Genomic DNA, 72089 nt, shown 5'->3' on the forward strand with positions numbered 1-72089 from the left:
AAAGTGTCTGGCATCAGGGCAAATGCCAAGGGAGAGCTTCCTTCCAAGAACTACAGAGACCAGGCAAAGGCATTGTCCTCTTTCTGATCCCTCCCACAGACAAAGCCGCAGAGCAGCAACACCATATTGAAAACTCCATTACCCTGGTTCACATGGGTTGCCCTGCCCAGGAGATTATCTAAGGCTCCACCCTATCCTACTTACCAGTGTGCTTTTCTACAACAGGCCATGCTACTAAGACAGGGAATCAAAACAGCTCTACCTAATACGTTAAAAAAAAAATACAGGGAAGCTGCAAAAAGGAGACAAAGAAATATGGCACAAATAAAAGAACAGAACAAAATTCTAGGAAAGGAATTAAACAAATTGGAAATAAGCAATCTAACAGATGCAAAGTTCAAAACACTGGTTATTAGGATGCTCAAGGCACTCATTGGATACTTCAATGGCATAAAAAAGACCCAGGGAGAAATGGAAGTTATGCTAAGTGAAAAAAAAATTTTCAGGGAGCCAAGAGTGGAGTGGATGAAGCCAAGAATCAAATCAATCATTTGGAACATAAGAAGGAAAAAAATTTCAATCTGAAAAGCAAGAAAAAAAATAATTAAAAAAACAAAAACAAAGATAGCCTAAGGAGCCTCTGGGACAACTTCAGACGTACCAATAAATGAATCATAGGGGAGCCAGAAGGACAAGAGAAAGAACAAGAATTTGATAACTTATTTGAAGAAATAATGAAAGAAAACTTCCTTAATTTGGTGAAGGAAATAGACATACAAGTCTTGTAAGCACAGAGTTTCAAACAAGATGGATGCGAAGAGAACCAACCAAGTCATATCATAATTAAAATGCCAAAGGTTAAAGAGAAAATCTTAAAAGCAGCAAGAGAAAGGCAGATAGTTACCTACAAAAGAGTTCCCATAAGACTGTCAGCTGATTTCTCAAAAGACTTTGTAGGCTAGAAGAAACTGGCAAGAAATATTCAAACTGATGAAAAGTAAGGACCTACAACCAAGATTACTCTACCCAGTGAAACCATCATGTAGAATGAATGGAAGGACAGATAAAGTGCCTCCCGGACAAGATAAAGATAAAGGAGTTCGTCATCACCAAGCCATTATTATATGAAATGTAAAAGAGACTTAAGAAAAAGAAGATCAAAACTATGAATATTAAAATGGCAATAAATTCACAATTATCAACAATTGAATCTAAAGAACAAACTAAGAAAACAAGCATAACGGAAACAGAATCATATACATGGGTATCATTTGAAAGGTTATCAGATGGAAGGGCAAAGGGGAAGAATGGGGGGAAAGGTGCAGGAATTAAGAAGTACAAATTGGTAGGTACAGAACAGACAAGTGGATGCTAAGAATAGTATAGGAAATGGAGTAAAGAACTTATATGCATGACCCATGGACATGAACTAAGGGGGGCATTGCCAGAAGCAATGGGGGGCCCTGGGTGAAGAGGGAGAATGGGGAAAAATTGGGACAACTGTAATAACATAATCAATAAAATATATATTTTAAATTCTTAATAAATCAATAGCCCCATTGCATCACATACACCCAATATAGTGTTAATATTTCACACTGTGGTGTTGGCATTCTGTAATCTATTTGACAAATGATTTCCTTTAAATTTCAGTCAGGAGAAAATCAAATACAATTGGAATCCATTAAAAACTGACTCCAGTAGAGATTTACTACACTTCTAAAGGGCTACTTAAATTCTATCTGTCATAATCTGGTAAAAACTGACTTAGATTTTTTAGTACTTTATTTTTAAATTTTTGACTTAAAACATACATATGTTTCTTTTATTTTTATACATTTGTCTTCTTTTATTTGTATATATATTTTTATTATTGTTCAAATACTGTTGTCTCCATTCCCCCCCCCCCGCCATGCCTCCTGCCCCACCCATCCCTGCCTCCCACCTTTGAAACTAACCCCTTTGGCTTTGTCCATGTGTCCTTTATATACATTCCTTGATGGCCCTTCCCCTATTTTTCTCCATTATACCTCTCCCCTCACCTCTCTGGTTACTTTCAGTTTGTTCTTTATTTCAATGTCTCTGGTTATATTTTTCTTGCATGTTTGTTGTATTGATTACATTCCACTTATAGGTGAGATCATATGGTATTTGTCTTTCACTGCCTACATTATTTCATTTAGCATAATGCTCTCCAGTTCCATCCATGCTGTAGGGAAGGGCAGGAGCTCCTTCCTTCTTTCTGCTACATAATATTTTGTTGTGTAAATGTACCACAGTTTTTTGCCTCACTCATTTACCATTGGATACTTAGGTTGCTTTCAGCACTTGCCTATTGTAAATTGTGCTGCTGTGAACATTGGGTTGCACAGGTTCTTTTGAATTGGCGTTTCAGGATTCTGAGGGTATAATCCCAGCAATAAAATTGCCTGGTCAAAAGGCAGGTCCATTTTAGTTTTCTGAGGAAATTCCATATGTTTTCCACAGTGGTTGCACATGGAATAATACTAAGACATAACAACAAAGAAAATTTTACCCTTTGTGACAGTATGGATGGATCTGGAGAACATTATGCTAATTGAAATAAGCCAGTCAGAAAAAGACAAATACCATATGATTTCACTCATATGTGGAATCTAATGAACAAACTGAATTAGCGAACAAAATAAAGACACACTGACAAATGGAGAGCAGGACAGCAGCTAATGTGGAGAGAGGTTAGGAGGTGGAGGGATTGAGTAACAAGGAAAAGAGACTCCGACATGGGCAGCAGTGTGGTGATTGTGGGTTAGGGGAGGGCATATGGGGACTAAATGGTAATAAAAATACAATAAAAGTAATTTTTCAAAAGTGACAGATATAATTCAACTGAAAAATGAATTTTAAAGCAATTATATTGATAATACAATGTTGGTATCTCAGTCAGAAGACTGATCTAGAAGGTGGAAGAAGGTATAAGGGGGGAAATGGTAATGGAAAAATACAATAAAAATAAACTATAAAAAAAGATTGGTCAAAAACTGAATTTCAGATCCAGGTTAATGTAATGACCACCAGAGAGTACCTGAGTAAGCTGCTTAAATTACAAAGCCCAGCACAAACCATTAAATTCTTAGGAGTTATGGTTGCTGGAGCCACTGGAGACTTTTCTCGAACCAAAAAATAACTTTTTATTTTTTCAGCTTCAAAATCAAGGGAGCAATACAAAATTAACCACTTGGTTTCTGAAAAAAATCACACGCTGCATCTGGGAATTTTATTATTCCTGTTGACTCACATGGTTAGCAGGATAAATAGCTGAATTTTAGTAAGGCTTTATTGGCAGGGATAGGTTGAGAAGCTAAAACATGGATGGATGCATATTGTATTGATGTTTAAAATTTTGTATTATTAATAAATTTCTAAACAACATAAATAATCTCTGTATGCAAAAATATATAAATTATGTGAACATTTTATTACCTATCTTAAGAAATAAAATCTCCCAGTCCACGCCTCTTTGATCCCATACCCTCTCTTTCCCAGAAGATTGCTACTACTCTAAATTTGTATTATTCCCTTGATTTGCTTTAGTGTTTTATCAACGTGCATGAATATATCTAATAGTATATGTTTTGTATGTTTTTGAAGTTTACATATTAATATTAATATATGATTTTTACCATTCAATTTTAGAGACTCCTCTATGTTAATGCATGAAATTGTGGTTGTTTTATTCTTTAACTTTGTGCCTTAATTACTTTGTATTTTAAAAATGACACTGAAATGGAAACCTTCTATTTAATACAACAGAATTTTTCAAATATTTTGTTATAGATACACACACTATAATTTCTTATCTATTCCTGAAAGTGAGGTGATTTCTTACTTTTCTATTAGATAAATTATCAACATTTCTGGAATCAATGCCTGAGGCATATTCACAAGTGGCAATAATTTAAAAATCATAGATTAGTCAGTTAGAATAACTATCAGGTATTTTTTAGAATGTATTTTCAGTATATTTTGACTACTCACTCCACTATTATCCGACATAGTACTGGAAAAGAAATAGAAAGCATCTAGAGTGGAAAGAAAGAAGTAAATCTGTTTACAGATGACATGATCTGATGTAGAGAAAATCCTCAATAATATACCAAGAAATTATTAAAACTAATAAACTCAGTACAGTTGCAGGATATAAAATCAACATAAAAATTCAGTTGCGTTTTTTACACTAACAATGAAATATCTGACAAAGAAATAAAGAAAATCCTGTTTACAATAGCATCGAAAAATAAAGTATTTAGGCATAAATTTAACCAAGGAGGCAGAAAGACCTGTACACTGAAAAGTACAAAACATTAATAAAAGAAATTTAAAAAAACAAAACAAATGGAAAGATACTTGTTTTTATCAACTGGAAATATTAATATTGTTAAAATGTCCTTGCTACAGATTCAATACAATCCCTATAAAAACATCAGTGTCATTTTAATCAAAGTAGTCATAAACCAAACCTGCCATATCTCCAAAGGATGCCTGCATACTTTTAAGAACATATTATCCCAACTTAGCACAATACATATATCATTACAAGTGGTTTAGTATTTAATATTCATACTTAAAAAAGATTAAGTGATACAACAATTTACAATCATGTGGGTATTAATATTGTTTGCTTCATTAACTCCATTAACTTCTTGTTCTCAAGAAGACAAAAGATAAGTGTTGTTGATACTGTGCTGAAAAAATTATGCTTTTATTTTAAAATCATCTCTAAATCAATATTAGGTTGAAATATTATGGATTATTTTAAAGTTTGTTCAAGATCAGAGCATATTACAAATGTAAATCTACCTAAAGCTAAGGATTTATACAATTTTACATTTAATAATAAACTCTTCTAATTTCTCAATTCTCCTTATGTCTTAAAGACTAACATCATAGATATATAATAATTAAAAAGTATCACTTTAGACATAGTTTATGTGTGTAACATTTATATTTATATTTTCTATGGCAGTAGCTTCATTCCAAAACACATATTACCATATAAGAGGTACTAGCTTATTGATCTTTTAAATAAAAAAGAGATGCTAACTGTAACCACTATTACACAATAATTACAGAAAATTCATCATTCCTTTCTATTTCACCTCTAAATTCCTCTCTACCCTTGTTTCAAGTATCTTCTGTACAATGATATTTATAGAAATATAATGCACAGAGAAATAGAAAAAATAATCCTAAAATTTGTATAGAACCTCAACTGATAGCAAATTGCCAACAAAATCTTGAGAAACAAGAATAAATCTGGAGGAATCACACTTCCTTGTATTTTAGACTATATTAAAAATCTATAATCAACAAAACAGTATGGTGTTGACATAAAAACAGAACAACAGAAAAGAACAGAGAGCCAAAAATAAACCAATGAATAGATAATAAATTAAATTTTGACAAAATCATCAAAAATAAAAGGAAAAAAATCTCTTCAATAAATGGGATTTGGCAAATTAAACACCTATGTGCAAAAGAATGAAATTAAACCACTCTCTTTTGCCACCCATGAAAATTAACTCAAAGTAAACTAAAGACTTCAGTGTAAGACCTGAAACCATAAACCCTCCCAGAAGAAAATGTAAGGAAAAATCTCCTTGACATTGGTCTTGGACATAACTTTTTAGACTTGACACAAAAAAGCACAAGCACACAAACGTTCAGGGAAAAAAACCTGAAATAACACCAAAATGAAAGTCTTCTGCATAAGAAACATAGTCAACAAAATGAAAAGACAGCATTTTAAATAAGAAAAAAATATTTGCAAATCTGATGAAGTGTTAGTACCCAAAATATATAGAAAATTCAAACAATTAAATAGCTGACCCTCCACCCCAGCTATTTGATTTAAAAGTGGGCATATAATCTGACTAGACATTTTTTTCAAAGAATAGATACAAATGGCCAACAGGTACATTAAAAAGTGCTCAACTTTACCAATCATCAGGAAAATGCATGTTAAAATGGTAATGAGCCATCACTTTACACATCTTAAGATGTCTGTTCTCAGGAAGACAAGAGATAAGTGCCAGTGATGATGTGCACTATTTTTGGGAATGAGAATGGCTACAGCCACTGTGGAAAAGAGTGTGAAGCTTCTCCCCCAAAATACTGCTACCATATGATTCAGCAACCCCTCTTTGAAAATATATCCGAAGGAAATGAAATCACTATCTCAAAAAGATAACTGCACCCTCAGGTTCATTGCAGCATTATTTGCAATAGCCAAGATGTGAAAACAACATAAGTGTCCAGTGATAGATTAATGAATAAAAACATACAATATTAAAAATAATATATAATTATATATTAAATATATATTATTACTCAGCCATCAGAAGGAAGGAAGCCCTGCCAATGTGAAAATATGAATGAAACTTGAGAGCTTTACGCTAAGTGAAATAAGTGAACAGAAAAGGCAAATACCATATGATCTCACTTATATGTGGAATAAAAAGAAAAGAAAACTGAACTCAGTAACAACAAACATTGTTGATTGCCAGGAGTTGGGGTTTGGGGGAGAATATGGGTGAAGGTGGCCAAAGGTACAAACTTCCACTTGTACAACTTGGTGACTATAGTCAGCAATACTACATTGTATACATGAAAATTGCTGAGAGTAGATATTAAAAGTTCTCATAATACATAAAAACAATGGTGACTATGTAAGGTGATGGATGTGTTAAATAATCTCATTGTGGCTATCATTTCACAATATATACATATATAAAATTATCACTTGGTTTACCTTGAATATACAGGTTATATGTCAACTAAGTTTACTAAAACTGGAAGGAAGAATCTTATAAACAACAGGAAGGAAGCCAGACATTAAATAGTACATTCAGCATGATTCCATTTAAATAATATGAATAGACACAAAATAAACAAGTGAACAAACTAACAAATAAATGACTAGCCTTTGTTATATGGTATTTTTAACAGCAGAAAATAACTCTGTGATAGTAGAAGAACAGCACGGGCCAAGCTGCACTGTGACTACCTCAGAGACACCACACCTGAAAGCTGGAGGTCAGCATACAATCCATGTGCATTCGACTGCCTTAGAAATAAATAGGGTCAGTTAAAAGACATATACTAATTAAAACTAGATTCATTGTTACAGCTAGTAATACATTTTTTATACTTCTCTGAAGGCAAAAGCATCACCTACAGCAAAAGTCATAAAAATGGTCATTGCTTTTATCTAACCAATTTATATCAATCAATATTTGATTAGATGGGTCAAGAAAACAAAAGAGGCCATACTAAATGTCACAGAATAAAGAATGGTCAATTGGATTAGCAGTTTTTCAGTAGGGGTAATGTTTATTCAAGAGAATATGAAAGACTGAGATCCTAAGCAAAGATTTAGGTCAGAAATAGGTCCGAAATGAGGCAATGAAACATCATCTCAAATGCAGACTAAAGCAAATTTCCTTAAATCTCATTAGAGTCTTATTTCTAGAAGTAGTGTTATAGAAATAGATAAAAGAATCTGACCTTCATAGGAAAACATGCTCTATGGAAAAAAATAGTGAAAAATTATCTAGAAAATACACTATGTAAAGAGTAATCTTTTGCAGGAAAAAACCTAATTTAAAATGTAAAAAAGCTTTTATTTTTACAATACAATTTTAAACATCTATTTTACAAGAGCAGTTAAATAATCTTTTAGTTCAGCTGGGGCTAATTAGAACAGCCCTATTGCTTTATTTCCATTATTTCAATGTTAAAACAGAAACAATTTGTTTAAATGATAGAACAACGCTGTAGATACAAAGGGTTAAGAAAAGAGATGACACAATAGCAGACAAATATTTTATTATATTAATTTACATGAAAATTTTGCAATGGTTTCAAATAGGATAAAAATAACATATTTAGAAAAGCATAGATTATCAAATTAAAACAAAAACTTGAACACTAAAGCATTTAATTTATTAATAAAATATTGCTACTAAAAAGGGGGAGGGACTAGACAAAGAACATGTATGAATGACCCGGACATGGACAACAGTGTGGGGACTGACTATGGGAGATGGGGTGGGGTGGGCAGAGGAAACCAAATATGGAGCCTTGGTGAATGGGTATTATAAATCAGTGAGCTAAATTAGAATAGCACTATTACATCAATTACATTAGAATAAGAGTTTTTCATAAAGTAAGGAAAAATTGGTCCTTGTTTTACATTACATAAAATATTTTCAGAAAAAGGAAGCAACTCAGTAAGGAAAATAAAATTTAAAAACATTACAAGATAATAAGATAAAATATCCTGTATATGGTCATTCACGAAAGGTTTATTAAGTCCAATGTATAAATAAACCTAATAAAATAAAGGTTGATAAACTTGATTATGTCAAAACTATGAACTTCTATATGACTAACATCACCATAAACCAAGTTAAATGAGTAGTTAGTTAATAGTATTAGTTAGTCTACATAACTAAGAAGCAACACACAGTATGTTGCTTTGTAACAGTTAAAGGATTATTATTCATTAGCATTTGTGAATTCAGTTAAAAAATACACATATACCCCAGATGAAAACAAAAAAGATTCAATAATAAAACTCACTGAAAAGGAACCCAAGAATTCAATAAAATTATTAGAATATGCCAAGATTAGTTTTATTTTAATAATCTGAGAAGTGTCCATTTATGAAGAAAATAATATTTCTTACCCATATTGACCAAAATTTTTAAAAATCAATAATGTTACATATTGGAAATGGTTTTCAGAAAACTATTATATGTACTTATGGAAGTATGAAATGTTAAAATGATTTGAGAAAAAATGACCATAAGCAATTGTAATTATATTTCTTTCACATCAACCATTTTTCCATAAATATAGGCTATTGAAAATTGGGATACAGTTACATAAAATATATGTACACAAATTACTATTTGGCCTCATTTTAAGTAATAATTGAATAATTTTAATAATTAATCATTGAAAACAATTTTATATATCCATCAACAGACTAACAGAATAAAAAGTAGTATCTAATCTATGGTGGAAAACTGTATATTGGAAGAAAAAGGATTATTTCTATTGCCATTACTGCTCTGTCTCACACAAATAGTCAAGATACATAATGGGAAGTTACCCTATATGTGTTCATTATTGCTGATAGTACCTCAAGCAGATAGAAATTGGGATGAAAGATGCAGGTGACTTTAGTTTTATCTACAATGTTTTATTTCATAAAAGTAGGCTTTGGACTAATATGATACCATCTAGCAAATACAGAGACACAAAAAGTAGTAAGTATTCTTATCCATTGCCCTACTAAGACTGCAATGAGTGCCACCAAAAGAGTTGAAGTTTAGTGAGCATTATATTAGTGTTTGTTGTTGTTGCTGCCATTATTTTTACCTTTTTTTATAGAGAGAAGTAAAGGGAAATACTCTTAAACCTCTTTAGTTATCATTTGAATTTATAAGTGAAGAGCTTACAATGAAAAATATTTAGTGTGTGCCTTATTGTGATCCTCAATAACTTTTTCTATTAAAACCACCTGATCAATTACATCCTTTTACATCCTTGTTTTCATGGGCCAACAAAGTTTTACAGATTAATGTACAGGGATGAGTGCTCTATTGTGTGATATCATTTCATTCATTATTCTTCTGCTATTGATCCAAAATACCATGTATCTCAGAAGATTCTGCCTTAGATATTTTTAGAATTATTATTTTAAGAATCAAAAAGAAACGGGGTTTTAGCTTATATATTCAGAGTATTTGTTCAAATAAGCTTCACAGTCTTAATGATCAGTTGGTTATCTTTCATGTTTGTTGAACACTTTCTAACACACCTATGTATTGACTATTCCATCCATGTGATAGTAAATAAGATCTAATTGCAACTTGCTGGCAGCAAAAAAAATTGTATGATTGATATTTTTGATAAAAGAATAAACCATTTTAAACTTTTGAATCTGCAAACCCACGGTTGTGAAAAACAACAGGAATGTTATGGCTCCAGGCAGAGTTTATTAAATGTAAGTGCGGGAATTTTGTTCTATTTCACATTCCAAAAGGTACTTTACTATTACAGAAAGGAAATCAATTTGCTTTGATGGCACATATGGTTTTAATCTGTCACATAAAAAAATAAAACCTTTTCAAGGCGGAGTTAATATCATTGTACAACACCCTGCTCTTACGCTTTAAGTATTTTTCAGATACATATCACAAGAAATGAACTTCTTGGTGAAAACACTTTCATATATGATCCTAATGTTCCTTTGAAACTAGGAAGTCATCCAAAAATGAAGGTACTTCAGCTGCTTGACATTATCATGACACACTTTTGGTTATCTCTGTTGCTGTTCTCTGAAATACACACCAACTTCTTGGAAGTCATCTTCATGATTTTTCTACTTTGAGCCATTTTGATCTTCAAGGAATTTTCAGTGACTATTCCTAACTTCATAACTGTATAATAGTCACTTTTTCCACCAGTTTATTTAAGATTAGATATCATATTATCAGATATTCAACTGCCTGTGGAGCTATCAGTAAAAATAAGAAACAAAATATAAGCATGAACATAAGCAGGTAAAAATCAAACACTATCATTTGCACACCACTGCATTTAGGCTCTGCCTTATACTTAGGAAATCAGATCTGTAGAGAGGTTCACAACTTGTTACATTAGCATTATGCAGGGAATTTACTAGAAACATATTTATAAAAACATGAAATGAGTTTACATGCAGAACTGACATAAATTCAGCATTTCACAAATATTTGAGAATCTGTGATAGTCACCTATGTTGTATTCTGTCATATTAAAAAAACAAAGAATGCAATTTCTGGCCTTGAAGACTAAATAATTTGGGGGGTAAAAATACTTCCTGCTACAGAGGCGATGAGAAGGAATTAGGTATAACAAAAATAAAAAGTAGGTGGAACAAAGCAAGTAAATGCAGTATGGATTTAGTAAGGGTCACACTGTGGGAGAAGAGTCATGGCGGACTGCATCTTAAACTTGTTTCTATAGTAAAGGTAAGGCTGGGGTTAGCCAAGAGGACGTGAGTGCTCAGATGCGTACATGGCAGGGAAAAATATTCTATCCCCTGAAATAAAACCTAAATTAGCACAGTGTTAGGAAAATCGAGACACAGGTTAAAGAGGTAATAAAAATGATAGAATGAAAAAAGTAATAGAAGAGCTAAGTTAGACAGCTACAGAAAAGTTATGTGTCTACATGTGTGTGTGTTTGTTTTGGGATGATTACAAAATCTTGCCCTGGCTGTGTGGCTCAGTTACTTGGAGTATCACCCAGTAAACCAAAGGTCACAGGTTTGATTCCCATTTAGGGCACATGGCTATGTTGTAAGTTCGGGAGCCAGTTGGGGGCAATGTATCAAAAGCAACCAATGTATGTTTCTCTCTCATGTAGATGTTTCTCCTCTCTCCCTCCCTTTTCCTCTCTTCTGGTAAGGGATACCAGAACATGTCTTCTGGTAAGGATAAAAAAAATTATAAAATCTTGTTACTGTAGTTTAATTTAGATTATGTGTGGAGAGGGAGAGGTGATGGGTAAATGGAAGAGGGAGAAGTGAAAGCAAGAAGCAACATTTAAGTTGATGGAACAATATTTAAACCTAAGTCAATAAAGAGAAGGGTGTCTCTGGCAACTTGCAGGTGAAAGGCTTTCAATTCAAGAAAAACAATTACTGACCAGACCATAGACAATGGAGGTATACATTTAGGAGGTCATCTGGTAACATTTACTGAAGGTTGAAAATTTTAATTCCCTGTATGGGGAATTTATTTCTTAGCAGATTAATATAACACTGCCTTAAAAAGTTGAATTCAAAGGGAAATAAATTCATTTAAAGTGAATCATGCTAGAATCCAGATAAGAGACATTGCCAAACATAAGAGGGCAACAGCAAAGTTCAAGTATACTTAGGCACATCTTATTGCTTATGCAGTCCAGTTAATCAGCCCAGCCTTCTGCAAATAGTCAAGAGTAATTTGTGGACATAATCTGTCAGAACTATAAACTGGTGACCAGTTAAGCTCATTAATACAATGAGTGCTCTCCTAGTTTGCTTATTTTGTTTACCTTTCTCTTGTATTCACTGTGAATATTCAAAGTTTGTATTGTTCTGGGGTAATTCAGTCCTGGAGGCAACAATTCAGCTCAATTATTTTGCTTTCTGTTGTTGAGATTGCCTCTTTTTCAGTAATGATGCTTTCCTGAGATGTGAAACACCCAGGTGCTACAATGATGAACATCATTTAACTACCTGAATAAACAAACTTATCCGAGGGCTATCAATTTTTCTTTTTGAAGCTTCCTGAAACCTGTCTTGATGTTCTATCACCTTTTGTTAAAAATCTCCATCATGTTTGTAATTAACTGCGTCTCCTTCTAGGCTAAAAACTATGCTAAGTATTTCTGTGGTGAGTGGAGGATGTATAGAAAAATTTTCTGCAACTTCCTTCCTTTTCTGAAGGCCGGGAGGAAAATCTGGCAGTATTGCCACACCCTCTGTGTTTCCTGTTTGGTACTGTATTCTCAATCGTTCAAGTTACTCTTGAGCACCCATCTCAATGGCTGTCAGACAGCAGGCCTTCGACAAGGGCTTTTTACCCTGTTTCTTTCATCTGTGAATCTGCTTGGACATTAAAAGTCTTTTCTAGAAATTAGTCCCCCTCTCCTACATATTTGGATCCTTGTGTTAACCGAGTTTCTAGCTCCTGTGAACTTTATGCATTTACCCTGCGTTCATATGCCAATCACACCTGGACGCAGACAACCTGATAACATGCCTGAGTCTCCTTGCTTTGGCTTCCTGCCTCCTTTGTTACTTTCCCCTTGGAGATAAGTCCTTACTGTACCTCAGGTTTTTCACTAGAACACTGTATTTTAAATAGTCCCAGCTCTTTTTTTTTTCTTTACTGCTTTATGCCTCTTCAGTTTTACTTTAGACTCTCAATGGTGTCCAACCTTTTGGCAGCTCTGGGCCACACTGGAAGATTAAAAAAGTTGTCTTGGGGCACACACATTAAATACCCAAACACTAACAAAAACTGATGAGCAAAAAGAAAAAAAGGTTTTGGGTAAATGTACTATTTTCTGTTGGGTCACATTCACAGCCATCCTGCACCGCATGTGACCCGCGGACCGTGGATTGGACACCTGTACACCTTGGTTCTTGACAATATTTCCTAATTCATTCCAGACTCATGGATTTCACATACTGGTGAGTTGACCCACCCAATCCTGATCTTTTTATTATTAAATCTGACCTCTGTCTACTGAATATATTCTTTGGATGTCCTACAGACAACTCAAAGTAAACATATCCTGAGATGAACTCAAATCTCACTTCAACTTCTCCTCTGTCAGTAATTCCTATCTCTCAGATCATGGAACTTCCACATGAACCAGAATAGCAAGAGCTAAACATATATGCTCATTCTACCAATTTCTCATTATCTTAATTTAATCTTATTTTTAAAAGATTTTATTTATTTATTTTTATAGAGGGAAAGGGAGGGAGAAAAAAAAGGAGAAAAACATCCATGTGTGGTTGCCTCTCTAGTGCCCCCTACTGGGAACCTGAGATGCAACTCAGGCATGTGCCCTGACTGGGAATCAAAACTGAGATCCTTTGGTTCACAGGTCAGTGCTCAATGTACTGAGCCACACCAGCCTGAGCTAGTTTGAATCTTACTGTTTGTGTAGATAATATCAATGGACTTGCAACTACATAGTTGTTTTGCTCTTATTATCACATCATTCTTCACACTGGCTCTTAAATGTTGGAATTGAATATAAACATAATCTTCAAAATAAAGCCTGAAGTCTATAATTTGACATTTAAGGCCCTTAATGATCTGATTAGTAGCCACCTCTCAGCCTCACTGGCCATAGTTCCCTGTTTTTATTTTCCTTCACTAGCAATAACAAATTGAGTACGATATTTTACTAAGGTGACAGACAGAGTTTGTACTTCATGCCTTTGTGATTTTCTTCCATCTACCTCCTACCTTCGCTTAATTGCACCCTTGGCTATATCCTACTCATTCTTTAAAACTAATTTAGAAAGAAAGACCTTTAGAAAGGTCTCCTCCAGGAAGACCTTCCCTGAACTTCCATGATCTAGTGCCGTTCTTCTATGCTTTTATAATTATGCCTTTGAACTTCTCTGTGTAATTTGCACATTGTCTTGAATATATTTCTAAAAGATTCTCACCTACATAACATGTATTAATGTTATATAAACACACCTCAACTTTGCATTCTAGTGCCTGTGACAAAGCTTGGAATCATGCCATCGTGTAGTTACTATTGTTTTAAGCCAATACAATCATCTGGCTGAATATGCCTGGCAATGGGTCAGTAGGCTCTGCCCTCAATTCCCTGGTTTCTTGGTACAAAACAGATCAATCAGGATGAGATTTAGCAGAAAATGTTCAAAATAAGACTTATGCTGAATGGCCTATCATTCACAAAAGAAAAAGCAAATTCGATGTGCATTCAGGGTTTGGTTGCAAGCAATCCATAAAGGAAAACACTAGAATCTTGCAAGAGAACATAGTTTTCATCTTTCCTTCTGCTTTTATACTCTTTGTAAGTTTCACTCACTTCTGCACCTTTTTCAAACTCAGTCTTTGCTCTTGATTCTTCTTCATTTGCCTTTAGCATTTGTTTTCAGGACTGGCTTCCTGGTAAATGGCCTTCCATTTGGAATAAACCTCATATTTATCTCTTCCAAGTTGTCTCTTTCCAGCTATTGGAATCCCTGACCCAGTAAACAGAAGGACCTGAGACTTCCTCCAGATTCATAGACATCGACATCAGTATCAGGCAGACGTGGCCCAAACATCAATTCATTAAAACAACACATAGAAAAGCCCACCATTGCAGCACTGGGTAAATAGTAAATTAAAGTCCACTCCTTATCTTGGTGTGTATTCCACTTTGCCTTAAACCTGTGTCTCATGGACTAACTGATACAACTACGTCAATTGCTTAAAGGGTTGGTCTTTCTCACCTGCAACCACAAGGCAAACACCGTTTTAGCTGTTTTCGGAGAGACAGAGGAGGTTGATTAATGTTAGTTCCTAGGACTCTGTAGCCCTTCCCCCCTTCTACTGAGTGTGAAAAGAAAACAAATGAGTGGTGGGAAGCGAGTATCATTCGTCCAAAAGTAAACAAGTAACCACTTTTCCTTCTGTTCTTACCTGTACTGCTCGTTTTTTTATTAATTATTTTTACATGTAAATTATTGTTGGCTCTTTATAAATTTCTTTAAGGTTTTAATTGTAATAAAATACACATAACATAAAATGTACCATCTTAACTATATTTAAATATACAATTCAGGGGCATATTTTTACATTATTTTGATATCATCATCACCATCCTTCTTTTCATTTTGCAAATCTCTACCTTTCAAATAATAACTCCTTATTTTCTAGCAACTACTATTGTACTTTCTGTCTTGATGAATTTAACTGCTCTACGTAGCTCACATAAGTGGAATCATATAGAACTTGTCTTTGGTGACTGGCTTATTTCACTCAGCACACTGTCCTCAATGCCCATTCATGTTGTAGCATGTGTTAGAATATTCTTACATTCTAAAGGTGAATAATAATGAACAGTATGTATATATTAATTCCACATTTTCCTTAACTATCCATCTATTGATGGATTCTTGTGTCATTTTCACCTTTTGTATATTATTAACAATGTTGTTAATATTTATTATGTACATATTTATTATAAATTCTGTGCTTATGTAAAGAGTTTTACATATTATTAGACTTGAAGCCATAATTTAGTAAATCATCTCATCACAAATAAAAATGATTACAAATTTTTTTGCTTATTCATTGTGGCACTTACACAGCTTTAGAAATATCAGAATTAATGGAAACTGGATTTAGAAGTGGAGCATTCTGACAGATGAAGAAACAAAGGCAAAATCCTTGAAGTATTATAAGGAGCAGCAAGAAATCTGGTATAAATGGAAGAATGTGAGCAAGAGAAGAAGAATAAGTGGGTCAAAGAGATGGGCATACAGGGGAGTTAGGCTATATTTTGGGATTCATCTCAAGTGTGTAAGTCATCTGAGGGTTTTAAGCAGAGAAATGATCACATATACATATACATATACATATATATATATACATATACATATACATATAATTTTAAAAGATTGCTCTGGCTGCTGTGAGAAGAATAGATTGGAAAAGTGGGGGGGGCAAGGAGAGACAGGGAAGAACAAGTTATGGCAGAAAGAAAAGAAAAACAGTGTAGTAGATTTCACTGTGTTAATAGTGATGTAGCTGTTGAGGTCTAAAGGATTGGTTAATTCATCGATTAAGGATTTTGATTTAATCTTTATTGTATTTTTCTCCATTACCATTTCATCCTCTTCTAAGCCTGTCTAATTCTAGACATTAGGTACAGTATGAGAGTTAAGTCTAGTAACGGCCGAACAGGGATGGAATACAGTACAACGCTGGAGAGGTAACCACCCGACAGGAATACTTTATCCACTGTAACAAGGAAAGCAGTAAATGCAGGTACAAATGTAAATATATTGGTAGATTTTCATTGAGAACATATATAAATTCTTTTTATTGCCTCTATTTGTTCCATAAAGTAAGAAGTAATTACATCTGCTGAGATTGGACAGAGTAAGAGATTGTGGAGATTTAAAAAGTGCACTGAAAAGAGAACTATATAGAGTTGCCAATCATATACATACACAGAGAGATAAATACACACAAAGAAAAATATACATATTTGCCATTATAATTCAATTTTCCCGTGAAGGCAAATTTTACATAATTGAATGTAAAATTCATGGGAAGTAATTTTAAAGATGAATGAGCATATTAACATCTTTATAAATAAAAGAATAAATATTTTGAAAGTATGTGACAACTGTTCTTTACTATAGATATACTATTTTTGTTTCCACTAAAATAAACTCATCAAATATGGTTCCCTAAAACTCCTTCTAATAGAGTGAAATTTGCAACCAAATGGTCCTGGCACAGGGCTTCTTTGAAATGATTGGTTGCACTTGGCTAACTGCCTCTCGTTTTCACCCCCGAGTTCCTTAAAAACCCTCGGGTAGACACCATCTGGTCCTGCTGATTAATCCATATTTACTTTGTCAATTTTGTGAAAATACCCTGAGTATTGACCACAATTGGATATTGCGTATCCAAACTGCTCATTTCCTGAAACAATCTGGATTTGAGAATCTCCTTAATATCTTCCTCATTAAAGTCTACAGCAAAGATCTAATTCCATCCATCAGACCTGACATATTTAATCCTTGAGTATATTTGCCCCAAAGTCATCTAAAGATCCCACTGATGACATCCCAGCTTAATTTCTGTGTTACATAATATTGAAACAATTTTTTTGGCTTCTAGTTTTTTTTCAGCAAGTATCCTTTGCCCAATTTATCGTAGTTTATATCAGTGAACTCTTTTCTTCTCACTATGCTCATCTTCACCCTTCTCAAACATAATAGCCAAAGAGTCTGTTTTTTATTTAATTTTTATTTATTTACTCTTAGAAGGGGAGGGAAGGAGAGAGGGAGAGAAATATCAATGTATGGTTGCCTCTCATGTGTCCCCTACTGGGAACTGGCCTGCAACCCAGGCATGTGTCCTGACTGGGAATCGAACCGTGATCTTTTGGTTCCCAGGCTCACGCTCAATCCACTGAGCTATACCAGCCAGGGCATGTTTTTTTAAAGCCTGGTAATTTTTATGATTAGCATGTATTATTGATGTTCATAAAAGGGGTATCTTAATATTCTCCAGATATTTTTTACATATTGATTCTGATAATTTTTAGACATGTCTACATGGTTTTTCTTTTTGCCCACTTACCTGTTGAATTGCATTTTTGCAACAAATATTACTTAAGATACGTGTATCAGGAACTCCCAGTATTCAAGAGGATTTTTATTCCTTTCTCTAAACACCTGAAATTCCTGACATTGTCAATTGTTTGCTTAGGTGCACACATTGTCGAGAAAATATGAGAGCAACAATTTGGGCTTCCTTGTATAATGACTAAGGTTCTGTATGGATGGGGTCCTATATCTTTTCTGAAATTCCCCTGATAAGTGAATGCTTAGAAATACTAAATTCAAGGTGACTAAATATTTCTATTCATTTGCAATGTATAGTGTTAATATCAATAAATTATACTTATCTTTCTCTGAAGAACTCAACACAGCTTCTTCACTTCAAATCTCCCAAGCAGAACTGTGAGGTGGGGGTAAGTGATGAGAGAGGTTGTTCCAGTCAGTATGACCCCCCTGAGACTGCTGCTTTCCTCTGCATCCTTTACTCTGCTTTCGGATAGACATGCCGGCATTTTCAACATGACACCGCAACACACTGCAATACACCAACAACCCACCAAGCTCTTCACCTGTGCAAAATCTAAAACTCATTTTGCTTTCAGCCAAACATTCATAAATACTGTAGAAACAAAACCAGTAATTGAGTAATTTCAATTCAGGTCTGTCTGTTTTGAAATCAGTGCTTTCAGTAAGTCAACAACCAAATCTAATAAGTAAATAAATTGGGAGACCTTAGTGAACACATAGGAAGTGTTAGCTGTAGAGGAAATAGTGAAAACTATCCACGGTATTCATTTCAGCCAGGTAAATAACTTGTTTATCAAACTCTCCCTAAGGGAGCAATTAAGAATGAGTCTCCAGTGATGAAATGCATCTTTAGCAATAGAGACAGACTCATTTCACTGTTGTTCCTATTTAGTTCTCATATACTCACCATAGATTAGGATAATCATATTTTTCAGTGGTATATACATTAAGTAAAATAAATAAAACCAAAAGCAGGAAAAACACATACAAATTACACATACTTGTACATACAGACACTGACATATATGTGAGTTTTGTAACTGCATAGTAGAACTACAGGTGAGTTTTCTTGTTGAATCTGTTACTGATATTATGTGCAGCTGTAGAAAAATTATTTTAATGCCTAAATTTTAGAATTTGGGGGGGAGCAGTGAAGATTATTTACCTGATATCAACACTACTGATTCAGTTACTAAATTTCTATCTGCATATTGAGAATTGTACTTGAAATAGATAAGAATGGATTTGGGTTTTCTTAGTATATGGTAGTGGCATTTGGACCATCTTTTTTTCTGCAGACTTGATAACATTTCTATTCGTCTTAGTCTTCTGCTTTTATGTCTTAAAGTTTATATTCTCTTTCTGTTCAATCACTATTTACTGTGGCCAACTGCAACCCAAAATTTACTTCTACTTCCTGATTAGAATTCGTGTCTCAGTACCTTCTTCATTCATACAGAAAATTAGTTACAATCCTAATTATACATATCCGACTTTGTAGCAGAAAGCACCATTTTACTGTCTAATTCTTAAGGATTATTTTATTTGTTATCTGACCTACTTTCCACACATAGAAAACATGACTTACCCTCTCTCTGGAACATTCTACCACTCAATATTACATCCTTTCCTTAGATTTTGATGTTTTTTGGCCACCTAAGATTTTTCTCTTTATACTTTGTGTTCTATAAATAGTTGCTTTAATGGCCCTGTAAATACTACATGACTCATTTCATGCCTAATCTTCTTTAGATTGAAAGTTTCTCTTCTATGACTTTCATTTGTGCGTGTACCTTAAAAACCTTAGCATCTTAGCATGGTGCTAATATTATCTTGATGACACACAATCAACTTATAAAGTTTGACTGAATAAGGAAATATTGAGAATTATAGAAGGAACATCTATTTTTCGTGATAAATGCATGTTTTTATCACTAATCTCTCCCTACAAACCACTGAGGTGATAGAAACAGTAATTTTTAAATAATTAATACATGACAGCCCTGGAAAATAAGAAAGAGTTCCTTCAGCTGATTGGAAATGTGGGGAATTTCTGTTTTTTAAAAGTGATTTTAAAATGATGCTGGAAACAGATCAGAGAAACCAGAACCTAAAAACAGGTATAGAGGAGGACTTCTACATGTACGAACGGCTTTTCTCCTCAGCAAGCCCTAGACGAACTCTAATCTCAGACTCTCAGGTGCAAAATGTAGTAAGTGGTCCATGAGACAATCGGAATAAAACAAAGATTATATAGATAATGGTTTCACACACACAAAGATTATATATATATGTGTACACATATGTGTGTAATATGTAAATAATATACTATCTAATATATTGTATATAATATATTATTTATATATGGTATATGTAAACAAAGATATATTACGTATCTGAGGAGAGGCAAAATTAGTGAAATTATCTCCTGAAGGGTGGGCCCTTTGTAGTACGGGCTTCCCCTGCTAAGTGAGAGTTCTAGGAACCCATCTGTAGCAATGTACTAGCTGGCATTGTTGTGAGAGGCTGGGTTTGGCTTCAGTGAATTTTTCTAACTCTTTCCGTGTGTTTGCCCATTTCATGATGGGTGATTTATGAGCACACCGGCCCACACAATGCCGAGTGTTCCACAGTTTTTTTACCAAAAGCGTCATTAACCCTGTGCCTCGCCATCTCTATTCACCTGATCTTGCCCTCAAGTGAATGGTTTTTTGCTTCCCCAGATGAAAAAAGTTCAGAAAGGGAAATGTTTTACCAATATAGAAGAGGCAAAACAAAACACAGGAAGAGCACTGAAAAGCATCAAAATCAATGAGTTCAAAAACTGTTTTTGAGCAGTGGAAAAATTGTCTCAATGAATAAATTACATCAACTGGAGTACTTTGAAACTGACTGAAGTTTAAGCGTGTAAGAGTAAATACGCAAATTTTTATAAATAAATTCCAGTTTGGGGGGATGGGTATGTATATATATATATTCATATAAATATATACACATATATATATAAATATATACATATATATCAACCATAGTTAGAATACATATTTAATTTTAATGCATAGGAGAAAACTGAAAAAGATTTAAATTAAATTTTAAAAATCATAAGGCTTCCTTCTGAATTTGAATTGATGAAAAAGAACAAGAACTTTTGATCTATAATGTATAGCTTTTAGTCTCCTTGATTTTTTGTTTGCTTTTTTACAATGAGCATGTATTTGGCTGGCACACTTTCCCAATAACTTTTCTGACTTCCTCTTTGCTCAGCGGAGCACACCGAGAAAAGTTTGCTGACATATTTTGATAAAGGGACATGTCCCAGCACAGCCCTACGTACCCTTCATTCTGCCTTGAACTTCTGAGGCATAGCGACAATTTGCATACAGAAGAAAACAAGCATAAGTACAAAACAGTACAACTGTTGGCAAAGGGGAAGTTCAGGAGGAGCAGGCGTGCTGATGACACTATTGTGCACTTGTGTGGCTGGTTGTGCACTTGCGTGGCACCTACCTCAAGACTTACTGGTCAGGTGAGAAAATTCAATCCCCATTTGTTTAAATGAATGTTTTTCTGGTTAGCTTCTGGGTGCATTACTACTTAATGACTTCATTGTTTTAAAGAAAAAATATATAACATCCTAGTTCCTCAGTCATAAAAGTCTAATTGAACATGTAAGATAAGCATAAATTGTAAAAGTGCCTTCAGAGATACATAAACATATTTATGAATATAAAGTAATGTGGAATGAACTACACCTACTTAACAAACCAGGATGGGTTCATAACATTCCTGTTAGTTTACTATGAGCTTTTTATAATCCAGCATCTCAATATCAACATTGCTTCAATAACAAGATTTTGTCAGGCTCCTGTCAAACCCATTCAGCTGGAGTCATTTTATAGTGCTCCCACCTAGTCACTAACACAGTCCCAAATTTAAAAGAATGTCAGCTTTATATGCAGCTTGCTCTATGAGATTCTGTGCTAGTGAGGCCCTGGGTCCCCCCAGACAGACAGCAGGGCCTGAGTAAACTGCCCTAATGTGAATTGTTGCAAAGTGCTGTTCTAAGGCAAAACCCGCTATGCCAGGGGAGCTGGTCTGCTCCCCTGTTTGTGATCAATGCAAGCGCTATCAAAAAGCTTTCAGTTCTCTTAGATGTGTAATTGTATAAGCATCTTATTTTTTCACACTGCCTAATGAGATTTTGCTAGCAAATAAGTGCCTAGAACATAAAGAGATGATCTTCATTAGATGCAAGGGAACTGTTATCTTTAGAACAGTCAGAGCTAAAATTTTAAAGGGATAAAACTGACATGTTTTTGAAAATTAATTGCTTTTGCCTACTGTTCGACACATATGTTAGGGCTAAAGAGAGAATTCGTGCTAACATTTACAACCATCTGACAATTCATTAAACAGCCTCCTGTTTATGCTTTTCTGGGAAACTAAAACCTTGCTTGCTCTATCCAAGTCACCTTAGTGTGTTATTGCCATGTGTAATATTAGAAAAGTATTATATATTCCTAAATTCCTCTCCTTTTTGTGTCTGCATGACAGACTCATAGTGTTATTGTTAGAATTCATTGTATTCTAACAATGTACATATTCTACCTATCGAAATTGATTGTGGGTCCCCGAAAGAGAGATTGTGTACATTCTATTTTTAAGTAAAAACATGTAATTATTCTGCCATACCCAGAAAGGGGATCCAGGATATATTTATGGTTTATGTTGATAACTATGGTCTTGTTAATGATAGTTTGGGTAAAAAAAAATCTGTATTTTTATAGTATCTATAAATAACACATATCACCTTTAGATTACGAGTTACTTCAATCAATATATTCTGTGTCATCACAGAATGGGACATTTCAAGTACAGAATAGCTCGTGCCTAAGTAATAAATTAACATTTGCCTACCCTCACAGACACATGTCTACATCAAAAGGAGCTAAGTGGAAAAAACCTTGGCGTTGGCAATTTAGCAGTTATCACACTAGAATGTCTCTGATTGGTGGGAAGACATCATCAGGGCAAAGAAAGCAAAGAAAACAATTTCCTTGAACACCAGTAAACACAATAGTACATTTTTGTTTTAAAGACCAAAATGTATACAACATATTGTCAGGCATGTAAGCTTTTTTCATCTTGAATCACAAGAATATGTCATAGGCTATGATAAACATTTTGTCAGGTCCTTTGCATAGTTCATCCTGGATCCTTGTCAAAGGGCCTTTCTTGCCCTGTAGCTGCATCCAACTGTTCCTAAAAATATATGGCATTCTGATATGTACCACTGGGCCAACCTGCAGACAAATGTGAATCATAAACCACAGCAGAGACTATAATTTATGGGATAAGAGTATCTTACCCTTGGAATATCCATCTCCATCATTCCTGTCACCTATGTAAATAAGAACTTCTAACCCCAGTTGGATTTGCTGTGAGATGAACTCCAAGTGTCCCAGGGATATGAACTCAGCAACATAGGCTTCAGTCCGACCTTTCAGGGTTGTCTTTGTACTTGCATCTCCTCGTTCCTCTACTATTTGCTACATGATCTTGGACAGTGTTGGTGAGGATGTGGAATAAAGGAAACATTTGGCCACTGTTGGTGGGACTGTAAGTTAGTGCACTTCTATGGAGAAAAGTATGGGGATTCCTCAAAAAAATAAAAATAGCATTACTATACGATCCAGCAATTCCACTTCTGGGTATTTACCTGAAGAAAACAAAAACGCTAATTCAAAAAGATATATGCAACCCCGTTTTCATTGTACCATTGTTTAATATACCCAAGTTATGGAAGAAACCTAGGTGTCTGTCAACAAATGAATAAAGAAGATATGGTACATATATACAGTAGACTCTTTTTCAACATAAAAAAATAATGAAATCTTGCCATTTGTGATAACTTGGATAGACCTGGAGGGTATTATGCTAAGTAAAATAATTCAGACAGATAAAGACAAATACTGTATAATCTTACTTAAATGTGTAATCTAAAAATAAATTAATAAATAAACAATGCAAACAGAAACAGATGATTGCCAAAGCAGGGAAAGAGAATGAGAATGAAAAAACTTGTATGAAGAACTGAATAAACACAGACACTTTATCATCTCTCCATTAATCATAACGAATATAGACCAGATTATGGTCTACATAAAAGACCTATTATGTTGAATTAGACTGAAAATGCGTTCTGCTCATCCTTAACACAAAGAAAAATTAAGAGAAGGTATATTAAGTAAAAATGATAAAGCTGGAGAATCTTAATCATCTTTAATTAATAGCTCTATCTTTTTATTTGAAGGACTACATTTTATTTCCTATAAGTTAGTAAATAGGTCAAAATTACTTTTTTATGTAAATTTTATTGTAACACAACCACATCCTTTATTTATGTATTTGCCATGGCTACTTTTATGCTATACCAGCATACGTGAGTTATTGCAAGAGACCCTGTCATATACAAAGACTAAATAAATTTAAAATTTCACTACTTTCCCCTGTTGTTTGTTGCCTTTCCTGTGATGGAAAGTGGAGCAGGGAAGGAGAGATGTTAGTGCTCAGAATGTTTGGTAAAATTCAGCTGTGAAACCACCCAGTTGAGGATTTTTGTTTATTGGGAGTTTTTTTTATTAGTGTTTCAAGTTCACTAGGTATAATCTGTCTATTCAGATTCTCTGATTTAGTTTTAAAATATTATATGTTTCTAGGAATTTATTCATAACCAGGTGGTCCAGTTTGTTGGTGTATACTTGTTCATAAAAACTACTTATACTCTTTGTATTTCTTTGGTGTCAGTTGTTACTACTCATATTTCTGATTTTATTTATTTGGATTTTCTCTCTTTTTTTCCTTGATGCATCTGGTTAAAGTTTTATCAATCTTGTCTATCTTTTCAAGCAACCAGATCTTGGATTCATTGACCTTTTGTATCTTTTCTTTTAGACTCTATTTCATTTATTTCTGCTCTGATCTTTAATTTCCCTCCTTCTACTCCCTTTGGGCTTTGTTAGTTGTTCTCTTTCAACTTCTTTTAAATGTGAAGTTAGATTTTTTATCTGAGCTCTTTCTTATTTCTTGAGATAGTCCTGTAATGCTATGAATCTCTCTCTTAGGATTGCTTTTCATGTCCCACAGATTTGGGGTTGTTGTGTCTTCATTTTCATTTGTTTCAAGGTATCTTTTGATTTCATCCTTGATCTCATTGTTGACCCGTTCATTGTTTAATAACATGTTATTTAGCCATGTCTTTGTGTATTTTTCAGTGTTCTTCTTGTGCTTGATTTCTAGTTTCATAGCATGGTGGCTAGAGAAGATGTTAACGCCTCTCCTTTACAAACTACTAATATTTCAAAAATTTGAGAGGAGAGAAGACTCCCAAGCTCATTTTATGAGGCCAGCATTATCCCAATTCCAGAACCAGATAAAGACACTCCACCAAAAAGAAGATTATAGGCCAGTATCCCTGATAATATTGGCTTCAATCCTCAACAAAATATTAGCAAACCAAATACAGCAATACATCAAAAAGATCATACAACATGATCAAGTAGGATTTATTCCCAGGATGCAAGGTTGGTACAATATTTGCAAATCAATTAATGTGGTACACCACATAGAAAGATGAAGGATAAAAGCCACATGACCATATCAATAATGCAGAAAAAGCATAAAATCTAGCACCCATTTATGATAAAAACTCCCAGCAAAGTGGAAACAAAGGGAATATATCTAAACATAATAAAAGCCATTGATGACAAACCCACTGTCAACATCCTACTCAACTGGCAAAAACTACAAGCCTTCTACTTAAGACCAGGAACAAGACAGGGACATCCACTTTTGCCTCTCTTGTTCAATATAGTACTAGAAGTCCTGGCCATAGCAGTTAGACTAAAAAAAAGCAACCAAATAGTAAAGGAAAACATAAAACTGTCTTTATTTGCAGATGACATGATACTGTACATAGAAAACCCTAAAAATTCTACCAAGGAGCTACTAGAACTGATAAATTCATTAAAGTAACAAGATACAAATTACTATGCATTTAACATCAGTTATATTTTTATATGCCAATAATGAACTATCAGAAAGGGGAATTAAGAAAACAATTCCATTTACCATTGCTTCAAAATGAATAAAATACCTAGAAATAAATATAACCAAGGATATAAAAGACCTATACTTGGAAAATTATACACACTGAAGAAAGAAATTGAAGAAGATACAAATAAGTTGGAAGCACAAATCATGTTCATGCGTAGGGAGAATTACTATTACTAAAATGTCTATGCTACCCATAGCAATCTATAGATTCAACACAATTCCTGTCAAGATTCCAATGTTGTATTTCACAGAACTAGATTAAATATTTGAAAAATTTATATGGAACTACAAAAGGCCCCACAGAGCAACAATGATTATGAGAAAGAAGAACAAAGTTGGAGGAATCACACTGCCTAATATCAAACTATGCTGCAAGGCCATAGTAATCAAAACAACATGGTACTGGTTTAAAAATAGACACATAGATTAATGGAACAAAATAGAAGGCCCAGAAATAAAATCACACTTTTATAATCAATTAATATTTTACAAGGAAGCAAGCACATACAATGGGCTAAAGATATTTTATTCAATAAATGGTGTTGGGGAACTGTCCAGACACATGCAGAAAAATGAAACTAGACCAACTTCTTACACCACACACAAGAATAAATTCAAAATGGACTAAAGACTTAAATGTAATTTATAAAACCATAAAAATCCTAGAAAAAAACCATAGGCCATCAAATGTCAAAAGTTTCTGATGACAATATTTTTATGATACATCTTCTTGGCCAAGGGAAACAAAAGCAAAAATAAACAAATGAGACTGTATCAAACTAAAACATTTGCACAGCAAAGGAACATGTCAACAAAATGAAAAGACAACCCACTGAATAGGAGAACATATTCGCCAATATACCTGATAAGAGGTTAATATCAAAAATTTAGCCCTCGCTGGTGGATATAACTCTAGTTCAGTGGATTGAGTGCAAACCTGTGAATTGAAGGGTTACCAGTTCAGGGCACATGCCTGGGTTGCGGGCCAGGTCCCCAGTAGCAGGTGAGCAAAAGGCAACCACATATTGATGTTTCTCTCCTTCTCTTTCTCCTTCCCTTCCCCTCTCTCTAAAAATAAATAAATAAAATCTTTAAAAAACTATAAAGAGCTCGTAAAACACAACATCAAGAAACAAATAATTCAATTTAAAAGTGAGCAAGGAGCCTGAATAGACATTTCTCCAAAGAAGACATACAGATGGCCAATAACATAGGAAGAGATGCTCAATGTCACTGATCATCAGAGAAATGTAAGTTAAAACCAGAGTAAGATATCATCTCACACCTGTCAGAATGGCTGTCGTCAATAAATCAACAAACAACAAGTGCTGGCAAGGATGTGGAGAAAGGGGAACTCTTTTGCACTGTTGGTGGAAGTGCACATTGGTGTAACCACTGTGGAAAGCAGTGTGGAGATACTTCAAAAAATTAAAAATGGATCTGCCTTTTCACAGAGTGATCTCACTTCTGGGAACATATCTTAAGAAACCCAAAACACTAATTGAAAAGAACATGAGTACTCTAATGTTCATTTCAGTGTTATTTACAATTGATAAGATATGGAAGCACCCAAGTATTTGTAAGTAGATGAGTACACAATGGAATACTACTTGACTATAAAAAGAAAAAAATTACCCTTTGTGACAGCATGGATAGACCTGGAGAATATTATGCTAAATGAAATGGCAGTCAAAGAAAATCAAATACAATATGATTTCACTCATATGTGGAATCTAATGGACAAACTGAACTAACAAGCAAAATAGGGCAGACTCATAGGTAGAGAGCAGGCTGACAGCTCTGGGTGAGGGCTTTAGGGGATGGAGGGATTGAGCAAAAAGGAAAAAGGACTTGGAGAAATGGACAACAGAGGTATTGTGGAGGTGGGGCTAAGAGGGATAAGGAGCATAAATGGTAATGAAAAAAACAGAATTAAAAAACATGGAGGAGAGCTGGAAAAAACATGGTAACAGAAGTCTAAATGGGAAAAAGAGAATTTATGACTAACTACTATTCAGAGTATGAAAATTTGTTTTGTTATTGGAGTTTGGCAAACACTTCTAAGTATGTCACTGTACCTTGCACCAGTACATGGGTGGGGGAAATTCAGTTATTCTGGTACCATGCAAAATCAAGTACCACCTTCTAAGAAATCCACAATCCAGCAATCAAACTCAATATTGGCTAAGGTACAATTCGTTTTCTTTAATGAGGAGTAAGAAACTCATTCTCAGTTTAAAAAATTTTGTGAGAGATAAAACACTAATTTCATTGCATATTGTATCTGTTCTTTCAAAATCATTAAATATATTTACAGGGAAATAAAGCCAACATTACTGACATTGTTGGTGAAAGCTGTGTCAAGAAAATCTGACAAATGTGTCTGGAACATAGCAGACATAATAGAGAATAGTGAATAAGAAAAATCTCCTGAAAACACTATGTAGTAAAAGAAAGAGCAATGTAGCCCGATGCAAGAGTGAGGGTGGGAGGGGGTGGCTATCACTTTAATCCCTTGTCATTCTCTCAGATCTGAGCTCTCTGTGGAAATTGAGATACGAAGCTCACTGGCCATAGGCATATAAAAAACATCACAAACAGAAAAGGTCACACCAAGTTTCTAGAAAGCTTCATCTTTATGTTAAAAAAATAAAATGGGAGAGCCTAAACTTTGCTAGCTCAATGTAAAGTCAGAAATTTGCAGACATATCATGAATGGTAAAAAAAGATTTTCAAAAACAGAAAGCATTTTTTAAAACATGAAACTAAACAAAACAAAATTAAATTATTCAGGATATAAAAGAACACACAAATTACACTATTAAAATGGTTAATATTTTGAACAATAACAACTGAGAAAATAAAACAAATTGAAAGACTATATTTGAAGATAGGTTATGAAAAAGTACCCTAATGAATAAAATATAACTATGTAAGAGGTTTAATTATTTACAGTTTTATTTAAAAGATTTTTTCTGTAAAGTTAAATTGTCCAAAATAAGATATTTAATAAATACATTTTTATCACTGAAAAAATATTTGCTTATTAAGAAAAACTCAAAGTTGTCCTTAATAACTACCAACCTATCATAGTCTTAACCATAATTTGCCACTTATTATATTCATTTTACTCATAATACTATAACTCAAGGTTGGGATGGGCATAAAAGATGAGATACCAAATGATAAAATCTTTACTAAGCTAAATTTCTCAGTGTCTATCTTTGACTTAAGGACAGACATGCATTTAGAAGATAAAAAGATAAATAAATCATGGAGGAAGAACAACCCTGAATGATTGTTTTGTTTTGTTTTATATTTGTACTCCAACCATGTAAAAAAACAAACAGGTTTTAAAAAACTGAAATTCACAGTCACCTGTGACTTTAAAATGAAGTGTGCCAGTCAGGATGGCTATAATAGACAAAGCAACAAACAACAAATGTTGGAGAGGGTGTGGGGAAAAGGGGACCTTAGTTCACTGTTGGTGGGATTGCAGACTGGTACAACCATTATGGAAAACAGTATGGAATTTTCTCAGAAAAATAAAAATTGACCTGCCTTTTGACCCAGCAATTCCACTGCTAGGATTATACCCCAAGAATCCTAAAACATCAATTTCAAAGAACCTATGCACCACAATGTTCATAGCAGCACAATTTACAATAGCCAAGAGTTGGAAGCAACCTAGGTGCCCATCAGTAAATGAATGGATCAAAAAATTGTGGTACATATACACCATGGAATTCTATGCAGCAGAGAGAAAGAAGGAGCTACTACCTTTTGCAACAACATAGATGGAACTGGAAAGCATTATGCTGAGTGAAATAGGCCAGGCATTGAAGGACAAATACCATATGATCTCACCTTTGACAGGAAGCTAAAGAATAAAACAAACAAGCAAACAGAATAAAAACAAAGACGCTGAAATAGAGAACAAGTGGGCAGCGACCAGAGGGGGAGAGGGAAGGGAAGTTAAGGGGAAAAAGGGGGAGGGATTTTGAGGAACAAGTATGAAAGACACAGAGATGAGGACTGGGGGGAGGGGGGGAATGGGAGGGAGGGGGGAGACCGGGCGGGGGGTGGGGTGGGGTGGGATGGGAGAAATAGATAAAAAAAAATGTACTTGAAAAGTAACTAAATAAAATTTAATATTTAAAAAATAAATAAATAAAAATAAAATGAAGTGTGCCTCCTTAGAGTTTAAGGCAGTAGATCTCACTTTGAATGGGTGCAGAAGTCACCTGCCTTACTTAATAAAAGTTAAATCCCTAGGTCTTTGCCCTGGACATATTGATTCAGTGAAATCAGGTAGAGGCCTGGAATCTACAATTTTGATAAGTTCTCTAGGAATTTGGGTTACAGCTGCATATTGGCTCTTAATTTAAGAAACAGTGTTCTGTAAACTCAACAGTAATGTTTAGTGATTAAGGTGTGAGAATGAGCCTTTCTACAACCATACAGAATGCATTGACCACTCAGGCCTTGTAACAAGATCAAGGTATATAGCTAGAAAATTTAAGTGTTTCCTACTCCAGCAAGGATGTGCGCTGGGGTCCAGTCTCTGAACAAAAATAGCACACCTAAAAAACAAACAAAAAACTTTATTTCCGCCCTGGCTGGTATAGCTCAGTGGACTGAGCACAGGCCTGTGAACCAGACAATCGTGGTTTGATTCCCAGTCAGGGCACATGCCTGGGTTGCAGGATGGTTCCCTGCAGGCCAGTTCCCAGCAGGGAATGCATGAAAGGCAAACATACATTGATGTTTCTCTCCCTCTCTCCTTCCCTTTCCCTCTAAAGATAAATAAATAAAATCTTAAAAAAAAAAACTTTATTTCCTCTGGTTTCTTAATTATATTATTTTCACGACTCTGCTTGTATTGGGCTATAATTCATTCCTAGGAATAAATATTGAAAATTGTGACAAGGAAATAATTATTTAGTCCTTTTTAGTCAGAGCTGTAAAACCCAAGAAATCTGGTGCCCAGTCCTGGTGTTACACAGAGTCCAACAGAGAAGCCCTAAAGAGCCTGAGGGAGCTGCCAGCCCCTGATGTTGTAGACCACAAAAATTCAGGGTAGCAAAAATTGCTGTTGCTATCTCTCAAGATCAACTCTCTTAAAGTTCTACTGGACTTGACATTTTGGGGTTCTAGGTGTATACTGAGCAAGTCCCTCGGCTCTTTTCCTCAAGCAATGTGGAGACCAAACCAGAGCCAGAAAGATTCAGTGTTCTGACAGGACAATGCACTGATATTTCTTCAGACAGAAACAGTAGTTATTATTCATTTTTTAAAAGCAGTTGAGGAGTCTGGGGAAGAATGCAGGAGGAATTGGTGTGGCCACCGTTCGGCTCACAGACTCTCTGTAATAAGACAGAGTTCTGCAGTTCCCAGGGCTCCTACCTCAGAGGCATCTCCTGAGGCATTTTGGAAATAAGCAAGGATCCTTACATCACAATGACTGAGGGGCGCTGCTGGAATTAAAGGAACCAAGAATAGAAGACATTCTTAATACAGGGGATAGGATTTCTATGAAATGGGGAAATACCGCTTGACTATTTTTTTAAAGTTAAACATTTTTTATTGTTTATGCTATTACAGTTGTCCCAAATTCCCCCTTTGCCCCCTCCCACTAACCAGCCTCCCCACTCCCACAGTCAATCCCCACACTATTGTTCATGTCCATGGGTCATTCACATATGTTCTTTGTCTAATCCCTTCACTTCCTTTCCATCACTCCCCTCCCTTTCTATAGCTGTCAGTCTGTTTCCAATTTCTGTGCCTTTGATTATGTCTTGCTCATTAGTTTATTTTGTTCATTAGAAGAGGCCATATTAAAACATAATAATAGGCAACATTATACTCAATGGGAAAATACTAAAAATGTTTCCTCTAAGATCAGGGACAAGACAGGGATGTCTGCTTTCATCATTCTTGTTCAACATAGAACTGGAATTTCTACCCACAGTGATCAGACAAGAAAAATAAATATAAGGCATTCAAATTGAAAAAGAGGAAGTAAAACTGTCATTATTCACAGAAGACATGCTATTGTACATACAAAACCTTATGGGTGCAACCAAAAAACTACTAGACCTAGTAAATAAATTCAGCAAAGTAGCAGGGCACAAAGTCAGTACTCAGAAATTATGGCATTTCTATGAGCCAATAATGAACTATCAGAAAAAGGAACTAAGAAAACAATGCCATCTACTATTGCAACAACATCTAACAAAAAATGAGGTGCCTGGGAAGAAATTGAACCATGGAGGGAAAAGACCTGTGCTCAGGAAACTATAGGACACTGAAGAAAGAAATTGAGGAAGATACAAATAAATGGAAGCATACACTGTGTTCATTAATTGGAATAATTAACATCATTAAAATATCCATACTACCAAAAGCAATCTATAGATTCAATGCAATTCCTATTAAAATACCAAAGGCATATATTTCACAGATCTACAACAAAAAATATATATTTAACCAAAAAAGACCTCAAATAGCCTCAGCAAACTATATAGCAAGAACAAAGTAGGAGGGGTCATAATACCTGATATCAAACTATACTATAAAGCCACTGTAATCAACACACTCTGGTATTGGTGTAAGAATAGACACAGAGATCACTGGAACAGGATACAGAGCCCAGAAATAAACCCGTGCCTTCATGATCAATTAATTCAAATGGTACCCCTCCAAAAAAACTAGAATCATCTTCTGGAGGGCGAGACTCTTGTAGCAGCAGTTCCCAACCTTTCTAACACCAGAAACAGGTTTCATGGAAGACATTTTTTCCATGGGTGGGGTAGGGGTGGGGACAGGAGGCAGAGCTTCAGGCAGTAATGCCAGCAAAACTCTCACTGGCTGCTCACCTCCTGCTATGTGGCCCAGTTCCTAACAGACCACAGACCTGTACCAGTTCATGACCCTGAAAACTGGGGACACCTGACTTGTAGTACAGACTTCCCCTGCTAGGTGACTGTTCTAGGAACCCATCTATATCAGTGTACCACCAGGCAAGTTGTTGTGAGAAGCTGAATTTACCTTCAGTAAAATTCTCAACATGTTTGCCCATTTCATGATGGATGATTTAGGAGTGCACCTACTCACATAGAGCTAAGTGCTCAGCAGTCTTTGGCTAAAAATGGCATAACCCTTGTGCCCACCCTCTCTATTCACTCAATCTTGCCCCAAGTGACTTTTTTTTTCTTCCCTGGATGAAAAAATTCTTCAAAGGGAAACATTTTGCAGATTTGGAAGAGGTGAAAGAAAAAATGACAGAAGCATTGAAAAGCATCAAAATCAATGAGTTCAAAAAAGTGGAAAAATTGTTTCCACAGGTGTATCACATGGAGAGTACTTTGAAGGTGATTGAAATTTAAAAATGTGAGAATAAATACACATATTTTTATAAATAAATTCTGGTTATTTTTGGCTCCCCCCTGTATTTGACAAAGGAGGCAAAAGCATACAATGGAGTGAAGACAGTCTTCTGAGTAGATAGTATTGGGAGAACTGGACAAGTACTTGTAAAAATATGAAACCAGACCACCAACTTCCACCATTCACTAAAATAAACTCACAATGAATATAGGTCATGATACCATAAAAATCCTAGAGGGAAAAATAAGCAGTGTAATTCCAGATATCTCGAATTGACTGTTTTTAGGATTTTATTTATTTCTTTTTAGAGCAAGGGGAAGGAAGGGAGAAGGAGAGGGAGAAAAGCATCACTGTGAGAGAAACATGGACCGTTTGCTTCCCACATGTGCCTCACACCCAGGGACCAAATGTCAACCCAGCACATGCCTTGACTGGAAATGGAACCGGCAACCCTTCTCTTTGCAGGACAACACCCCGACTTAAGCCACACAGGTCATGGGTCCCTTGACTTTTGAACGTCTTACTGGACATTTATGATCATATGAACCAAAATAAAAATTATGAATAAGAAAAAAAGGGAAACACTGCAAAAAGCTCTAGAGATACTGTAGAGTAGACCTCCTACTACTCTGTCATTATAAGCCTGAAAAAGAACAAAATGTCTTTATTGAACAAATAATTTTAATGTCTACTTTTCAAATTGTTGAAATCACTTTTACTAAAGAAACTGATAAAAGTCCTGAACCTGTGCATCTCTTTTAGTTTAATAGAATTTGTTTATTCCACTCTTAAAAATAAAAACCTCCAAATTTTGTTCTTATATATTTGTGATTAGTTTTGTTGCCTTTCAGTAACTGTAGGGCTGCATAAAGTCAGCTGCTTTAATCAAAATATGTAGTTGAAAATGCTCTGATAATGAAGTTAGTTTCTTTCCAAGGAATGAGTCTGTGAGTTTTAATTGGGTCCAAAACTTATCATAATTAGAGGTATTAAATCATGCTTTGGCTTCAAAATCATTTTTTAATTAATTCTTCCCTAATTATTGGCTAACATGTTTCACGACCATTTCAAATGTATTAATCATCTAATCTAATACTGCATGTTCATACAGATTTTAAATTAAGTATCATATCTTTTCAATAAAACACAAATTAGAGAGTATAGTTCCATTTCTGTGTGCTTGAGTTTATCCTTAATTGCTACAAAGATAGAAACTGAAAGTTTTTGGCCAGCAAGGGTTGTTAAAATAATGTACTACTGTTAATAAATTTACTAATACTCCATTTAATTTCTTTATTGCATAAGAAAAACCTCACTTATTTTTCCAAATATGTATTAAATACATGTCACATTATTTCATAATGTTTTAACTTTGGTAGTATATTTTTATAGGTACTTTTTTAAAAGATTTTACTCATTTATCTTTAGAGGAAAAGGGAAGGAGAGAGGGAGAGAAATATCAATGTGTGGTTGCCTCTCATGGGTCCCCTGCTGGAAACTGGGCTGTAACCCAGACATGTGCCCTGATTGGGAATCAAACTTCAATCCCTTGGTTCACAGGCCCATGCTCAATCCACTGAGCTACACCAGCCAGGGCTGGTAGTACATTTTTATTTAATTAACTAAAACAGTTCTACCCTATAATCAATTAGTAAACAAAATCCTTTTAGGATAACTTTGGAGTCAGTTGTTCATTTCCTCTTTATTGTCTTTACACAGTTTATGTAACTTATTATTCAATGGATTACATTAATTATATGAGTCTTTCTGATAACAACATTCTTTGGTTTGTGAAATCTTTAATATCTCATTGGTTAATCTAATATCTTGATCAATGAATATTAAAAATAAGTGCTGAAATACTTGATTCAATTTTTAAAATGAGACTTTAAACCATTATAATGATTGCATCTATTTCATAAGAAATGATATCAAGAGAGCAACATTTTCATGTGAACTAAAGTATAAAGGCTTTAAAAATGGTCATTTCCTTTGTATTTATCATTCATGTTTCAGTTCATGATCTCCAAAAAGCTGTCACCGAGGCAGGAGTAGACATTCAAAAATTTTTAGAGTAAATGCTTATGAAGAATAATGGAGATGCTCTGGCTGCGGTGGCTCAGTGGATTGAGAGCCAGCCTGTGAACCAGAGTTGCTCATTGGATTCCCAGTCAGGGCACGTACCTGGGTTGAGGCCCAGGTCCCCAGCAGGGCGTGCATGAGAGACAACCACACATTAATGTTTATCTCCCTCTCTTTCTCCCTCCCTCCCCCTTTCTAAAAATAAATAAATAAAACCTTTAAAAAATAATAAAGCGGGGGAAACATAAGAAAACAGGGAGTATCTTCAGAACACAACACAGGTCTAACACCTGTGAAAGAAGAGGACGAAAGGAGGGGTAGGGGAAAAAATCTTGTACTAAAAGCAGTTTTAAGAATAATTTGAACAGGCAGGTGAAAGATCTTCAAGCTAAAGTCACTCATTAGAGTAACCCAGTGTGTGTTGGAATGGGTTTGTAATGATGCCCTCACTGTGCTCGCACCCTGCTTGTGCTTGACCCTGGAGCAGCCTGCGGGAGGCCTGGCCTCGGGAGGAGCACAAGGTAGATGCAGAGGGTGGACAGATGCAGCTGCGGCTGTCAGGGAAGGATGCCTCCTGCAGCCGAGCTGAGCAGTCCTTTGCCATCGCTGCCGCATTAGTAATTCTGGAAATCATGTTTCCTCTATAACTTTTAAATTAGTGATAAACCATACATCTCCCAACACTGGAAATTTATTTTCTGCAGGGTGCTGTTATTCACTTCTAAAGAAAATACGCTTATCTGCTGTTCATAACATACACTTTTTTTTAACTTTCACTATCTCATTCATTCCTCTTCAGTTGGGTCACTGCTTAATTCAACAAACAAAAATAATTTGCTTTGGGCCTTTTTTTCTCCCTTGAACTAGTGACCTGTTGCAGCTGATAAATTTATTTTTCTTCAATATGTGGAAGCTTTTGATATTTTGCTATCAGTGCTGTATTCTTTAAAAAATGAGGGTCTAATCCTCCTGATTAAAATATTTATGAGTATTCCAGGGATGATATTATAGCCTCAGATGTTATGTACTTTATATTCTGGAAGTATAATGTTGTCAAATACAATGGTATGTTTCTTTATAAAATGCACACTTAATCTTGACTATTCTATTAATTAGAAAAAGAAAAAATGTATCAGCAGAGTAAGTAATGGGTAACTGGATTTGTGGACAAAGATATACAACTTACCTTCAAACATCCAATGGAATATTGTAAACATTTTTTCTTTATTTGACATTTTGACATGAGGACTAATGAAATACAAATATTCTCACACAAAAATACGCACATGTTGTACGTAATTACCAAATAGTTTATCCAAGACTATCTTGCAAATACATACAGAGGCTGGCAAAAGTAAGTTGACAGTTGTGAGTACATGAAACACAAAGTTTATTCTTGTATTATATATTAATTGTATTATTTGCATATGAATAACTGTGAATGTTACACCTACTTTTGCCCACCCCTGTATATTACTTTTCCTGGGAGGAAGTATGGTAAATACAATCTGTCTGGGCTAACAGACTGATGTCCGATAGATTGAAACTCATCACCTGGATTCACCTAGGCCTTCAGTTATTCAGCTCTGAAGTATCTACATCAGGGGAAATGTTCCAAGTAATTGGTATCATGGAAGAAGCTAGATTTCACTTAAGTGAAGTAGTGGAAGAATATTACATGACATTGCCAACGATGTTCAGAAACTGCTCTAGAAAAAATTGAGATATCACAGGAGCATAGGTACATAGCAGGACATAAAGGTGTAGAATGGAATCTAGAGTCTTATAAATCAGATTTATAAGATACTTTTAAGGATCAAAAACTCAGGAGACAAGGGAAAGGGAAATTTTTTAGTTGGAAAATAAGTACCTAGGACGGACTTTTCATTTATTCATTCATTAACACAATTTTATTACATTTCCACAGATTGGAGTAAGCACTTGAGAATAGTGAAGCAAAAACTACTCATGATTCTGATGAATCTTATAAGGTTTAATGGTTAGAAATGTGAACTGGATGGACATTGAGATGATAGTGTTGTATGATATGCAATAAACTAGGCACTTTCTATATATCATCTCATTTATTTTAAACATTCTTTAAGTTACACTTTTTAAACTCTAAATTTCATTGTGAATTATAATACAGTACACCTGATTTTTAAAAAATAACCTTCATATATACTAAGTTGGATAAAGCTATATTACCAAATTAGTTAAGAGTATATTCATTTTTCAAGTTGATTATTTCTTATGTGGAGAAAAAACATGAGTTCACTCATTTCACAGTTACAATATTCATAAACCTAGATCCAGATGTGAAGGATGGTGAAAGCCAGAAATTATATCACACATCTGTGAAGAAGAATAGGTCAGACCCAAAAAAGGGTCTGACAGAGATTAATCCTCTGTGTTCTTCCATTTCCCTGAAGTTGCCCCTGAACAGGTCATTCTGAATGAGGGACACTCGTTTTGCTTCCATTCCCTCTACACTTTATTTGCATACGTTTGTTAATCTTACTCTGCGTTAAAGTAAATCAGACTAATTACTATAAACAAACATACATAAGAAGCAATATTTGGACTGTGATGATCATCTTAAGATTGACTATATAAGGTGATTAGAATTTCATTAAAATTAAAAATAGAAGTCCTTGAGGAGGAAACACATGTATGAATAAAGTTGATTCTTCAATATTATATTAATCGGGTGTGCTATTATGACAGCAGTGAAGGAATGTAACTGCTGCACAGCAGCTCAGGTCATTGAACATTTCTTTCAGTGCAGAGAATATTTGGTGCATAGATGGTTTAAAAGTATTTACTTGTACTTTGTCCTTTGTCTGGGTATTAAATAATTACCATTAAAATATAATTAACACTACCTGAATGATAGTACTACATCGGTAAATGATTTGTCAACATATAGCATTAAAATATCTTAAGAAAAGTGACACTTAAGAAATTTCACCAATGTATATGGGCGATGACATCATCAAATGAATATGACTGAGTTCATTCAAAACTTTAAGCCCTTACTACATATTTTACCCCTTTTGCTCTTTTTCTTAAATAAAACGGTGGGGAAAAGTACTTAAAAATTTTCAGACAACTTACTTTAAGCATTATGCATACAAATAAGCATAATTTTAAGAGCCTTCAAAGTTTAAATAAGAGAATTTTCAGTATAAGGAAAACAGTACTTTTAAGATATTTAAGTAATAGTAAAGAAGGTGTTGGGGAGTAAACTTTTCTCTACTCTTCATGTTTCCTTTGTCTGGTCTAATAATCAAATTGACATAAGAGATTAGCAGAGAAAAAATAAATTGTGATTTAATAACACGTATACCTCCTGTTATTGGAGTTAGTAGAACTGTTGCCATTTCAAGGGGAGCAGAAACATAGGGCATTAAATTGCAGGTGAACCAGAGGCAAAACTTTCTGTTTTTTGCTGTTTTTCAATTATACCATATATACATACATGACACGTTTGTGATTTCCATTAACACACACACATATATATGTAAGGGGGATGTAAATATAACTAGAATTTATGTATAAAAATAGTGTATTTATTGTTACATAGTTAAACTTGTCACCTTCAAAAGTACTCTGCAATTGATGCAACGCACCTATTGAGCCATTTTTCCCACTGCTCAAAACAGTTTTTGAACTCATCAATTTTGATGCCTTTTAGTGCTTTTGTCAGTTTTGGGTTCACCTCTTCCACATTGGCAAAATGTTTCTTTTTGAGGACTATTTTTCAACAGAGAAATAAAAAACATTGCTTGGGGAAAGACTGGGTGAATGTGGAGGATGGGGCATGGGAGTGATGCCATTTTTGGCCAAAAACAACTGAACACTTAGCATGGTGTGGGCAGGTGTGCTGTAAATCACCCATCACGAAATGAGAAAACACATGGAAAGAGTGTTTCACTGAAGCCAAATTCAGCCTCTCACAACAATGCCAGCTGGTACACTGTACAGATGGGTTCCTAGAACACTCACATAGTGGGGAAGCCTGTACTGCAAGGAGGTCCCCCTCCAGAAGATAATTCTGTTTTTTTTGTTCCCTCCTCACACATATACATACATATAGTCGATACTTGTTATTCACAGATGTTTGTATTTGCAAATTCACCCTACTTGCTAATATTCATTTGTAACCCCCCAGCCAATCAACACTCCCGATACTTTCCCAGTCATTCTCTGACTTGCACCATGGGGTGAAAAATGTGCACCTTCCCAGTTGAGGTCAATAAGGCAAGCATACTGTCCTCTGGGGTCAGTTTCAAACTGTAAACAAAAGGTTTTTATAGTCTACTCGGTGTCACTTTGTTTTGCATTTTTGTCTTTTTTTTTTGCTTGTGATTTCACTATTTAAAAGTGCCATACTGAAATGCTCTTATCCAGTGCTCCTAAGCATAAGAAAGGCTAGGATATAGCTCTTGGAGGCATGTGTTAGATAAGCTTCATTCGGGCACAAGTTATAATGGTGTTAATGCTGAGTTCAATGTTGGTGAATCAACAATATGCTAAAATCAGAAAAAGGGACAGGAAATTCAACAAAGTGTATAAGAGTCCCCTCCAGAAGGTGCTACTCTAATATCTATAGTCTGCGAGAAGGCTATGGGAAAGATGGAAAAATGGCTAAATTTGCAGGTCCATGAGATGGTGACCAATAAAAAAGCCGTAATGGACTGTGTTGTCATGAGGCTGAAAGCCAAAGAAATTTACAGTCACATTACTCAGGTTCAGGAAGATGTTAAACCCCCTCAGCTACTGCGAGCTGGCTTCCACATTGCAAAAGGCATAAAAAATGTTAAATTGGAAAACAAGGCAGATTCCACAGATCAGGAGCCTATAGGTAATTTCTTAAAATACTTGTTAAATGTTACACAAGAATAGGGTTGTATAAGAATAGATTTTCAACACTGATGAGCCTGGTGTATTTTTCAAGGATATTGACAAACCAACCTAATTAATACAAATAACTTCTAGAGTTCCTGGTTTTATTCAAAGACCATACAATTAACTACGTAATACATATTAAATATGGTGTCTTTAAACAAAAACACATGTGAAACAAAATGTTCCACCTGAAACTTCCAGGACTCTAACTCTGCATTTCTCCTAGGAGCAGTAGTTCCCATCAGTGTTCCCAGTGAATTTATAGAGCATAACTAGTGTGAATAATAAAAATTGAGGGCAGGTATATGTATGTAAGTGCAGATAGGTGGATAGATACTCATAATTGTGCATGGATGTGCATGTATGCAAGCATATGTACACAACCATACACTCTTTGGAAAGTTCCAGTAGATACAAAAAGATAACACTTGATAAAAGGAACTGTTTAAGTAGAAAAGTCATAAAAGAACGAGAGGTTAGAATCCAGTGCACAAATTGAAGCGCCGTCATTAGACTGTGGCAGTCTGCCAATCCATGTTTTGTCTTTCCACGAGAAAAGACGAAATATATACATATGTATACATAGATACAGTTGAATGGGTAGATATGTAAATGGAAGCATGTGGAAGCTTTCCAATTTTCCTACTAAAGAAAAGCATGATTAGTAGCTGAGAATGAGGATACAGAGGAGGCTGTAGAAGTTGGAGGAGAGGAGCAGATAAGAAACAGGTGAGTAATGGAGTAAATCTTCCAGGGGAATATAGAGTAGGATGCCCAGCAGGACCGAAATCCCTTTGAGGTTTGTAATCATAAATTTAAAATGAGTCCAGTCAGCACTTTTATGGCTTTTCTCAATTCACTTTCAGTTTTTCAGGTGCAGGCAAGGAATATATTCAGGGTCGCATTTAACCATGTTAAAATTTTGCTAGAAGGGAGATTGTTAAATATATTTTTAGAATTTTGGAATTGAAAGAAACTTTTTAGAAGGTTTTTTTTATTACCTGTGGGAGAAAAAAATATTTTAGAACACCTATTTGGAAGCTGAGTAAACTTGTTTCCATATGCCAGATATATCTATTATTAGACATAGCAAATTACATTTTTAAAACAGTAAATTGAAAACAATAACATATTTCCTTCAGAGCAGTTTAAAGATAAAAATAAAGCAAAGAAGAAAATATGAAGCATCTATTACAGAACCAGGCACATTATGGCATTCAAGACGTTACTTTTTTTCCCTACTTTTGTCTGCATTTAAAAATTCTTGACTGGAGACATTTAGAAACACTTTAGGGTCTCAAAAATATTTATAGCTTTTTTTCTCTGCTTCTGCTGGCAGTGTTTAAATTCTTTGATAGCCTGGTGGGAGGGAGAAACTTCAGTAGAAAAATACAGTTCTCTGGGTCTTTTTAATCAGAAAAAAAAATTTGCCTTTTCTTTGAGACCAGAAGGTGAGAATAATGTCTTTACTAGTTTGTCCTTTTGCATTTTGCTCATTACATTCTTCTTGAGCAATAATTGTTAGAAGGTAAAAAGCTCTCTCTGTAGACAGAGTTTACCATTGACAAAAGAAATGGCAACTCTGAAGCTTCTTTAGGAAAGGTGTAAAATTCTTCGGAGAATATCTCATGGCACTTGAGTTAACTTTCGAATAAATGTTCTAGCATAGGCCTTTGGCACATTGGACAATCCTCTTAAGTGGTGTCCTTTTCTATTGATAAATCCATGCGGTTCCCAGTGCAAGCTCAGGTCTGCTCACAGCCCGGTGGGTCCAACAGTCAAACTGCAGACACCAGGCTTTAAAATGGCTCCACACTGATATTCTGCATATGTAAATAAGTTAATCACCCACTATGTCCGTTTTTTTCTGTTGCTCTACCTCAAGTCTTGGCACAGGCTCCTATTTTGTTCTAAAATGATGGTTGCCTCAGGTCTGGCAAGGCAGTGCCTGCCTTTCCCTCTCTCTTTACCTGTTCACAAAGCCTCACTTGTGATTAACCAACTGCGCACTGGTGTCTCATATGTACGGTCTCTCTTCTCTCCCCTATCTTCAGCACACAGCACAACAGTTATTGCAATATTATTTTAATGAGAGCACACTGTGTACAAGTCACCACACTAAGCACTTTTTCTCTACTGTCTGTTTATTTACAGAGTTAAGGCTACTGTTAGAACAGTTTTGCTGAAAGTTAACTCATCCTTGCCCAGTGAAGCTAACTTTTAGCAGCAGAGATAATTATAAAATAACTACAACATTAATCATGAAATGACAGTGGGGAGAAGTGCTAACACAAGGACACATACACTAGGAATACATCACATACTGAAGGCCAGACTGATTCCGGGGAGGCAGGAAAATCAGGGGAAAATTCCTTAAGAAAATTTTATTTAAGCTAAATTTGAAAAGATGGGCTAAAATTCCCTCTGACAATGGGAAGAAAGAGAAGTGTGGTCGTTTCAGAAAAATAAACATTTCTTTTGAAGACACTGCAGAAAGGACTGAGATAAATGCAGAAGGACTGGCGTGCCAAGACAGAATAGTGGCTTGAGAGATGAAGCTGGAGGCAGAAGCCAGGTTGCACTGCACCTTTTTCATTCCCCTAAGAGCAAGGGGAAGCCTCTCTGCATGATCTGGGGACAGTGAAGGGTCGTAGCTGAAGTGAAAGCAGGGAGACCCATTAGAAGGCCGTCACAGTACTCCCAGGCGACGAAAGATGGCAGCAGCATGGACAACTGGTGGCAGACAGGGAAGAAAAGTGAACACATTTGAGAGAAGTTTGGTAGAAGAAAAGAGCTAGATACTATGGCTGAATTAACTACAGGAGTGACAGTGATGAATAAATGCCAGTCATGTAGATGGAGCTCTCTAATGGCACACTATTAACAAACCAGAAAAGCTACCTCAGTTTATTAAGAACATAGGGGATCATTTTTAATTGATTACCTTTTGCAGTGTTTAAAAATATTTTTTACCTCAGCATGTGTTTCAGGGGGTTGAAGTGTTTCCTTCCGTGGTGCACCTCCGTCACCTGGGAGTGGGAAAAGGCAGACAGGCCCAGACTGACAGGTTGAATATGGAAGTTCAGCCATTACGACGACCCAGCTATAAGATGGGGAAAGGGTCAAAGGTCAAAACCAGGGGGTTTAACTGTTTCACAATATGATTTTAGTTACTGAGTGATCTATTTATAACTCTATGTGATTAACATCTTTGGATAGCATATACTGTTTATGAACACAATAATAATATGACAATTGTTATTGTCTTTCTATTGGGTATTCATATTACCTGATTCTATCAGTCCTTATGCTAACCTTCTGGGTTAATGTTTGGAGTGATCAAATGGCTCTTCCAAAGTTAGAGATATGGTTAAGTGGTGGAGGCAAGACACATATGACCTAGGTCCATCTTGCTCCTCGGCCTGGCCTGAAGTTTCTCTGCAGCGTAGCAAGGCATGAAGGGAGAGGCCGGAAGCAAGGTTCTCCACTCCTTCCCACTGAGGCCTGTTGTCACTGAGAATTAAAGACTCAATTGTGACCTAAGGCTGGCTAAACCAGGATGAGGCTTTCAAGGGATTAGAAATCCTCCTTGCCCTTATGATTAAAGTTTCACATTATGATTTATCTCAGAAAATGGGTTAGGTGAGCCCATTTCTGTCCATTATAAAAGCTTTATACGGTTAGGAATGGGAATAGGTAGAAGATGTATTTGAGATAACTATCTCAATAGCTGAAAAGGTCGGGTGCATTTTGGGTTGATAGATAGGACCTGCAGAAAGTATGAGGTTTCATATAAAAAATACCTGACACTAGTTTCATACTTTCAAAAGTACCAAACGAAAGCACAGTTATAGTTTGCTTTATAGTGATTCCCTAAATATCAATCTATTGTTCACATAAAAACACAATCTTGTTTCTTTTCAGATAGGGAACACAGTTTCTTTCCTCATATTTTATCAGTGGTAAGTTGTTCCTATCTCCCAAATACCTTTTCAGTGTTTCTTAATGAAAACTGTCCTCCTAGGAGATAGGGAAGATGCCTCTCATTTTAAAGTTTCCTTCGTTCAGGAGGTTCTAAGCAGCCAGGAATAGTCGTGAATCTGCTGTTTGTAATATGGCGGTTCAGTGTGTTTTTACAGTTTGTTTTTCTTGATGTAAAAACTGCAGCCTAATCCTGTCTCGGGTTCAAGTTTGCTCAGCTTGCTTTTGCACACATCAGCACCCCTGGCTGGAGTGAAATGGTTGGTGCCAGGAAACAATGGTAGATGTTGGATCCATTTTTCCTGCCTCTCATTAAACTTTCTCTTGAGCTGCGTGCGGCACTGCGGGTAATGAGTTTCATCTGTGTGTCACCATCTTCACCTATAGAGAAATTGCATTGAAATGCTCTGAGTCCAAACCTACCTTCAGAGAAGCTGTAAAAATGTGCAGTACGAAACTTTTTAAGAAGGTTATTTTTAGAACCCAGCAGCATCTCTCTCCATACAGCGTCACCTCACCTCACCTCATTCTCCACTCAGTGAAGCCCTTCAGATCAGCTAATAGAGAAAGCCATCCAACTAAATAGCTCATAATCAAAACCCAAAATAAAGGTTCTTAATATGATTTCCTCCAACTTACCTTTATTTAACGTGTGATTGGGTCAGGCATCTTTATAATGAGGGAACTAAATCCACTTTGAATTTTCACACGCACCATTACAATCACAGAGTTTCAGAACAGAAAGAGCAAAAGCTGACAAAACTGTTAAAATGTAGTCCCTCTTTTACCTGGGGTAAACCAGCACTGGGTGGGCTCTCTTTGACACCGGGTAATACTGTCAGTTCACTTATGCCACTTAATTTGAGTGAAGATGTAGAGAGAGATTAATATGAAAAGACTACACAGACAAAGATATTGGCATTAGAAAGAAAAGCATGAGACCAGAACATTAGGAAGGACCTATGACAATGAAACAGTGGCAAACTAGTTTTCTAATTCCCCCTGAACACATCCCAGGAGAAAATTTACTGAAATTGCAAAAGATATTTGGATCCAATAGAAGAGCAAGAACAACTCGGCATTGTGATAGAGTGTAGGGGACTTTTTCACTCTGGAGTCTGAAGCGTTTTCTTATAGATTGCCTCATGTATGGGCTCAGCATTCTAATGAAGGAGAAGCAATTATCCTTGTTTCACAGATGGAGAAATCAGAGCACTTGGAAGTGTAATGACTGCCCTGGTATCAAAAAAGGCTTTCACAGAGTCTCGGAACTAGAATCCAAGTGTCGAGATTTTTAGTTTAATACTCTTACTCATTAGATTTCAATGTTTCCTGACCTTGGGCCTTACACAATACCTGAATGTATTATTAAAGCGCTCTGTGAAATCTTCCCTGAGGATCTCTAAAAACAACCCACACTGTTGTTTTGCTTTTTGGATACAAAAGGTGGAGGAACTGTATTTTTCTGCTCTTTAAGAACTGAATCTTCCTGGCTCAAAGTGGGTCAACTAAGAGTGTGTAATTTGCCAACATAGGAAGCATTTCAAATCACCCACAGTGGACTTGAACTTTGAGTTCTGGAATAACAGTCGTACATTGGTTTAGTTCACTTTTGCTTTCTCAAATGGTTACAAGGCCCATTGTCTAAATCGGGTTTATATGGTGCCAGGAAAAAAGGGTTTATAGCAAACAAAAAATAAACTCTTTTTAATCTGACTGCTTAGGCCCCAAATAATTTAGGGCTGTGGTTATTTTGCATGTATTACATCATACTGGGAATGAAGCACAGACTAATCTAGGAAGATTATATTAACGTAACTCTGAGATTTGCCAAGTCTCAGAAATAAAGCATCTTAGAGATAATCTATATAAAGACTTCCCCCAATATTGGTCCAATAATATAACCATCCAAGAGGTTTTTTTTAAAACATATTTCCAGGGTCTCATCCTACATAAACTGAATTTAGTCTAGAGTAGAGAGATCAAATCAGTTCTTTTTTTTTAAGTCCTCCAGGTTATTTAATATTCAGGCAAGTTTGAAGAACATGTATTTACAGGAACTCTGGCAAATTGAGAGAAAAGAGAACAATCATGTTCTAGGAGAAAACCCAGTATCCCATGGACTAGAAAAAAGTGAACTGGCTCAACAACACTGTCGCTCCTGGCGGTCTCAGACCACACTGAAGACTGTATCTGCAATCGCAGAATCTTAGCATATAAATACTGAAAACTTTACTCAGAATAAGAATAGCTAATTCTATGATAAAATATTTTTATTTTTGTTTTAACAAAACTATAGACCAATGCAACATTACATAGAATAAGTTTAAGAGTGGCGAAAAGGACATATAGAATACACAGTTTTCAACATCATCATACAGTCCTGGATGCTGGAAAAAAATGTTCCTATTTCAGTACAAACTGATGTTTAACTTAGGTTCATACTGGGTAGGGCAAAAGTTGGCTTATAGTTGTTTGTATGGAAAATAATATAATAATTAATAAAATGATAGTATGAGATTAAACTGTTTCACATACCCACAACTGTAAACCTACTTTTGTCCCACCCTGTAAGGTTACGTACAGAAATGTTTGTAAGCAAGTGATTATACACGCACCTATTTTCTTATTCTGGCATCTGAGAGGTTCTAGATGCAGCAATATCCCAGTTTTAATGAGCGCACCTAGCACAAAATTTTTGGAGAGCTGGAAAGTAAATATTAAAAACAAACAAACTCTAAAATAAAACAGTGGTGAGATTATGTCAAAGAGACAGATGAGCCAAATGAAGAAGCTTCCTGTGTCCAAAGCCAGAATGATTTGAGCAGCAAAATCTGTAAAATAGTATTAAATGATAACCAAAACCACACACAAAATATGAGTCCATTAGTTACAGATAAATGATGCACAAATACATAAATTGAGGAAAGAGACAAATCTCCAATGAAGAATTCTAAATAACTGATAGAGACTCTGCTTTCAAGGGCATAGGGCATAACCCCCACTCCTTAAGAGCGGGCTAGACATAATGACTTTCTATCAAAGAATACAGTGTGGAAATATGGGAAAAGGTAAGTTTATATTAGAGGAAACTGACAAATATGATCTCAAGTTTGACAAAGAATGTTAACATCAATGATAAGCCATATTGATAGTATATATGCTTTTGACATGATGTGAGGAAAATAGCAGCTTGCCTCTGTCAACTTTCTCACAGAAATCTAACACCCGAGACTAATCTTAAGAAACTATCACACAAATCCTAGTTAAAGGAGATAAGGAGATTCTAAAAAATACCTGACAAAATAAATACTCCGTTAAATGATCAAGTCATCAAAAACAAGATCTGAAATACTGTTACAACCAGGAAGAACTAGAGGGGACCTTGCAAATAAATGCAATTAGATATTGTAGGAGACCATTATTCATGGTGAGGGCCCAGCTCCCACTCAGAGATGCACCCATGGATAGGTTCTCCTGTGGGGAATCAGGCCTGCAATGTGCCTAGGCCACTTCAAGCCTTGCTTTTGCTAGAAAAAAAAAAAGAAGAAAACCTTCCTCACCTGAATTTGTGGCAAACATTTACTGCAGAATAACTTTCTAAAATCCATGCTAAACCTTCCAAGGACGAGTGTACCGGTTCAACCACTTTTGCCTTTTCATTTGCAAATATCCCTCTTCTGTGATGTGATTAGTGGCATTGGCTCCTTTGTTTTCTGTAAAAGATAACCACCTAAAGGGAACCTGTGCATAGTAAATGAGGACCATCATGTAATATGTGGAGAAACCCAATAAAGGCCTGTCATGGTGGAGGCTGCTGCTTTTGCTCCCCTTGAGAGAAAAGCCATGCTGTCCCTCTTCTTCCACCGGACTCAGTAGTCCATGTGAATGTCTCATTTCACCCATAATGACGCGGACACTGCCGGCTTGTGTCTGCATCAGATATCCTGGACAGGATCCTGGGACAGAAAAAGAACATTAGGTAATAACTAAGGAAATCTGAATAAGGTGTATTTTTTAGCTAATAATAATGTAGCAGTTTATTTTTCATTAGTGGTGACAAATGTACCATTCTAATGTGGTAAGTTCACAGTAGGAGGAACTGACTATGGGGTACATGAGTGTTATACCCACCAGACACGAGAATAATTTTTGAAGACCTTTCAGGGTTTTAATCTTATTTTATTGGCCAAGCTTAACCTGTGCAGGGGTGAACTCTCGGGATGTCCAGAGACACGGTGCCCAAAAGGGCTGCAGAAGAGAGTCGCGCCGAACGCTTACAGCTAAGTCCTTATATAGGGACGAGCAAGCAAGCATTGAACAGAAGCAGACATGGCAGTTAGCTATTTGCTGACAGAGACCTCGCGCACGGGAACAGGGTGGGGTTTCAAAATTCAAAACTAAACAGATTACAATCTGCCTGTCTTGCTCTAAGTAGGACACTCACATACTGCAGGATGTCTGCTCAGCCTTTGTTTGCATGCTGTTCCTTGTTCCTGTTTTGCTGTGGTCAGGCTATGTTCTCAATTTCCCAGATCTCAACAATGAGCACTCTTGTACTGTTTTCAATAATTCTATAAATCTAAAACTGTTCTAAAATAAGAAAATTTATTTAAAAAATGATTCCACTTCCCTTAGGAAAGATGAGTTGCTAACTTGTCCCTTGTTCTTGCACATTGTGACACGTGATTCCCAGCTATCATAGTCAAGATGGCCATGGTCGCTTTGGAGTGGCTTTGATATTATCAATAATTTTAAAACCCAATCATGGTGAAATGTTTAACATTAAATCTAAAGCCAACCACTACAAATATTATCTATGCCATAACGGTTTTACATTACCAAGAGCCAGTTCCATATTCTACAGAGCATAATTCAAGTTTCCAAGACAGAAAATCTGCCAACTTTGTTCTCTCACTAGTAATGAAGCTTATATTTTTTGCAGTCACTAGTTCTGCCAAGCTATTTTTCTCTTCAATATTCTCATAGATTTTTTTCCTAACAGTTGCTGCTGTTCATACTTACATAATAGAATTGTCACACTTTATAAACTGTGTTGAATATTCTAATCCCTTTCATTTGAAGAGGTCCTCTATTTCATGCCCAACTAGCTTTGAGGTCCTTCCGAGATAATCAAGCAGTCATTGGCACCTTGCATGTAATAGCCACTGCTGTGTGAAGTGTCCATAAATTCAATTCTCTGTGCAAAAGCCATGGAAAAACAGAGCTTTGCAGCTTAAATCACTGGCAAGCTACTCTATTAGACTTCTGAGGCTGACCCTGATAAACCAAATTTGAGAGGAAATCTTCTATTATTGATTGCATAATCACATGGCATAGATGTAAATTGCAACAAATACTTTACCCACACAGTAATGCTAGACACTGGTTTTTCAGGCTATCTTTTTTTAATTATTACTATATTGATGCTATTTTAGTGGTTCAGCTACCTCCGTGATTTGTGATTACAATCCCTGCAGCCTCACAAAGACCACTGTGCTGATTCAGTGAGATAATACGTTCTGCTCTAAGGATTCTATCCATGACATTATTCCTGCTGAAAATCAGACGGGGAGCTGCTGCTGCACGTCCTGAACTAGTTACAAGTTAGAATTCCATCTGACTAGTGTGGATTGCCATTTATTTATAACTGACCCGAGGCTGCTTCAGACACAGGTGATTCTCTTTAAGTTGCTCTAACTGAAGGCTTCCCATGTTCCCCTGAAAAGAGGTATTACAGACTCAACTGCACCGTTATCATGAACATTATCTATAAATCTCACCCTAAAGCCTGTAGTGTTCCTGAAAAATGCTTCAGTTAGAAATATCTTTTTAAAAATATATTTTCACTTTATCAGAACCATACGTCTTCTCTTATCAGTATCAGAGCAAAACAGCAGGAAAAAAGAAGGTCTTCATTGTCATCTTTCCCATTTTATAATGGGAAAGGTGATCACTAAGCTAGCCTAAGCAAATAACAAACAAAAGCAAAAACTTCAAATTATCAGAAAAATAAATAAAAATGCACTTAGCTAATACATATATGTATATACACATACATATACACATGTATATATGTACACACAAATCTGTAGGTCATAGCTAATTCAGACAAACATATGTATGTAAATTCCTGAGCCACAAAAAATTTACATAAAGTGAGCACTTAATTTGGTGATTTTATTTTCAACTTACACTTAACAATTTACACTTAATGATGAATTTTATTTTTTAATATTTGTATTTATTTATTTTTAGAGAGAGGGGAATGGAAGAAGAAAGAGTGGGAGAGAAACATCAATGTGTGGTTGCCTCTCATGTGTCCCCTACTGAGGACCTGGTCTGCAACCCAGGCATGTGCCCTGACTGGAACCAGCGACCCTTTGCTTCACAGGCCTATGCTCAATCCACTGAGCTACATCAGCCAGGGCTAATGATAAATTTTTTATTAGAGAATAAATAGAAGAAGAATTCCAAACTGAAGAAAATTGTATTTTTATATTGACTCACTCCTTATCATCAAAAAAAAGTGGTTTTACTCTGCTAACAGCCAAATTTCTAGCAAACATTTTTTCAATATTTTTCTATTTCTTTATCAATGTCAAACTGAGTCCTCATCCCCAGCACTATCACAAGTAATATAAGCAAAAAGCACCTCTCCTTTACACTTACCCGGGACTCCGTTTTTGTAGATTACCTATTTCTAGTCCCTTAAATAATTAACAAGATATCTAACCTACTTGAAGCATGGTAACAATCTCAAATCACACTAAATTTTCAATAAATTCTACTAATTATTTATGTGCCAAGATTTATCTCACTAACACTAATAAGAGCTAAAACATGTAGGTGTGTCGATGACATAAACAGTCATTATTTCCTATTTACCTGAAAACAGTACAATTATTTTTGCGTCTTTCAGCATTCATTTAGCATTAAGTTAAAATATGCAATCTTTAGGTAACAGTATTTCCCAGGTCCACTTTTAAAAATCTACTTGGTGTACATATCTCATGATAAAACAAACAGCACAGGTTCTTAGATAAGACAACATAGTTTAAATATTGAGCTTAGCTCATGCTGGCTTCAACCCCTAGACCAAATTTCTGAGTTGGCTGAACTCAATCATTTTATTTGTTATGTAAAGGCAAAAGAATTATCTTTCAAATAAGAACTTTATTTGAATTATTAAGTAAAAAATACAAGCCAAATGAAAAAAGTGGTTGAATTCTAGAAGAAAAATTATATTAAGTACTAAATATTTTCCTTCCTCCTCACTCTCTACTGGAAAGAGCTTCAGACTCACACCCTCATCCTTCCCTTCATTTAATAGACACACATGGGCCATCCTGACGATGCCAGGCACTGAGCTAAGCACCCCTTGAATGGGAGACAAAAAAGATACAGATTCTACTTTCATGAATCTTGCACTGGAATGAAGAATATTTCTTATCTGCATGATCTTGAACAAATGTCTAAATGTTCTTTTCTCCTATTTCTTCATTTGTTAATAAGGGATAATTATTTTAATATCGCAAAATTGAAATTAAATTGAAACCCAACATAACAAAAGAATTATAAACTATAAAATACTATAGCAAACTGATTTATTGGTACATGTATTCAAAAGAAAGAAATATTTATAGATACTATGATGTTGGAGTGAGAAGTAGTTGGTATTTTCCCCAAATTGTCAAGTAATAAAATAGAATGGTTTAGAAAATAAAAATGCTTTCCATGTAGTTCAATTTATGTGCCAGAAACTTTATTTATGAGAAGACCCAGTGATCTATAATCATCAAAAGTGTCGGTGTTGACTCTCTTTTTGACTTTATATATTCACTGAATATCACAGGACACTATCCCAGCATGCATGAGGCAGAGTGAGGGGAAAATTAACCATTATGAAATACACAGGAGTATTCTGTCTTCTTAACAAGCCCTTCCCTCAGAAGAAATTATTTTACCAGGGTCTTCAACTGCTGTGATTTTTATGAGGGCCTAACCTATCTGGGGAAAGAGAGGTACGTAATTTCAGATCACGCTAGCCATCTTGTGCCACCTCAGGGGTGACGGTAGGAACCTGAGAAGCACTGGTGAAGTTCACAATCTGGGGCACAGGCTCATGAAAGGACTGAGTGTTAATCATAGAACTACGGAAGGCCCCCCTCTGCCTACACGGCAGCTCATCACTACATTATGAAAACCTCCTTTACTGCAGTTCCTTTGCCCGATAGGTAATGTCCACCGTACAGCCAAAAATTATGCTGTATAAAAAAGGCTAACAACATGCTTTTGAAATACTGAATGAGCATCAGAACAGCAGCAATGATACAAGGCCGGGGGGCAAAAACTAAGATGATTTTGTTACTAGAAGGTATTTGCACTACCTGTGATGCAGTGTAGAGTTGCTTAAAAGTGGATGTTGATTTGTTGTAATTATATATTACAAACTCTAGTACAACCATTAAAAGAAATTTTCTGAAAATAGAAGTATGACTGCTATGCTGAGAAGAGCAAATACAATAATTAAAATGCTCAGTTAAAGCACAGATATAAAAATGGTGGAAGACAAAAAGAGCAACAAAAACAAAGACAACAAGTAGAAAAGACTAACAGATAGGATAGCTATTAATCCAACTACATCAATAATCACTTTAAAAGACACTGGTTTAAATATGGGGATTGTCCGATGGACAAGGAGACAAGTCCCCACCACATGTTGTCTCCAAGTAATTTTCTTTAAATAAAAGAGACATATAGATTAAAATTAAAGGAATGAAGGAAGATATACCATAATAACACGTATTCAAAGAAAGCAGAGAGGCCACATTAATTGCAGGCAGAGCAGGCTCGAGCAAGGACAGTTATCAGGAATATAGAGGATCATTATAAAGTAACGCAAGAGCCAATATTCTAAGAAGACATAGCAATCTTTAAAGCATATGCACCTCACTGCAGAGTGTGAAAATACATGAGGCAAAACCTGATAGAACTGCAATAATAAATAGATGCACCTACTCCGATCACTGAAGACCTTCAAACTTTTGTCACAAATGGATAGTTCCAACAGGCAGAATATTAGTGAGGACATAGGTGAACTTGGTACCACCATCAATTAACTGTTATAATTAACATCTATGAACTGAATCTATAAAATAAAGGTAAAAAATGTTGAAAATATATTCTTACCTATCCTCACCTATTAAATTCCCAAACCAATCATCTGAAATAGAACTTGTATAGATATGAAAGAATTAATCAGGAAAGTTATGGATGACAAGAGAGCAAAAGGACACAGCATGGATTCAGCCATTAAATTGAGTCCCAGGTATGTTGGATTGTTTGTGCTGCCAAAAGCATTACTCGGGAACAGAATTTGGTCATGTGGCTGGTTGGCATGGTTAGCGATTTCATGCAAAGCAACTAGACCTTTAGCAGCTTCATGGCTCAGGCTGAGATAAAAGACGTTCCCCTCCCAACTTGTCTGTATTTCAGCCTCTTCTCTTAAAACAGGTAAGATAAAATTTCACAAGAGTATTTTCCAGCTTTCAAAGACTATTTTCACATATTCTATTCTCAGGTGCTTATAGAGCATAAATGGTGTAGTTGTTATTTTCAGCATCTTAACACAAAATTTTTTGAAATAACAGAATACCTGAAAAAAAAAAGAAAGAATACCTGGCTGGTGTGCCCAGCTCCAGCTTGGTGCCCTTTGGTAAAATTGTCACTCAGCTGCATTCTCCAGAACCCTTAAATCATATTAAACATGTCTACCATTATGTAATTGATATGAGGATTCAAAAAAAGAGCTAAAAACATTGCAGTTACTTTTGTCATTAAAATTGCTCAGCAATAGAGCAATATACCATGGTATGGTACAAAAAAGTCTAGGCATGAAGCCAAAGTCTCAAGCTCACATCCCATTTTTCCCTTCTGAATACATTACTTTGGGGGGTGGGGATCAACTTAATTTCCTTGGGCATCATGTATAAAAATCATAGAATGTCTTAAGCTATGGCATACTATGGCTGTAAGCTAAAACCACATTTCCTAAAACCTAGGTCATCTCCTTTTCAGTTTTTTCATTTCCTTATGATCATAGTGCCTCTTTTATTGTGTTGGTTTCAACCTACTTTTTGTGGTTTACTATATTTGTTTAGAGTAGTATATCTAGAATTTTATAAAAGAAGGTCTTACCTTCCGAAGAGTGAGACTTGTGGTGGGAAATTTTGGACTTTCAAAAGGGCAAAAGCAAGAATTACATATGGTCAGTTTCCTTGGATGCACACGTCAGGATGTGTTTGATTAAAAGACTGGTTATTTATTCATAGATCCTTGAGTAGATTCTGATTGGAAAACCCTTCAGCTGCATAGATTGAGAAAAGATAGCGTGATGGTCCTGGAAACTTGTTAAGAAGTTTCTTTGATAAGATTATATTTCATATTCTGGACCTAAATGTACTGGCACTCACATTCTGCAGTCTATCTAGTTCAAATGAACAGAATTCATGCAGGTTTTTTGGTTGAAAATTATGTTTAAGGAGAATTTTATCTGAAGAACCTTCAGCATTCATTCTTGCATGGCCACCTTCCTCCTGTGGCTTCTTCAGCAATGGTACCAAAAACCAGGATCTTAAAAGTAACTCAACAGGTTCTCTGATAACACAAACATGTGTGACCCAAAGTAGGTGGACTGCTGCATGCTTTTTTGGCAAGTTGCTACTTGAGGCCCATATCTCTTTATTTTAATCCAAAAATTACTAGAGGTGGTTATCTCAAATCCAAGGTTAGAAATAAGTTTAGTAAAAAACAGCAACAAAGGACCTGCAAAAAATAGGTATCCTGATCAGGGAACATAAAATAACCAAGAAAGACGAAGACAAAAAAAAGATTTGTAATAAATATATGAGTTAAAAAGACTTAACAGTCTGAGACCATTTGTGTAAAACTAATGAGTGATGTACAGTTAAATAGTTCAGAGTTCATCTTTGTCATAAATAATAGACCCCAATAATCATTATGTGAAATTATGCTACCACACTGTGTTCCAAAGTCCACAACAACAGTGACATAAAATTTTTAAACTTATCTTAAATATTTTGAAGTGTAGAATATACACACAAACAATGACTTTTACAGGAAGAGGTTTCTCTTATATTAAATTTTATAGTTCTCGGTAATATCAGAGAGGTAAGATGCTGTTTTCCTTTAGAGCTGACTAAACCTCAAGCTCTTAAGTTCTAAAAAATTAACCATCAGGATTTTTAATGCATTCAATTCCATGTTGCCTCATGACAAGTAAATAGTTGCTTTATTTATCTGATTGCCTGCCTTCCTACTAGAAGGATGGGAATTTTTTTCTCTGTCGTTCACTATTATATCCACAGCTCCTAAATTAATACTGGCACGTAGTAGGTATGTAATAATTTTTACTTTTGACTTATAATTCATGAAGAATAATGAAGCATTCAAAGCAGATCTTGTGATGCCAGCCTGCTACACTGGTGTTAGCTATTTAATTTACTGTTTAAGCCTCTGTCTTTAAGTTACTATGAGCAAACTTTCCCAATTAAAAATTCATTCCTATCAAAATTAATGAAATATGAACAAAAATGACAGCTGATGTTAGTAGGACAAACAGTAGAGCTAATCTTGGTGGGATTTCTATAATGTTAAATAAAAATAATTCTCTTCCTATTAATGATAGTACTTTTACTTCATATTGCTTTTTACTTTGTTTTATTTTGTCTTGACTTTTTGTTCTTTAACATTTAAAAATTAACTAGGTTTTTCTAAAGTACAGTTAAACAAAACAAGAAAAGAAATACATGGGAAGATTTGCTTCCAATTATATGAACTTTGTATATGAATTTTCTCATACAAAATACATTTGTATAAAAATGAAAATTTTACATGAGTTTACATATAAGAGTTTTAAGCCATTTTCTAAGACACACAAAGCAAAGTGCAAACTGTTACCCTAAAGAACTGATTAAAAATATCATAGCAGCAGAAGAAAATAAAATACAGTTTAAATAATAATTATTATTTGTTGAATCCCCACTATATGCCATGTCATCTACCTATCTAATCATTAAATATTCACAATACTCTTTTGCTACTGTAATAAGTTATTATAAAATTAGCAGTTTAAACAACATAAGTTTATTAGCCATAGTCATATAGAAGTGTAACTCTGTTCTTACTGGGCTAAAATCAAAATATTGTCAGAGCTGTGTTCCTTCTGGAAACTAGTGGATAAATGCATTTCCTCGCCCTTTCCAGCCTGTAGTGGTCATGCACAATCTTTGGCTTGTGGTCCCTTTCTTCATCGTCAAAGCCAGCAACACTGCATCTCTCAGATCCCTCTTCTGCAGTACATTTCCCTTTGAGTTTCTTCACCTGCCTCCATCATCCATTTTGTAAGGACCCCAATGACTGCATCAGGCTCACCTGAATAACCCAAGATAATCTCACTATTTTCAGGTCAGTTGATAATCAAACTTAACTCTACCTGTCGCCTTTACCACCTTAGCCCAGCATTACAACATATTGATGGCTCCTAGGTATTGGTGTTACTGAACAGCAGAGGAGTCCTGCTGCCCACCACCCAGGCACATTCTGAAGCAGAGGTTTGGTGAAAAAAGGGAAGGAGTCGTTTATTCAAAAGTTACACAACTTTGGAAGAACGGCAGGCTTCTGCCTCAGAGCCCATCCCTTCTAAAACACCTAGAGAAAAAAAGAAAAACCTCTACCCTCTGCCAGATCAGTTCAAGGCTATGCCTGGGTTCCCACTCCCATTTAAAAATACTGTCCTTTGGGAAATGCAGGTGGCTGTAGCACAATCATCCAGGCACATCTCTGAGTAAGACAAAGAGGTCAAGTTTCGGCTCTCCCTTGGTTTAAATCTTCTGGCCTATATTTCCATACATTCCAGAAGTGTCCAGCTTCTCAAACAACCCTGTCCTTTTCAAGTTAGACTGGCTGGTCTACACCTCCCCCAGCCGGGTCTCCACCAGGGATAGGGAGATTTACATCATGTGCAGAGTAAGCTTGCTAACCACAGCCTGAGACGACCTCCCCTTTGCCTGCTCCCTTCTTCTCAAGATACCATGCCAGTATCATTAGGACATGGACATTTTGGACGGTCATAATTTTGTCTACTACAATACCTTTAAGGTAAGTACACTTATTCTAATTTGTAATGAAATTATATTTTAATATTTTGATTTAGGATAAGTTACTAGGTATTCGAGGTTTTGGTACTCTTTTAATTCAGATTTTTGTGCATAGAAAGATTCCAATAAACATTAATCACAAAGACTATTATATATGTGTTGTTTAAAATATTAAGAACTATTTGTAGGAAAGCCAGTGTGGAAAGCAGTATGGGATTTACCCCCCCCCCCAAAAAAAAAAGAGAGCAATGGGACTGCCTTTTGATCCAGTGATCCCACTGCTGGGATTATACCTTGAGAATCCTGAAACACCAATTCAAAAGAATCAGTGCACCCCCATGTTCATAGCAGCATTATTTACAGTAGCCAAGTGCTGGAAACGACCTAAGTGCCCATCTGTAAATGAGTGAATCAAAAAACTGTGGTACATTTACATGATGGAACATTATGTAGAAGAAAGAAAGAATCCCTACCCTTCGCAACAACATGGATGGATGTGGAGAGCATTATGCTAAGTGAAATAAGCCAGGCAGTGAAAGACGAATACCATAAGATCTCACCTGTAAGTAGAACCTAATCAATGAAACAAATGAGCAAAATGGAACCAGAGACTTAGATATAAAGAACAAACTGACAGTGACCAGAGAGAAGAGGGGTTGGGGATAACAGGGGAAAGAAGGGGAAGGGGCAAGCCAAGGCACACTAATAGAGGACTCACAGGAATGGACAATGGAGGGGACTGACTGTTTGAGTGAGAGGGATGGTAGAAGGGGAGAGCAATGGGGAGAAGGGCAGGGCTGAACAACAATTAAAAAATAAAATATTAAAAACAAAAGCACATGTCTATTCATACTTTGGCTGCAAAAAAGTCTAAATTTTATAGTCATCTACCATTCTTTGAAGAAAACTAAAATACCAAATATTTATTACATCAGCCCTTCAGGGACCATATCTTTACTAGGCAAGTCTGAAGCCCACTTTAACTTGTCACCTTAGTTATGTATTGTAGGAGGAGCATGAAATTTGGAGTTAACTTGATGTGTATTTGAAATATGTCTACCCCTTACCAGCAATGCTGCTTTGGGTAAGTTATAGACAGCAACCTTATACGTGCAATGGAGATAATAATTCCTACTTTGTAGGAATTTTGTGACAAGACATGTGCATCAAACACCCACCACGATGACTGACACATAATAATAACCCACTCATACCTGCATTTCATTCATTACATGCATCTCGACCGGTACATTTAATGAGTGGATGTGCTGTTTGTTAGCCAAGTGTCCCGGAATAAACAACTTTGCCTTTTTGATCCTCTATTTCTTTATCTGTAAGGGGGGACTTAATTTTTTTCTCTGAGGAATAAATGAGATCCTGCATACAAAAGCACTGGTAAACTGTCCAGAGATGTCATTTGTGTTATTCTGGGACCACTGGATTTAAGTTAAGGAATTCTTAAATCTTAAGCGGTTATCAGTGTTTCACATCTCCGATTATCAAAAGTCAATGAACTACCTAATTTTCAATTCTAATATTGCATAGCCATTCAAGCAAAAGCCAAGAAACATTTCTGAGCCAAACTTTAGGGGTTTTTCCCTAGGCTTTCTAACACCAATTGTCCTCCTATATAATACAGTCTAACAAAAAAAAATCTAGGAAGTGTTCTCCAAGTGCATGGCTGCAATTTCAAACGAACTCACGCTGCCATCTGCTCCTTCCGATAAGAGACTCATCCGTCTGCAGAGAATGAAAGGAAAAGGCTCAGTAAGAAAGAATAATGGGATTCTGCTGCCCCTGCAGCCTCGCTGGGTGGCTCATGGACATGAAGCAACTAATTGGGGGTCAAACCAACATTTTCGGGATGTATTTGGATGGGATTTGAATTCATTTTTGACTGCACTCTAACAGCACTACATACAGCTAATGGTGTAATTTGGACAATGAGTCCAGCATCTGCTACCTTTCAGCAACAAGACATAACAGAAGAGAAGTATGATGAAGGGAATTCACCTATCTCAATGGTGTGTATATTTTGAAAAGGCTAAAAGGAATCAGAGATGTGGAAATAAAGAACACAAACTGACAATGACCAGAGGAGGGAAGAGGAGGGGCGAGGGGGATACCGGGGAAAGAGCAAGTCAAGGAACATACATAAAGAAGCATGAACATGGACAACAGGGTGGGGATTGACTGTGGGGGCAACAGGGAGGGGAGAGCAACAGGGTAAAAGTGGGGCAACTGTAACTGAACAACAAGAAAAAAGACGAAACAGAGAGGGATGTGTGTATAAACAAGGGTCTATGTATGTGTGCTTGTGCATATGATGTAAGAATTATCATAATAATGTAGCCTTCTCATAGTAATGAAAACACTAAAATTAATCTTTTTGAAATTATCTAAATCAAAAACTTTCCATTAATAACTAGTGGGACTTTAGTCATTAACATAACATATTCAATATATAACATACAATTTGTATTATGCCTACACTTGGTTTACAGTTGGAATGTAAATTTAAAATATTTTCCCACATATATATGTCTGCATATGCACAGAAAATTCCTGGAGGCATATATTTAAAAATTTCTGGAGGCATATATTTAAAAAAACCACATATTTCTGGTGAATGGAATAAAATTTTGGTTGGTAGGGAACTTTGGGTAGAAAATTTTAACTTTTTACCAACTGCCTTCCTATAATCTGATTGTTTTAAAATCTTGAATCTACATCACTTTATATAATTAAAAAGATCTAATTAACAAAGGAGAATTGGAAATTAAATCTAATTTGATCTAATAGTCTAATTTTAATGTAATTTTTGCACTTGGAATCAAGAAACCAAGTTCTCTCTCATATTAACATTACTAGCATTGATATTGAAGGATATCATCTAAATGATCTTCCTTTCTAATCAATGAAATTGAAACTAAATCAGACCTGGTCCACCTCTCAGAGTTGGTTATTGCTAAAACCAGAGTTTCTGTAAAATACTGCATCATTAATAATAATAATGATATAATAATAAACTGTGGTCCAATGTCTAGCTCCTAAGTGATGGAGGCAATTTATATACATTATAAAGAAATTTTCCATTGCTTGAATGATTCCAATAATACTGTCAATAAAACCAGTTCTTCATTCAAAATACAAAAACTGTATTTTAAATGAATGGTATATTCTGACAACGTTGCATAATATATGTGCTTTAAAAATAGCTGTCTCATAAATTTGCAAGACAAAAAGTACAGGATGACCAATATTTTTATTCAAAATGTCACATCTAACATTCCTTCCACTTAGCACTCATTTTAGTCCATGAGAAAAGACTAACAAAGAAAAAGGGTAAGGATGTACTTTAGGTCTTTGAGTTTACCTATATTCTACTCTGCCCCCCATGGGGTAAAACAATCCCAATTGTTGGTTTGTACTCTGGTAAGTGCTACAAAACAACCTCCCAGCTTAAATGGGAAAGCGGGCTACAAACCGCAAAAATAAAAGAAGGCTTCAGTCTCCCATTTGTCTTTTTCTTCCCCCTTAATTCTGTTCTCCAGCAAATTTTAACCTACCTGGGAGGTTGATGGGGGGAGAAGTGAAATTCCGTATAAGTGAATGAATAAATGAATAAATGAATCAACCAATCCTGATAGCCTTGGCTTCACAGCTTCAGCTAGAGAGAGAAAATGAAAAGGGATTTTATTTTTTTCCAAAGTAGAGAAAGACAATGAGCAAATGTAGCTAACAGAAAAAATCTTCACAAAGTTTAAAGTGTCTGAGACTTTCTGAGGTTCTGTAAACGTTTAAATCCTATTGCTCATGAAACACTCTTGCTGTTGCAGAAATTAGTGCATATATATATAATACACACATGCATGCATATATAAAGCACACATACATACAAAATGCATATATGTTAATTTGTAAGTTCTATACTACTAGTTGGTGTGTTATGAAGCTAAAATAAAGTCATCACCATCTCTATCTGATCATATGTATACTATGGTCGCATTGTTTTCTGCCTTGGTGGAAAATGTCAACATGGAATGATAGAAATGATAATGCCGCAACAGCTCCATGCAGCAAAGGAGCTCCTCTCCTGTGCACGGGTTTTTAGAGACTTAGAGGAACACACAACACTTCCTCCTCAATAGAACATTCTTTTTTCCCAGCCAATGACAACCTAATAACAATATAATACCTAGTGCTTTTGTAATACCTCTTCCCCAAGGAGGCCACAGCATTTTGCAGATATTATCTCATAAATCTCCAGATTTCTGTGAACTTTGGAGGAACTATGTATTATTAAAGTCACTTTACTTAGTAGAATCAGGGCGCAGAGAGTAAATACATATGTCAAGAAAAACAGCAGGGCTATAGGGTTTAAACCTTCTCACACCGAGTCTGTGGTTTTGTTTGTGAATGGGGGACTTACTTTCACATACTGACCAGATGGACTGTTGTTTTACCCCTGAGATCTGTGCACCAACAGTCCCAGCATCACCTGAGGGCCTATTAGAAATCAGACTCTCAGGACCCATTTCAGAGGTACTGAACTCTAATGTGCATTTTACCAAGATATCCGGATGGTATCTGTGTTCGGTGAAATTTGAGAAGAGACTATTTCATCCAAAAGACCTACAAACTTTTTTCTGCTTTTTAAAATTAGTCCTACACATATACATGGCAGATACTGGGGAGCTGGTTACCAAACACATTTCCCTGTCCTCTGAGCACACTGCTAGCTTACAGTTTCTGCTTTCTCTTGCAGTAATGCGGGATCATGTGATTTAGCTATGGCCAATTACATACAGGTCAGCCCACCTGGCCCTAAGCCCTTTCTCTTATTCTTATCTCAATGACTAGGAAATAGTGAATGCACTGAAGTTAACTGAGACTTTCAACAGCTCAGATCCCCAAGTGACTATGAGGAGCAGAGCGCTACCCCCACCCGGCTACGTCCAACCCAGGCAGCCATGGCTGGGCATGAGGGACACTGAAAATGCTCTTTAGGGTCATTGGCTTTAGGGGTTTATCTGCTGGAGAAGGAAAGTATTCTTGGCCCATTTGAGACATTTGGAAAGGTAATTATTAATTTTTAAGAAAATGATGACTTGAACTGTGATACAGTAAAAAGAATGATAGATAATATTGGGCTCATTTGGGCTCTTTAACACTGAATGAGTACAACCTTAATTCCTTTGGATTCATTTTATGTCGTGTTTCTCTTTCTTTGTAACTTCCTTATTCATCTGTCCTTAAAATCTATTATTCATAGCTTCTTAGATTCTAGAATCCTTTACATTGCTTAATTATTCTCTTTTACAAAGCCATGGAAAACTGAGATAAAGATGACTAGCTATGGTTCCGATTTTGTAGATTCACAGTGCCCCCGATCTTTTCTATTACTTATGTACGGCAGCAGGGGGTCGGTGGAGGTTTAGAAGCATATGAACATCCCTTATGCATTTTTCTGTTTGAAAATATTTAATAATACATGGGTATACTCAGGATGTTTATTTATTTAGCCTTTATTATAAGTGAGCCACTTGTGGGAAAATTAGAAATCCCAGCTAACAGAAAAATTACCTCTTCTGATTAATGGAGTTTTAATAAATGAGTAATAATTAGCTTTCTGATTTCTTGTTATGACTGTCCTCCCGAAACACACTACACTTACAGACAAAGATACAAGCATAGTTTCTACTTCAAACAGGACTGTGCATTCAAGTGGAGAAAATGCTGTAAAATGGAGGATCATTATATACCTTTTTATAAATATTCCTCTGTTGAATACAGCCATAAAATGGGCAATGTTTGATTATAAACCACTCAGCTCACTTCATTTGACATTCATTAGTGGCAGAATTTATTTACAGATTTGGAGATTTATTGCAAAGAAGAGAAATAAGGCCTTAACAAAAAAAACTAAGAGTTTTCAGAGAAAAATTAGATTCTTTTTAAAAGAATGAAACTAGTTTCTTTCTTTTGACTTATTTTATTAAAATATTCATACATTGAAAAGTAAAAAATCAGTGTTGATGAATATCTATAATTAATGTAAAGTGGTTTATTTATGCAATTTAAGCTAAATTAATTTAAGACTAATATGAAAACAAGAGTGTTATGAATATTTTGAAGTAAATTAATTTTAATACTAGGTGAGTTGCCTGATGTTTTATTTGAATTTTTAATGTAGTTCTAATTCTTGTGCCAATATTAAAAAACTGTAAGGGCTATTATTTTTTAATGATGTACAAATTGTTCATTTGCATTTGTCCTTTATTTACCCCGCTTTCTCCTGTAACTGAGAATATTTAAGCATATTATACCATGTATTTTCTTTCCTTTTCCCCTTTCTGCACCTTTTTTTTTTAAGTTTTGAAAAAACTCAGTCAAAAGTCCAGCTATCTTCTTCAAAGATCCAGAACCTGCTTCATTTTCCGACTTGTTACTAGCTCTCCTTGGTGATCCACTGTTGCTGGTTCAGATTTCTATGATTTCAAGAGCCTTATGCTCAAGACCATGGAGGATCTTACCAATAAGACAATTTTTCTCTGTAACACCCTCCATCCTTCCCCTCCTCCAGTGCACCCCTTCAGCATTTTTCTTTTTTCTTTAATTTTTTCCTAATTACAGTTTATATTCAGTATTACTTTGTATCAGTTTGCATCAGAGTGGCCAATCCCATACCCTACAGAGTATGGGATACTCTATATCCCATAACCTATAGAGTGTTGCCCTCAATATTTCCAGTACCCAGCTGGCACCATACACATTTTTACAATATTATTGACTCTATTTCCTACGCTGCACTTCACATCCCTGTGACTGTTTTCTAGTCACCAATCTTTAGTTTTCAATCCCTTCACCTTTTCCCCCAGTCTCGCAACCCCTCTCTCCTCCGGCAACCATCAGTCTCTTATCTGTGTCTAGGAGTCCATTTCTGTTTTGTTCATTCCTGTATATTGTTCTTTAGTTTCCACATATAAGTAAAAGTATATGGTATTTGTCTTTCTCTTGCTGACTTATCTCATGGAGTATAATACACTCTATGTGCTGTTAAAAATAGTAAGATTTTTGGTTTTTTATGGCCAAGTAATAATTCCATTGCATATATGCACTACTCCTTATTTATCTACTTGTATATTGATGGGAACTTAGGCTGCTTCCAAATCTTGGCTATTGTAAATAACGCTGCAAGGAATAGGAGTGCATGTATTCTTTCAAATTAGTATTGGGGTTTCTTCAGATGTATATCCAGAAGTGAAATCACTGGGGAATAAGGCAGTTCCAGTTTTGGGGGGTGAGGTTTAGGAAACTCCATAGTGCTTTCCAGATTGGCTGTACCAATCTACATTCCCACCAACAGCACACAAAGGTTACCTTTTCTCCACATCCTTGCCAACACTTTTTGTTGATGTATTGACAATGATGCAAATTCTCACAGGTATGAGGTGGTATCTCATTGTGGCTTTAATTTGCATTTACTAATGACTAGTTATGGTGAGCATTTTTATATGTTAATTACCCATCTGTATGTTCTCTTTGAGGACATGTCTATCTTTTTTGTGAGTGTGATTTGAGTTGTGTGAGTTTCTTATAAATTTTGGATATGAATACCTCATCAGATGTATCACTGGCAAATATGTTCTACCATTTAGCGGACTGTCTTTTCGTTTTATTGATGGTTTCCATTGCTATGCAAAAAGTTCTAGTTTGATGCAGCCCCATTTGTTTGTCTTTTGTATTCCTTGCCTGAGAATATATATCAGAAAAAATATATTAAGAGAAATATCTGAGATTTTACTGCTTGTGTTTTCTTCTAGAACTTTCATGGTATTGAGTCTTACATTTAAGCCATTAATACATTTTGAGTTCATTCTTCTGTACAGTATAAGAAGATGGTCTAGTTTCTTTCTTTTTTTTGCACTTATCTGTCAAATATTACTAACACTATGTATTAAAGACTGTCTTTACCACATTATATTGAATATGTTCTTGCCTTCTTTGTCAAATATTAACTTTCCACATAACTGTGGGTTTATTTCTGAAGTCTCTGTTCCACTGATCGACCTGTTTCCATGCCAGTACCGTGCTATTTTGATTACTATGGCCTTCAAGTGCTGTCTGGTAACAGATAGCATGATTATTTCAACTTTGCTTTTTCTTGAGATTTCAATGTCTACTCCAGGTCTTTTTGTAGTTTTATATAAATTTTTTGATTGTTTGTTCTAGTTCTGTGAAATACATCATTGATATTTTCATTGAACCTGTAGATTCCTTTGGGTATATGGACATTTTACAATGTTCATTCTTCCTGTCTATGCATATGGTGTATGTGTCCATTTATTTGTGTCTTCTTCAATTTCTTTCTTCAGTGTCTTATAATTTTCCAAGTACAGGTCTTTAGCAGGTATTTTATTTTTTTTGATACAATTGTAAACAGGATTTTTTTCTTAGTTTCCCTTTCTGATAGTTTACTATTAGTATATAAAAATACAACCAATTTTTGGATAGCCATTCTTGAAGATTTGATTTATAGAAACTTGATGGCTCTTCTACTAAAAAAAATTAAGTATTTTATACAGACATTCAATTCTGCTTATAATTATAGTAAGTATACAAACTCCTTACGTATTTTTGTGACCTCTGCTTAAAAACATCTCTTTTCAGTGGTTTGATACTATGGCTTAATAAGTCTTGTTTTTAAACTTTTTTCCTATATTGAAATAAGCACTGCAATGCTACCTGCCTTTCTCCAACATACACATTCCAATCGATGACTGGGTAGGAGTTGGAGTGGCCACTCAAAGACAGAACAGAGCAGAAAATAATTTTCCTTTCCAAATGCCATGAGAAATAGCCATATTGTCCACAAAGCCTACTGCCTCATATAGCTGATCATACTTGTCCGCACTTCTGTCGGAACCATTTTATCTCTTTTCTATTATTAAGCTAACCAGTGTTATGGGAAGTGTTTTAACGTATCTTCCCCCTTCCTATATCTTTTTGTTCCCTGAAAAATTATAAGAAAGTGGGAAGTAGAAAAATAAACAAAGCACATTTTTTAAAGCTGCAGTACATTTTTGCCCGTGCTGTATTTTTCATGCAGTGGTCTTCGAACAAAACATTCACTCAAAAGGAAACTTAAGAAACTCTCATAAGGGTTTTGGAACTTAAACCTAGTGCCACCACGATTATTTGATTGAAGAATTAACTATGTGGTTGTTGTTAACCGCTTTTGTCATTTTCAAATGTGGTAACACCAGTGAAAAAAATAAAGGCAGAAAGTTCCAGTTCTTTTTCCTTAGAGAAGCTGAATAAACATTTTCATTTTTCACATTTGAGATTAGACAGAGCTGCACTGAAGGAAAAAATAATAGGTATTTGTGAGTTTCCAAAGAAGAACTCTTTGTAGTGATCAATCAAACTCAGTAATCTGAGAATTGAGAGCCAAACAGAGGAAGACTGGTGTCCTGGGGGAACTTTGGAAGACAGATGGGAGGGATACTAGCCCAGAGGCAGCCAGATTTCCAAGTCCCATCCTTATACAGGTTCCAGGCTTGATCCCACCAGAGAGACCTGGAGGCAGGAGAGGGGAGAAACAACCATTTGGAAGGTTGCCGTTTGATCATCCTCACTACTAAGCACCCATCCAGATGGCCCCAACATGTAGGAAGGCTTATCAACATTTCCTCATTTTATTGTCACCACTCAGTCAGTTTATCACCATGTTAGGATAAAATATTTGAAGACCCAGAGGACTTCTGGGCATATAATCATGTAGAGGAGAAGACAAAGTATATGGACAGAATTTAGTCATTAGTAAATTTTAACCTGGCAGCTAAGAGGAATGAACACCTATTACATGTACTTATGTTTTAGGTAATACCCTAACATTGTACTATCATTTAATTTTAAAAAGAAGCCAGTCAGTGAAGTACAAATACCACATGATCTCACCTATAACTGGAATCTAATCAACAAAACAAATGAGCAAGCAAAATATAACCAGAAATACTGAAATAAAGAACAAACTGACAGTAGCCAAGGGGAGGGGGAAGGGGGATAATGGGGGAAAAGAAGGGAAGGGTGGTCAAGGAACATGTATAAAGGACCCACAGACAAAGCCAAAGCTGGGAAGGATTGAGGGTGTAGGGGAAGAAAGTGGTGGTGGGAAAAATGGAGACAACTGTACTTGAATAACAATTTAAAAATTAAAGAACATTTTAAAATTTCAAAAAAAATTAAAAGTATGAAGTAAGTAATAAGTGTGTTAGATGTATAATATTTATAATTCTGACCATGACTCTGAGGTAAATAGGTTGCTCATTCAACAGATAAAGCAGTTAGGATCTCTAGGGTTAATTAATTTGCCCAAGGTCAAGCAGCTGTAAGGCTTCAGAGCTGTGATTTACATGTGAAATGCATATTTGTACAATTGGAAGCTTATATGTTATATTAATTCTGCAGCTTTACAGGAAGCACCTACTCAAGTTATTTTAAAATGAAATTATCATTTATCATGGCTCAACACTTTAAACTCATTAGACATTATTCTAAGTACTGACTCATTTGAATAACCTGCTTAATACACTTTTCTCACTCAATCCAGCAGAGTGTGTACATAAATATAATCTGGGATTATTTTATAATTAAAAAAGAAATATTTTGCTTTTTCTATTCCTTGTAAGGACACTTTAAAAAGAGGTTAAGATACTTTCAGGGTGGCATTATCATACAAGAGTTGAGGAAATCTTCTTGAGCAGAATTATAGTAGATGGCTTACAGCAACCCGGGAAAGAGCAGCTTCCAGATATCATCACAATCCTAAATTCCAAAGCCTAGATCTTTTTAGCTTCATGAATCATCACCAGTTTTTAGCCAACCACCCACCATTACTCACGACTATGCCTTTTATCTTTTCTAGGATCAGAACTAATGCATTGAAGAAACCTTCATCTCCAATATCACCCTCATTATACCACAAGGTGCACGAATGAATGAAATCCCTGAAACTTCCCGGCTCCAGATTGCATGGTTTTTATCCTAGTCTAATATCCTCACTTGACTCTTCCTTTTCTCTTCTCAGTTAGAATCTGTGATTGATCATCTGAACTGAGCACTCAACAGTACCTTGCATTTTCTTACAGCTTTATTCTTTATTTGCACCTACTGAGCAAAACTCTACTCTTGGGTCCTTTCTATCAACAATACAATTTTTTTTTACTGTCCCCAGGTTACTAAATGCTACTATGTAGATTAGAACTAAACTGACATGGAGATTAGTGCCAATAAAATGGTAATGCATTTCAATTGCAATTTTAACTGGTCCCATTAGTCATATTACTTATTTATCTTGCTCTTCCAGAAATTCATCTATCCTCTATGACAGTTCAATCTCTATGAACTTTACTTATAGCAGACAACCTAAAAATGATCATCTCTTTAATTTTCTTTCTTTTCTAACTTAAGAAAGCTGTAGTATCATCATTCTACCCCCGTTCTTAGGTGGAAATGTAAGAGAATAATGCAATCTGCCACATAATAACATGGTTCACTAACCAGTGCCTTTTACATTGAGATTGCCCATCGATTTTTTTCAGAGTTCCGTTTCATCGGCCCTGTTCGTCTCTGGCTGTTCCTTGTGCAACCGATAAACATACCCAAACCCCTATTGCATCTTCAGAAAACTTCTCTTAACCATGTGCCCTCTTTGTACTCCTGAAAAATCTCATTTCCCCCTCTCATACAAATGTCTAAAGGAAGCAAGCACATTTACTATTTCCACTTCTCATTTCACTTTCACTCAACTCATTCCCATAATTCGACTTTCATCACTAACGACACTCCCAAAACAGCACTTTCTGAGGTCACTAGAGATGTCCTGATTCCCACACCACTTGACCATGTAACATAGTTGTCCTAACTCTGCTAGACATAGCTAAGCACATTTGCTGCTTGGTCGCTACCTTCTAAACATTCTTTACATCCTTGGCTTTGTGGTTCTCTGTTCTGGTTGTCCTGTACTCCACCAATAATTCCTATTCTGTCCTTTAAAAAATTAATTAATAGCTGTGTGATTATGAGGAGATTACTGTACATCTCTGAGCCTCTGTTTCTTCATATGTATCTGTATTGCTAGTTAATGCAATAATGTAATAAATGCTTTGAACACTCCCTGACACATTGCAGGTGTTAAATATCTGAAAGCTAATATTAATAACAGCATTCTCATATTCATGTACTTAAATGCCTCACAGCCACCTCAACTTCCAAATATTTACAACCCATCCCCTGCTCTCTCCAGTTTGACCATCATCTACCCACTCATGAAAACTACAAAGTAAAGAGTAATTTCTCTTTCTTCCCATGAGCTCATCCCAAATTCTAATTAATTTCCAGATCTACTCATAGATATGTTTTTACCTCATAAATATTTCTTGGATCTGTGTTCTCCATCCACTCTTTTTCTGTCTGCCATTTTTAAATTTTAATTTGCAAAGTTATCCTCAGTATTTGGTCAATAGCTGCATTTCTCAAGAATTATTTTTGCCCTTTTTTTCTTGTTCTATATTCTTTCTTTAGTAAATTTCAGCCCCAGACACAGTTCTAATCACTTTTTCATGCAGATAACTTCCAAATTTCTTTTGCCAGCCAATGCTGTTCTCCTGAGCACCAGATTTATATGTTCACCTGCCTAGTTGACATCATGATTTAGATGTTTTAAAGGCATCTCAAGTTTCTATATTTAATCTGGTTCTTTCTATCGTCTCCCTGTCAGTGACTGGCACCGGCATTCATCAAGTTCCACAAGATGGATGCTTGTTTACCATTCCTGATACCTCGTTCTTTGACCACTACAACTTCCCAGAAATCTAATCTATTATCAAGTGCTATGATTTTTCCCACTAAATATCTTTTGAATATGTCTACTTCTCTCCACCTCTATCTTCACTACTGTCATCTTCTGTCAACCAAACCACTGTGATGGCAGCTTAATAGATTATCTTATGCTCACTCTTTCACTTTTTTAACCCGTCACCCACAGTGGGATGCCTACGGCCAGTGTTACCTAGAGCCAGAGGTCTTTTAACATGAAGATGATTCTCCAAAATCTAACTCTGGTCAGTTTCTTCTCTTATTTGGTTTGATATGGGACTTGAGGAACAAAGTTCTTAATGTGATAAACAAAAATATATATAGTCTGGAATCTATGTAATTAGCCTCAATTTTGTCTCCAGCCACATGTGATTCTGCTCTCTGCCTTACTTTCTGTAATGTAGTCTTACCAACTCTTTTCCCAATACCTGAGTTGTATTATGTTCCTTCCAAAGGTAGACATGTAGATATTTTGCATTGGATACATTGTGGCAGGCACTGCTTCACTCCTCACAGCATTCGCTGTAGTGACCACCAGGTAAGCACATGCCGTGATCAGCTTCCCACAGGTGTGTCTAACCGCACCTACCCTTGGTTCAGTGTCCCTCACTTCCCGTTTAGGGCATTCTCTGATGCCAATGTTTGAATACTCATAGAGAAAATTAGGAGATGTATTTCAAAAGGTCTTATACCAGTTTTCTCTAATGGGACCAACAGAATAATAGAGCTTTGGTTTCACTTACCCAGCCTTTTGCCTCTGCTTCCTGAGACAACTTCCTAAAAAAATATTTGCGTGTAATCATTTGCCTCAAAGGCTCTCTTTTGAGGTATGTGTGAGACACACGTGTTCTTTTCTATGCTTGGGATCTTTCCTCTACCACGTTCACCTTGTTAATATTAGTAATGCTTTGAGTCTTTCTGAGATCTTCTTTACCTTGACACTCCCATTTTTCCCTTCGCTTTTTGCACATTCTTACAGGCATATTTCTCTCCCTAGTGTTTCCGGTGTAATTTTACATTCATTTTTGACAAGTATTAGTACACGTTTTTCTGTAAAAGACCATTTAGTAAAAACTTTAGACTTTTTTGGCTATAGAGTCAGTGTCACAACTAAAAAAATGAATATGGATATTTTTGGTAAAATTTTCTTTATAAAAACAAGTGTACATTTGTTTCCTAATGCTGCCATAATATAGTGCTAAACATCAAGTATCTTAAAAATAACAGAAATTTATTGTCTTACTTTCAAGAGGCTACAGGTTTGAAATCAAGGTGTTGAGAGAGTCCTGCTTTCCCTGGCATCTATGAGAAACTAACTTCTTTGCCTCTAGCTTCTGGTATTTGCCAGGAATCTTCTGAATTCTTTGGCTTGTAGCTGTATCACTACAGCCATTCTTACCTGTGTGTCTTCACAGAACCTTCCCTCTCTGCATGCCTATGTTCAAATTTCCCCTTGTTATAAGGACAACAGTCCTATTAAATTAGGGCCATGCTAATGACCTCATTTTAACATGATTACTCATGTGAAGACCCTATGTCTAAATGAGGTCACATTCTAGGTCACAGGAAGTTAAGACAAATCTTTGGGGTTGGGGGGA

This window comes from Artibeus jamaicensis, unplaced genomic scaffold, assembly GCF_021234435.1.
Source record: "Artibeus jamaicensis isolate MK-2021 breed Jamaican fruit bat unplaced genomic scaffold, CSHL_Jam_final contig_354, whole genome shotgun sequence".
NCBI classification, from domain to species: domain Eukaryota; kingdom Metazoa; phylum Chordata; class Mammalia; order Chiroptera; family Phyllostomidae; genus Artibeus; species Artibeus jamaicensis.